The sequence below is a fragment of the Gossypium hirsutum genome, chromosome D08 (assembly GCF_007990345.1).
Source record: "Gossypium hirsutum isolate 1008001.06 chromosome D08, Gossypium_hirsutum_v2.1, whole genome shotgun sequence".
Taxonomy (NCBI): Eukaryota; Viridiplantae; Streptophyta; class Magnoliopsida; order Malvales; family Malvaceae; genus Gossypium; species Gossypium hirsutum.
The window spans coordinates 1,487,145-1,558,305 of NC_053444.1; the positions used below are offsets into that span (position 1 = coordinate 1,487,145).

General features: G+C 30.5%; 6 protein-coding genes across 9 annotated transcripts; 3 read left to right on the forward strand and 3 right to left on the reverse strand.

Moving 5' to 3' along the window:
• Positions 1–4,883: 4,883 nt before the first annotated feature.
• Positions 4,884–11,612, forward strand: LOC121220161 (serine/threonine-protein kinase Nek6). Of its 3 annotated transcripts, none has more exons than XM_041099430.1 (14): positions 4,884–5,163; positions 5,329–5,478; positions 6,056–6,122; positions 6,413–6,478; positions 6,632–6,678; positions 7,215–7,260; positions 7,605–7,685; positions 7,775–7,817; positions 7,914–7,963; positions 8,782–8,863; positions 9,652–9,701; positions 10,179–10,252; positions 10,349–10,400; positions 10,775–11,612. In XM_041099430.1, exons 2-14 carry the CDS (start codon positions 5,360–5,362, stop codon positions 11,441–11,443), a joined length of 1,446 nt encoding a protein of 481 aa, XP_040955364.1. In that variant the 5' UTR covers positions 4,884–5,163; positions 5,329–5,359; the 3' UTR covers positions 11,444–11,612. The 3 variants fall into 3 exon arrangements, with proteins under 3 accessions (XP_040955364.1, XP_040955365.1, XP_040955366.1); XM_041099431.1 differs by having other exon boundaries at positions 4,887–5,163; positions 5,339–5,478; XM_041099432.1 differs by lacking the exons at positions 7,775–7,817; positions 7,914–7,963 and having other exon boundaries at positions 4,898–5,163.
• A 2,786-nt stretch (positions 11,613–14,398) lies between these two features.
• On the forward strand, positions 14,399–21,446 carry LOC121220162 (zinc transporter ZTP29). Its single transcript, XM_041099433.1, has 12 exons — positions 14,399–14,856; positions 16,209–16,267; positions 16,912–17,004; positions 17,113–17,202; positions 17,661–17,742; positions 18,104–18,159; positions 19,185–19,241; positions 19,674–19,714; positions 20,037–20,104; positions 20,340–20,396; positions 20,526–20,643; positions 21,172–21,446. Exons 1-12 carry the CDS (start codon positions 14,793–14,795, stop codon positions 21,215–21,217), a joined length of 831 nt encoding a protein of 276 aa, XP_040955367.1. The 5' UTR covers positions 14,399–14,792; the 3' UTR covers positions 21,218–21,446.
• Positions 21,447–22,899: 1,453 nt separating this feature from the next.
• Positions 22,900–29,519, reverse strand: LOC121220163 (outer envelope protein 80, chloroplastic). Its single transcript, XM_041099434.1, has 16 exons — positions 28,802–29,519; positions 27,857–27,950; positions 27,645–27,727; positions 27,451–27,548; positions 27,235–27,304; positions 26,610–26,700; positions 26,114–26,195; positions 25,949–25,984; positions 25,042–25,195; positions 24,831–24,971; positions 24,565–24,635; positions 24,399–24,477; positions 24,212–24,327; positions 23,813–23,960; positions 23,461–23,530; positions 22,900–23,241 (listed from the first exon to the last, which is right to left on the reverse strand). The coding sequence occupies exons 1-16, from the start codon at positions 29,399–29,401 to the stop codon at positions 23,087–23,089; spliced, it is 2,088 nt and encodes a 695-aa protein (XP_040955368.1). The 5' UTR covers positions 29,402–29,519; the 3' UTR covers positions 22,900–23,086.
• A 1,516-nt stretch (positions 29,520–31,035) lies between these two features.
• LOC121220164 (serine/threonine-protein kinase rio2) lies at positions 31,036–35,585 on the reverse strand. Of its 2 annotated transcripts, XM_041099435.1 has the most exons (14): positions 35,386–35,585; positions 34,412–34,534; positions 34,282–34,328; positions 34,129–34,199; positions 33,738–33,851; positions 33,474–33,649; positions 33,302–33,390; positions 32,745–32,862; positions 32,564–32,637; positions 32,435–32,482; positions 32,098–32,251; positions 31,831–31,935; positions 31,637–31,747; positions 31,036–31,455 (listed from the first exon to the last, which is right to left on the reverse strand). In XM_041099435.1, exons 2-14 carry the CDS (start codon positions 34,493–34,495, stop codon positions 31,279–31,281), a joined length of 1,368 nt encoding a protein of 455 aa, XP_040955369.1. In that variant the 5' UTR covers positions 34,496–34,534; positions 35,386–35,585; the 3' UTR covers positions 31,036–31,278. The 2 variants fall into 2 exon arrangements, with proteins under 2 accessions (XP_040955369.1, XP_040955370.1); XM_041099436.1 differs by lacking the exon at positions 34,412–34,534 and having other exon boundaries at positions 35,386–35,584.
• An 18,475-nt stretch (positions 35,586–54,060) lies between these two features.
• On the forward strand, positions 54,061–59,115 carry LOC121220166 (E3 ubiquitin-protein ligase BIG BROTHER). Its single transcript, XM_041099438.1, has 9 exons — positions 54,061–54,285; positions 54,523–54,585; positions 54,691–54,854; positions 55,142–55,382; positions 56,527–56,561; positions 56,819–56,863; positions 57,473–57,600; positions 58,583–58,691; positions 58,832–59,115. Exons 3-9 carry the CDS (start codon positions 54,714–54,716, stop codon positions 58,880–58,882), a joined length of 750 nt encoding a protein of 249 aa, XP_040955372.1. The 5' UTR covers positions 54,061–54,285; positions 54,523–54,585; positions 54,691–54,713; the 3' UTR covers positions 58,883–59,115.
• A 1,216-nt stretch (positions 59,116–60,331) lies between these two features.
• On the reverse strand, positions 60,332–69,700 carry LOC121220165 (1-acyl-sn-glycerol-3-phosphate acyltransferase 2). Its single transcript, XM_041099437.1, has 11 exons — positions 69,191–69,700; positions 68,967–69,089; positions 68,346–68,385; positions 67,711–67,784; positions 66,154–66,213; positions 64,447–64,524; positions 63,720–63,878; positions 62,773–62,901; positions 62,160–62,252; positions 61,277–61,363; positions 60,332–60,743 (listed from the first exon to the last, which is right to left on the reverse strand). The coding sequence occupies exons 1-11, from the start codon at positions 69,269–69,271 to the stop codon at positions 60,555–60,557; spliced, it is 1,113 nt and encodes a 370-aa protein (XP_040955371.1). The 5' UTR covers positions 69,272–69,700; the 3' UTR covers positions 60,332–60,554.
• Positions 69,701–71,161: the final 1,461 nt, after the last annotated feature.

A 71,161-nucleotide genomic window follows, 5' to 3' on the forward strand; every position in this document is an offset into this window, starting at 1 on the left:
GATATTTATGTGAGCATAGAGATGACATTTCAAATTGCATATTCGGATACCCGACCCATTTTTTGGGATTCGAATTTTAAAATTACTATTCTCTACAGATTTGGAGCGGATGCAGGTAGATGTCCTAGATATCCATCATCCGAATCCACATTACTTATTTAGATCATGGATGCAGATTCAGATTCGGATATCCAAGTCCATTGGTTACAAAATTCTTATAATTTATTATTATATATAAAAAAATTTAGTGGATTCGAATTTGAAATCATTTTTTACGTGTATTTAAATATTCAACTGATAATAATATTTAATCCAAATTTAGATTCAGATAATAACATTTAAATAATTTGTGTATGATAAACATATTCAAATATTTAAAAAATTTATGAATTCGAATAATTCAAAAAATATAAATATTTGAAAAAAATACACCAATTTAAGCATTTTGCTAAAAGAAATTGCAAATCATTTAGCTAAGGGTGAGTTTGGATGGGCGGTGCGTTTACCTACGGTTAGTGTAAAAATAACGGTGGCGGTGAGATTAGATACTGTAGCGTGAGACAAAAAGTAAGCTAAACGCACCGCACTGCACCCAATCGCCCATCCAAACCCATCCTAAGTCTCACTTACCTATGGGACTAATATCAATGAAGGAAAACCCAATAATATCTAACAACTTTTAGGCCCCATTAACAAGGAGTGTACACATTGGTTGGAGCCCAATTTCTTAATCCAAATCTATGAATCATGATGCCAATTATAAGCTCATGTAAAAATGGAAGTGATCCAATTGTACTAATATAAATTTATAATAATTTTGTGCATTTTTATAAATTTTTGTAGGGTGATATTTTAATAATTTGATAGTTGTATTTCATGTTTTATTCACGTAGATCATGTAAGTAGAATTTTGAAGAAATTAAAAATATTTAACTATTTGTTTAGTGTGAAAAAACTTTTGACACTTAAATTAGATATATATTAGAAAATGAAATATTATGGATCGAAGTGATAAAGTTATCGGATTGGTTTGAATTTTTAAATGCATGAAAAATATAATTATATTAATAAATTCAATTGTTGAGTTATTAAAAATATTAATCGTATAAAATTTTATGTAAGTGCGTAAGTCCTCATATATATATAATGGATAATTATCAGGTGCATTAACAAGAGTTAAGAAAACTCTAGAGTTAGGAAGTTACTAGAGTTGTCCATGAGTTGAGCTACTCGCTTAAGACTAAGGGTGATTTTGGATGAGCGGTGCGTTTACTTGCGGTTAGTGTAAAAACAGTGGTAGCGGTGAGATTAGATACTGTAGCGTGAGACAAAAAGTAAGCAAAACCACTGCACCTAATCGTCTATCCAAACTCACCCTAAAGGCTCGTTAAAAATATGAAAATGTTTGGATAGAAGTTTCTAATAAAAAAATCAAAAAAGGGGTTTCGGCAAAAAATTAAATCTTTTTAAAATATGGACCAGGCTTGAATTTCAATATTTAAGACTCAACTTGACCTGTTCTATACATTGTAATATATATTGTGTAAATTATATCACATAACAGTAGGTAAAACATAAAAATATGTGTTAAGTGGTCTAAAAGAGAACTTTTACTAAAAGAAAGGGTATTTAAAATATTGAATTAAAAAATAATAATCTGAGCGAGTTTGGACAAAATTCTAAACCCATATTTCAGGTTAAACTAAGTTTAGACAATGATAAAGTGTATTAATATAATACATAAACCTAGCCAGGAATAAAGCCAGAATTTTTACAGTGAAAGGTCGAAATTGAACTGAAAACTTTTGGAGGGGCCAAAACATAAATTTTACTATTTATTAACTAAAATTTAAGGACTTAAAAAAATCTAATATACCAAATGAAGAGGATCAAAACCCTCTTAACTCTCTTTTAATATCACCCCGAACTTCATATGTATCAAACTTTGAATCTAACGTGACTCGATTTATAGGCACCTCCAACAATTATTTCTGAAATATAAGGGAATTATACTTAACAACATTTTAATTCCTCTTAATAGATTACAAGATAAATATGCATGCATTTAAACGTAATTCTAAACAATTTTAGTAGAAATTTATAGTAGTAAATATAATGAAAAATTATAAATATTTGAATAATTTTAGTGAAAAAATAATAGATATTTTTAATTTTCAAAGTAAGACGTTATTTCTTTCATCTACTCATTTCAAATATTGGTTGAGGGATTTTATTTAGGTGAGCCTTTGAAGTCAATAAAGCATTTATTTATCAATAATAAAATTTGAGGCACCCATTTTTGTGAATAAAAAGTATTAAAAAATATTAAAAAGGAATTTATCAACCAACAACGTAATTTTCATATTTACACCAATCGCCTAATTATTTTTTGAAATCATATTGTTAGGTTGGACCGACTTGATATTTTTAGTTATTATAGATTTGAATTTTAAATATACAAATAATTTCATAAGAAAGAATGAAAAATAATATTATTTGATATCTAAATTTAGTTTTAATGTTGAATTTAGTATTTGAGAGATTTTTTTTCTCAATTTGGTACCTAAGTTTGGCTTAAATGTTTACTTTAGTATCTGGGTTTTTCTCAAATTAATACCTGAGCTTTATTTTGTCCCAGTTAAGTACTTGAATTTGACTTTAATGTTCAATTTGGTACCTGAGCTTGCTTTTGTCCCAGTTAAGTACCTATGTTTTTTACTAAAGCACACAGTGGCATATCTAGGGGGCTGACAGGGGCCTCGACCCTCCTAAAATGGAAAATTATCTATTTAGGTCCTTTAAAAATTTTAAAATTTTAAATTAGTAAAGGTAAAATTACACTTTAACCCCTTAAAAATGATAAAAATTTGATTTATTCCTTTAAAAATTATAAATATATAGACTATTAAAATTTAATTTCGGCCCCCCTAAAATAAATTTTTGGATTCGCCCGAGAGCACACATGTCAAATATTTATTGAGCCACGTAATGCTATTTGGTTGGGGTACCAAATTGAACATTGAAACTAAACTTAGATACCAATTCAAGACAAAAAGGCTCAAGTACCAAATCGGACATTGAAGCCAACCTAAAGTACCAGATGATATATTACCCCTTTTACAAAATAACTGAAATGGTGTTGGCCAACCATAGACTAAAACCCGCCATTGTTTTTCTAAGCAACCATCTTTATTCTTTATTTGGGTTAATTTCACATGAACTCCCCATACCCCAAATTTAAATTTTTTTATTAAACCCTCAAAGTATTAGTATTATACTAATTAGATTTTTCGATCCGTCTACCCAATTTGGATGTTAGCTGAAAATTCAAAATTTGACGTGAAGCATATTAAAATCATGTGGATCAAATTGTAAATACATGTATACGTACTATACATATTATATGAGGGAGTCATTATATTAGGAGTCAACTTGTATTTTTCTCCCTCTACTCAAAATATGGACAAATTAATCTCTATACACGTTAGTTCAAAGAGCAAATCGGTTATTCTATTAAAAATTTCTTCCAATTTTATTGTTTTAAACTGGTTATTATACATCAGCATAAAGTACACGTAGCACGTCACTTGTCACTTTCTGGTTATTCTATCAGCTACGTCAATTTTTAACAATACAAATGAATAAAAATTTTAACAGAAATGACCAATTTTAACAAAATAAAAATAAAAATAAAATCAATTTAAAATCCCAACAAAGGCACAAAATTTTTTTTCTAAGCAACAATTTTTATTTTGTTTCCCACTAAAATATTTTTGATTTTCAATTTTCGAAGCTCAAATATATATAAAAAAAGAAAGAAAAGAAAAGAAAGGTGAATTTTCAGTTAAGAAGATAGTGACATGAACATACCAACCACATGGGTAATGTAATAATAACTATGGAAACTGAAAATTCAAGCAAAGCTAAGCCATAGTTGTTGCAGGCTAATGGGGTCCTTCCCCTTTTTCCTTTGGGTTAAATTTAGCTCGGTCCTTATATTTTTCAAAATTTTAAAATTTAGTCCTCATCCAACTATAATCATTAAATTAATTAAGTTAATTACTACTAATTTCAAAATTTGATGTGATAAAACATATTACCGTCCAATGTCATGTCAACTTATTATTTCCACGTATTACTCACTAAAAATCCAAGTAATAGACAAATAATTCAATTGGAGAATACAGACTAAATTTACAATTGTACATAGGGAAGAGGAATTTTCAGTTTTAATTGAAAAAATTGACCCATTCGGTTTTTTCAATTTCGGTTTAGTCGGGTGAGGCAAATTGGTTGATTTTGACCTTGATTTAATTGCGTAATTCGGTTGGTTATTGATTTTTGAATATCAAAATCGAGTTGACTGAAAAACTGAATTAATTTATATTATTTTTAATTATTTACAATAGACTTATAATTTATAATATATAATAGATATATAACCATATAACTCAACTCAATAATCTAAGGTTGGTTAACAGGAAAACTTGACTGAACCAATCAAATTAAAATTGGTTTGATTTGGTCAGTTTTCTCAAGTAAAGTCAATCGAATCGATCTTCTCATGTTAAAGTTGGTTAAGTCAGTTTGAAAATAAAACCGACCAAACCGATCGATTAAACTAATTTCTCTCCCTTAACTGTATCCATATTATAATACTAGTAATTGAATTTAACCAAATGGATTTAACTCTTACTATTTAGATCACGAGTCAAATTTCAAAATTTGAAAAGTAGAGAGATTAAAATGGCTTATTTGAAAAGTACAAGGACTAAATCGATAACTTTCATAAAGTACAAGGGCTAATAGGAAAATTCATCCTATTTTTTCATCTCATCCTTCTTTTCTTTTTTTCTTCTTTTGCCTCAAATCTTTCCCACCATTCACAATTTAAACTTCCAATCTTTCAATGTCCCTTGTTTAATTTTTCTTTCATCCCAACAATCCTTCTTCTCACATCTACATTTCTTCAAACACTTGTCGTGCGTACACGAATATGTCAAAATCTACATAAAACGAATAATCGAGTACCCTATTTTTTTCCATAAATATGGTAGCATTTAATGCGTCATGTTTCTTTAATGGTTCCTGCCTCAACCTGTGATCATCATTCACCATTGCTCAAAATTTTTTTTGGTGTGACATTGTCTCCCCTGCAAACAGGTTTCGTTTCTGGTGTCAACTTTAAATTCTATTTAATGCTATAGTACTGAACATATATATACGTATGTATGTGTATGTATAAGCTACCAAACAATATTAAATGAAGAGCAAAGCTTTAAGGTAAATCAACCAGTGAAGATTGAAGTTCAGTGTTTTTCTTTTTAGTGTTCTACAGGCTTTGAATGGTGTTTCTTTCATGGAGGAGAAAGATCAAGAAACAATGTCAAAAATGGATGATTACGAAGTGATTGAACAGATTGGGAGAGGTGCTTTTGGTGCTGCATTTCTTGTTCTTCATAAAGCTGAGAAAAAAAAGTAAGCTTTTTTTTCTTCTTAATTTTCTGTTTTATTAGTATCTCAAATCGAGATCGGATACAAATCTGGACATGGATACGGAGATATAACCTTCCAGCTTAATTAAACATATCCGAATCGAAGTAACATGTTTTTCCTAGAAATCTTGGATCATGTTAAAAATATTGCAGTTTCGTAGTGTGATTATTGTGGTAAAAGTATTATGAAGCTCCTTGTACTACTAGTCAGATTACATTTTGTCTCTTTTACTCAAAAAATGAGTAAATTAGTCCCTCTACGTTAGATCAAAGAACAAATCAATCCTTTTTGTTAAAAATTGTATCCATTTCTATTATTTAAAATCGGCGTGGTTGACGAAATAACACGTGTACCTCATTTTGACGTACAAAAACCAGGTTTTAACAATAAAACTAGATGAAATTTTTAAGAGAAGGATCAATTTGTTTTTTTATCTAACATATAGGAATTAATTTGTCCATTTTCTTAGTGAAGGGGTAAAATGTAATTTAACTTTTATGGTAATTTTTCTGATTATTGTAGATTTTGGTACATTATCTTTGATAATATATATGTGCAGGTATGTATTGAAGAAGATTCGTTTGGCTAAACAAACTGAGAAGTTCAAGCGTACAGCACTTCAAGAGGTTTACACTTATTTTTGGCACAAAATTATTTCTTTTGTCTCAATTCAGTACAAGTACACGAATCAAACATTTATTGAATTGTTTGGTCTGTGAAAATTAAACATCGAAACCAAATTTAGGTACCGAATTAAGACAAAAAACCTTTCAAATACCAAATTGAATATTGAAACAAGACTCAAGTACCAAATAGTATATTAACCCATCAAGAAAATATAAAAGCTAGTGGAAAGTGGAAACATATTTCCAAAGAAGATGTTTACTTAATGTTGTTTACTTATTTCTGTTTGCAGATGAATTTGATGGCAAAGCTCAACAATCCATATATTGTAGAGCACAAAGATGGATGGGTGGAAAAGGTTTTGATTATACACATTTATTATTCTTGTTTTGGATGATTTGATCCCTTAATCAAACTTGTTTAATTCTTGAAATGTAAAATATAAAATATAAAATATAATTGGCATTAACTTTGGGTTTTTTTTTTGGATTAAAAATTCTTGTTCTTGTAGGAATCTTATGTTTGCATTGTGACAAATTATTGTGAGGGAGGAGACATGTAAGTTTGTTTATCATATAGTTGACATTAATCACAATTTCGATCTTTGAACAATCTGATAGCTGAATCATAAGGACATCCAATAGACACAATTTATAATTAATTATTGTCATCTCGTAATGTGTTATTATCGATGTTGATTGAATTTTAACTTAGTTGACGTTATTGTTACTATAAAAATTTAGAAGATATGGGTTTAAATACACTTAAATGTGTAATATATTTGTGTAAATGTGTTCATAGGTCGGGTCAAGTTTAAGCATAGTATTAATATACTTTGTGCTTGCTTAAGCTCGACTTGACCCAAAATATGGACCTAAAATTTTGTCTGAGCTTATCTATAATTAGAAAATGGGTTGAGCTAGAGTCAGGCCTTAAATGTTAAAACTCAATTTTTAGGTCTAACATTTTTGTCTAAACCTTCGAATTTAGACAAATAACCTCACCCTTATACAAATCTATGTATATAGAAAAGCAGAGCAGAGATTTTAGTACACTATATTTAGGTATGCTAATATACAAAATTATTATTGCAGGGGTGAGATTATAAAGAAAAGTAGAGGAACATTCTTTCCAGAAAAGGTTCGCAGGGACCTCTCCATATTGTTGAGGGATTTATGACTTTTTCGGAAAAAGTTTACGAAGTGTTGTTTGTTTAGAGTTGATATTGATTTCAGTGAAAATTTTATCTTTCGATTTTGCTATGGTTAAAGAGATAGGAATGTCATGTGTACTGCACGTGGTTGGATTCGAACTAGTGTCTTATAAAACACTTATGAGCGAGAGCACTACTGATTGGGCTAGCTCCCAACAAACAACACTTCTTAAATTTCTTCCAAAGGAGTTGGGCATCCCTCAACACCCTTCTTACTTCTTTACTGCTCACCACTCACCATATACTCCTTCTTCTTCTTCTTCTTCTTCAGAAGCTTTGCAAATGGCTAACACAACTGTTAGTGGCAGTGGATTACCTTCATTCCAACCGTGTCCTTCACAGGGATCTCAAAGTATATATATCTCAAATTTAAGACACTGTTCTTTTTTGTTCTGTTTTCCGTATCTTTGTCAACTAAATTTTTGTCTCTAAAAAACTCAGTGCTCCAACATTTTCCTTACAGAACAGAATGACATTAGGTTAGGTAAGAAACTATTACAGTTCCTATAAAGCCTTTTCTTTTTTACTTAATGTTTCACTTCCATGCTCATTGATTTATATATTTAATTATATTATATAGGTGACTTTGGACTAGCAAAACTGCTAAACCAAGAAGATCTCACTTCAACTGTAATGCCTTCATTTTCTGGGAAACTTTTAAAACATTGCAGAATCTTATTTGATTGCCTGTTAATCAATTTTTTTCTGAAAATTTAGTTTAGTGTTGGAAGGCCGATTTTTTATAGAGAAGTCTACGAAGTGTTGTCTGTTCGGAGTTGGCGGACTCTTTAATAGGTCGGTATTGTCCTTGTATCGAGCTGGGATTGCCCCTCAACTCTAACAATAACCCGAGCTAGAGGCGGGGTTCACAGAGCAAGAATGCTTAGTTGGTGCATGGCCACCTACCAAGTTACCAAGGAGATATGAATATCCGCGCATAGTAGGGTTTGAACCAAGATTTTCAGAATCGAATTAGTGGTTGAATTAGTCAAATCGTCGGTTCAACCAGTGTATTCGGTTCGATTAAATAAATCATTATAAATATCATAAAAATAAAAATAAAAGATTAAAAATCCAGTTCAACTGCTTATTTTTTGCTTGGTTCAACCGGTTCTTGAGTCAACCGATTCAATGCCCTTCTTTGAATCGGTATTCCGACTAGTCTAGTCTGATTCAAACAACCTTAGTTTGAACCCTAATTTGAACCCTTGCCCCTTAAATGACAACTATAGACATATATACCCTATCTGACGAGACGTTCCTGCTTTGTAATCCCGACTCTAGTTCAAACTCTCATCAGAGTTAGTAGATCCTGGCTAATTGAGAGGTTTGTCAAACTCTGAACAGTCGTGGACTTCTACGAAAGGATTGACTTCCCTAATGTATCAAAGTTTGAGGATCAGATAATAGCTGATATAGGCACCAATGTTACTTCTATTCTTACACAGGTTGTAGGCACTCCAAACTACATGTGTCCGGAGCTTCTTGCAGATATCCCATATGGCTACAAATCAGACATATGGTCCCTAGGTAATATACATAAACCTGAAATAGTGTTACTTGTATAGGATTGTCGGATATCAGTATATTCAATTTTTTTTTAAAAATTATTTTTTTATAAAAGTAAAAGTATTATGGAGTATTTATACTAAGAGTTAGATTACATTTCATTTTCTCTATTCAAAAAATGGACAAATTAGCCTTTGTACATTAAATAAAAAAATTGATCATTTTTGTTAAAAATTTCATCCGTTTGTACAATTAGAAATTGACATGACTAACGGAATAATTAGATAGTGTCATGTGGTATGCCACGTGTATCTCATACTGATGTATAGAAGCTAATTTTTAATAGTAGAAACGGATGGAATTTTTAACAGAAGAGCCAATTTGCTTTTATCTAACGAACATAAACTAATTTGTTTATTTTTTGAGTAGATGAAACAAAATGTAATCCTACTCCTAATCCAAAAGCCTCCATGTTACTTTTATCTCTTATATCCCAATGTCTATGTTAAACACGATCAGAGATGAATTTAAGAGGTAGACAATGACCTTGACCTCCCATTGAGAAAATTATTTTTAAATTCTTTTAAAAATTATAAAATTATAAATTAATATAATAATAAAATTTTCTTTTAATCTCTCTAAAAATTTATGGTTTACTTTACGCCCTTAAAACCATTTTCTGCCTTAGTCCCTGAACACGATTACTTCATGAAAAATGTGTAGTTGGAGCAACATAACATGTATCTTGTTATATTTAGGACCATGAACCTAGTGGTTGACATCATTGGAATTCCAATACATTCTTACAGGTTGCTGCATGTTTGAAATAGCTGCACGTCAACCTGCATTCAGAGCACCTGTAAGCATTGATTTGGTAAAAGTATCATGGAGGCTTTTGTATTAAAAGTTAGATTATATTTTATCATTTCTATTAAAAAAATAAGCAGATTAATTCTTGTATATTAGATCAAAAAGTAAATTGGTCTTTTTGTTAAAAATTTCTTGCATTTTTACTGTTAAAAACTGATCTTTTTATATCAAAATAAATGTGTATCTATTTGATTATTCAGTCAGCGACACCAATTTTTAATCGTAAAGATGAATTGAATTTTTAACATAAAGGACTATGTTACTTTTTTATCTAATGTATAGGGATTAATTTATCCATTTTTGAATAAATGGGACAAAATGTAATCTAACTTCTATTATAGAAACCTCACGATACTTTTAGGCATTGGTTTGGTTTTAATCTTTACTTAGAAAATTTTCATTGTCCTTCATATAAGAGCATGAAACTGAAGTTCCATTTGTCATAATTATTTCAATTTGCAAACAGGACATGGCTGGATTAGTCAATAAAATAAACAGATCCTCCATTTCTCCACTTCCAACAATGTATTCATCTGCACTGTAAGTAAAGCTTATTACCTGTTCGTGTATAAATTTGATTCATTTTCCAACTTTATAAGTTACTAAATAATGCAATGAAATCTCCCCCATTTGCAGTAAGCAACTGATCAGAACGATGTTACGAAAAAGCCCGGAACACCGACCGACTGTAAGTTCAACTAATCCGATGATATACTTATGTCCTATCTCAGTAAAACTATCATAAAGACCCCTGCCAAATTAGTCCTTGTACATTTTTTTATTAAAAACTGGCGTGATTGATAGAATAACTAGTCAGTAATACGTGGTTTGCCACGTTTACACCATGTTAACATACATGAATTTGTTTTTAACAGTAGAAATGGATGAAATTTTTAACATTAGAACTAGTTTGCTCTTTGATCTAACATACAACAACTAATTTGCGCAATATTTTAGTACAGGGGTAAAATATAATCTGACTTCTAGTACAAGTGCCTCTATGATAGTTTTACTGTCCTATGTCACGTCTTGAAACTTACTGCATTTTAATTGTTCCTTCAGGCTGCTGAGCTTTTAAGGCATCCACATTTACAACCATATCTTACTCAATGCCAGAATCTATCACCGGTTTTTCTCCCCGTAAAATCCGAAGCAAGCGTCAAAGGGAAGCTGAAAGGAAGCCCTTCGCCCCACAAATACAACACAATGGATCCCCAAAGTGAAAGACCAATCCCATCAAATGAGTCTGGCACCTCGAGAATAATCTTGGAGTGCACGTCAAGCAATCTTCATAAACAAGAATTCACCTCCGAACCATCTCAACCGGGTAAGCACGACGACAGAAGCCAATGCAATGGAGATTTAAAGCTAATACATGCACCAGAAACACCACAAAAGGCGACGATGGAGACTAAACGGAGACTCCAACCCGAAAACCGAGTCAAAACAACAGAAAACGCGCAAGAAAGATCGATAATGAACACATTAACGATGCTCCACGATTACGAGAAAAAGATCAAACAAGATCCTCAGAGCTTAGAAAGAGCTGAAGCATTGGAATCATTGTTGGAGATTTGTGCTAGTTTACTTAAACAGCAAAGACTTGAGGAACTTGCAGGGGTTTTAAGACCATTTGGTGAAGAAGCTGTTTCATCAAGAGAAACAGCAATTTGGTTAACAAAGAGTTTGATGAATGCTAAAAGCAAAATCCCAATAGATCATAGGAAATGAATTGTGAGTTTTTAACAAAAAAATCCAGCAATAGGTAACTCAATGATGTTTTTTTTTGTGTGGTTTTTTTTTTTTAATTTTGCTATTAGTTTTTGTAGTTCGTGAAAGTTGTGGATTTAATTCCTATAATTTAATTAATTTTAATCCATGCACTTTTCGAAATGGCCAATTTTAATCATTGTACTTTTCAAAATTTGAAAATTTAGTCCTAAATCAAGGTTGTTTGAACTAGACTAGACCGACTATTTGAATTGGAAATTGGTCAGGTATCAGTCTGAAGAAGGGCATTGAATTGATTGATATGGGAATCGATATTGATCGGTTGAACCAAACAAAAAACCGATTGAACTGAGCGGTTTGAACCAAATTTTTATATTTTTATTTTTTAAAGATTTATTTAATCAAACCGGACGGACAGGTGGTTGACTTTGAAAACTTTGTCTTGAACCAAACAGTAGTAGTTAAATTCGTCTCTTTAAATTCAATTACTAATCATATACTATGCCGATAGTTGTAAATTTAGTTCACATTCTCTAGTTGAATCATTCCAAGTCCTTTTTTTTCAAATTTTGAAATTTCAGTCTTAGTACAAATGATAATCATTAATTTATTAACCGAAATTTTAGTGAGTAATTATGAAAATAACAAGTTGACATTGCATTACACATATGATAATATGTTTGTCACATCAAATTTTGGAAATAGAAGAACTTAACTTAAGTTATCGTTTGATAAGGACTGAAAATTGAAATTTTAAAAAGTACAGGGACTAAAAATAACTAAATTAAAGTACGGGATTGAGTCCTAAACTTTTGCAAAATACAAGGACTAATAACAAAATTTAACCTTTTTTGTGTGTTAAAATTTGATATTAGTCCTTGTATTATTTGTAACTTGTGTATTTAGTCATTGTATTTTAACTTGGTCATTTTATTCAAATGTATTGTAACTATTGAATTCATTATGTCCTGCTATTTCTAAAAAGTTAAGTGCTGTAAGTTCTTGTGTTTGTACAGAGTTTGAGATTTGGTCATTGTACTTGAAAGTTAAAAATTCAATCCTATTATCTTTTCAATTTAGAAATTCTAATCCAATCATCGTCGTTGGCCGTTTCTGCTAAAATTTATCAATTTAACATATTTATTTTCTCTTAATCATAAGTCACGTCATCCGAGGGCAGCCAATCAAAATTTCAAGTTAACAAATTCTGATAGAAAATGTTTATAATTTTAATGACTAAACTAAGATTTCTAAATAAAAATGTAGGACTTAATTTTTAACCTTTTAATGATATGGACTAAATCTCAAACTTTATCAAAATACAGGGGACTAACAGCATATTTTAACCTTCTAGAAACCCATTGACCAATTGTCTAGTTTAAGAATTATTTTTTTTCAAAGCATATGGCAAATGCCATTTTCCTTTTAACCTTAGAATAAGGTCTTGGCGAATAGTCTTTAAGATACAATAAAATATATTCTGGGGTAATCAAAAGTCGTGAAATTTGAATTCCGTGAATAGAAAATTCCGGGTTTAAAACCGTCATAAGTCCTTATATTATTTTCAAATTTAGAATTTAATCCCTGTATTTTTATTTCTAGGAATTTAATCCCTTTACTTTTGAAAATTCAAGTTAATTACAAATTTATTGATTAATTTCTAATAGTATTAATAATTGGACCTGAATTTAAAAATCTGAAAAATAGCGAGACTAAATTCTTGAAAATAAAAGTATGATGATTAAATTCCAGATTTAGGAAGAGTATATGGACTAATGGCATATTTTAACCAAAATTCTGAGTATGTCACATACAAAATTTTCGGGTTAATTTTATTGGATGTTCTCAAACTATAGCTCAAACTTTAAATTAGCCCTAAAATTTTAAAATATTTTAATTGAGTCTTTAAAGTCAGTCATCAAATTGGTATTAAATATGTTAGCTCAAATCAAATCTATTGTGGGTATTAAAATTTACATAAACCTATCTATATTTATAAATGATTAACTTAAGTATATTTTAGCTTCGTCCATATTATTTTTTTATTTTTTTATAATAAAAATTTTATTTTATTTTTTATTTATTAAAATTTTATATACATGCAACTTATTTTTTTTAATGTTTTCATGATTGCATTTATATATTATTATAGATTTAATATTTATGTGTTATAAATATAATATAATATAATATATATAAACTTAGAGAACAAGTTAAGTCGGGTCAAATTTGGGCCTTGAGCCTAAGCCTGAAGCCCTGCTCATATTTTAAATGAGTCTATTTACTTATTTTTGTTTAAGCTCACTTTTGGACCTAATATATTTTTCCAAATTCTTCCAATTTTTAGTCGGATCTTCAGGCTTGGATGGGCAGCCCGACCCTTGAACAGATCTACTCACATAAAAGTCATGTTAATTTACGAACTAAAAATAATCAAATTGGAGAATACGAACTAAATCACAAACTTACGAGACAAATATCAAAATTTGACTTAATAGATTTAAGCTACCGTTTTAGTTTAGGACTAAAAATTTTAAATTTCGAAAAATATAATACTAAATTGAAGGTTGTTTAAACTGGACTGAACTAGCCGGTTGGACCAAAAATCGGCTAAGGTACCAATTCAAAGGAGGACGTAGAACCAATTGACTCAATAATTGGTACAGATCGGTTGAACCAAAATTTTGATATATATTTTTTACTTTTATGAAATATTTAATGCTTTATCTAATTGAATTAGATGAACCTATTAGACTAGTTGAACCGGTGAACCATTGACCTAATCGGTTCAACCATTGATCGGATTCCGGAAAACGTGGTAAAATTGACCAAATTTAGAGTATAAAACACTAAATTCACACCTTATACATAATACAGGGACTAATAGCATAATTTAACCAAATCCAACAGTCAATGCTGAATATTTTATCTATCATATTTTGTTCATTCCCTTTTTATAGAGCATTTTATATATGTCCAAATTTATGGGTAATCTACTTGCAATATTCAATTAATTGCAGAAAAAAAAAAGAACAATTGGTTGAAGCATGGAATAGACTGTAGAGCAAGAAAAATGATGGTTTAAGGTTTTAAAAGAAAAGAAAAAAACCAGCATGAAACCATAGCTCCCCTATTTCTTCAACCTCTCTATTAATTCATCTCTTTCTTTTTCTTCAATTATTCCTTCCTTTTTTGTTGTCTTTATTTAATCCTTTTTGGGGTTGTCATTATCAGTCCAAAATCCAAAACCCCACCCTGAAATTATCAAATTCCCACTCCCAATTTGCTTATAGTTTTTTTTTAAAGGAAATAAAAGAGATATAGAAAAAAAAAGGAAGCAAAAGTTTCCATGGATTCTCAGGTTTTGGTGGCGCTTGCTCTCTCTCTCGTCGGTGGATTGAGTACTTCTCTAGGTGAGCTCACCAGTATTTTTTTTAAATTTTATTTTCCCAATTTTAATAAGCTATTTTTTATCAGTAAAGCCTTAATTGTTTCATTGTTATGATATATGTGGTTCTGGGTACTTTGTACTTTGTGGTTTTTTAATGAATTTGTATGTAAATTTCTTCCATGTGCGACAAAAACTGTTCATATTTTTGTTTTGAAATCTATTCAACACGATGGAAGTTTTATTAGTGTTTTGGTGTGTTGGATTTTATCTATATAAATGTGATGGCTTTGTGTTGAAGTTCCAGTACTGTGAAAATCGTAGTATGAAATTACAAATGTTGGCAATTGGTGAAAACATTTTAGTTGTAAACTTGGTTATTCGTGGGTGTATTGTTTAATAAGAAAGTTTCATGCTAAGAGCAGAGAATTCCCAACTTTCTATTAGTAATTTATAAAGTTCTAAAACTCAGGCTTCGGTTTGAGTGTCTGATATGGGTATGTTTAATTTTTTAAAGAGTTTTTCATGTATTTGGAGGATTCTAGGAGGGTCATGTACAGAAAAAAAATGAAGAGTTGAAGTAACATTGCTTTTATTTGTTATATTTTCATAGAGATTTCAAACGTCGCATTTACTAGTCTCAGTGTTCTACAATGACAAAGAATGTTAGAGAGACCGTCAACCCTTGCCGTCTTGTGTTAAACGGAGGAAGGAGATAGATCACTGATTGTGGATATATCTGAGATTAACCTCTAGGCTTTGTAGTTAGCTTTCAAGCAAGATTTAAAGAGCTCAATATCTTGTAGAAAATGAGTTGGCATGTTGTGCTAGAACTATGGGAATGATTTTTTTTGCTTCAAGTAGTAATGCAGAAAGCACATCCTTGCATCTCTGTTAGTCCTATTGTCATCCCCAGTTTCATAATGGCTTCGACTTTGTTGTCGAAGGAAGTGCTAAGTTTTTTTTTTGTTTGGTGTACTTGGTCTCGAATTTGTTTAGTTTTCAACGTTATGGTGTACTGAAATTTTTTTTTGATAAGTTTAATACTTAAGCATAAAACAGTATGTTATTATCTCTAAGTGTATAATATCATTGTTTCTGTTGATTCCTTTTCTTCATTACTTTTTTTTTTTTTAAACATAATGCCTAGAACTACCTCTAGCCCCTCCCCAACCTTCATATAGGAGGATAATGTGCTTCAATGCACTTGAATCCATGTCCTCCTGGCAACAATGCCGATGCCAGTCGAGCTAAGACTCAACCGGCATTTTTCTTCATCACTTATTTGGTGCTTGTTTTCATACAATTAATGATATGCGACTAGTTCTGGAACAGTTTGCTGTTTATTCTAACAGCTCATCCTCCATTTTGGAACAGGTGCTCTTTTCGTAATTCTTAATCAAGCTCCCAATTTGAAAATGCTTGGGCTTTTACAGGTAATGCTACAAGATCTGGTTCCAAAGAAGAAGGATGAAACCCTTCATCCAAATATTAGTTACTTGGTGATTTTTTCTAATAGGAGTTTTCAATGCTAATAATTAAATATTGAATAGATTTTGCATTTTCAATAACTTTTCATTGAATATATTCTAATTAAGTGATTTAGAAATACTATAATCAAACACATTGAAAAAATATTAATTATTAAAAATTTTAAATGCATAAAACACACCATCTTTTTTATTAAAGAATTATGCATTAAAAGGATTGTAGCCTTGAACATTTGTTGGTGGGAATTTTGTTTGCTTAGCTGCTTGGTTTTTTTCGAAGTTCTTAGTAAAAAGTTGTCCACCTTATATTTCTTTAATTCAAGAATGCTACACCTATGTTACTCGGACTCGGGTGTGAGTGTCGGATATGAGTATGTATCTGACACTGGGTATGGTAAGTTTTTCCATGCATTTGAAGGATCTTCAAAAGTCATATCCCCATATCTGTGTGTCGGAAAGGAATGTCAGACACAGGTGCTTCATGAAAAGTGAAGAGTCCGAGCAACATAGTGCTACACAACATTTTGAAGAAATATAGATGGATTGTATGCAAATATCTTGTCTAATACCATGTTGTCACCTTAATGCAGGGTTTTGCTGCTGGTCTAATGTTGAGCATATCATTCCTTGATTTAGCTTATAACGCTATGAACTCAATTGGGTTCTTGAAAGGCAACCTCTGGGTTAGCTATATCTTATCACTTCCATTCTAATTGCCATGCATGACCTTTTTCTAGTTCAGGGTCCTTTTATGTTCTCGATATCTAATATTTCTTTCTACAACAATGCAGTTTTTTTCTGGTGTTATCTTCTTTGCTGTGGTTGCCAATTTTATACCTGAGCCTACCCTATCTCACAGTTCTGAGGTGAAAGGAAAAAAGGTTTGGACTATTTTTGTGTTATACATCTTTATTTAAACCAAAAGGTTAACATATGCCACAGGTCCTTATAGTCTTTCTAAATTTGAAATTTAGTCCATATAGTTTTATTTTCAGGAAATTGGTCCCTCTACTTTCCAGATTTTAAAATTCAGGTCCAATTGTTTTTTTTTTGTGAAATTTGTTGGTGTGACATTTTGAAAAAATAATAAAAAAAACTCACTTGGTTGGAATGTAATTAAAAAATGACGTTGTAGTGAACCTGAATATAATAAAATAATCTAACTGTATCAACATTGGACTTGAATTTTGAAATTTGAAAAGTAGAGGGACTAAATTCTTAGAAATAAAAGGACAGGGACTAAATTCCAAATCTAAGAAGAGTACAGGGACTTATAGCATATTTTAACCCCATTAGTATCGAAAGGTTCATTGACTGTTTGCTAATGATTTGAGAACAGAACAAGGGTGATGAAGGGGGCAAGGATATGATGAAAAAGCATCGACGCCAGGTTTTTTTCAGTGGAATTATTACAGCAATAGGTAAAGCTGTCTTGTAGTGGAATTTGTTTCAAAATTTTGGATATTTGACATTTCATTCGCAAATATTTGGGGTATCTGGTTTGAAATTTTGGCAAATTTTCGTATTTTTAGTATTTGGTTTTGCTCTGCAAAAAGAAGAAAAAAAAAGTGTGAATATTTCATTATTTTCTTTCTCCATTATTTATATATTTTTTCTCCTTTATATGATATTAGGACAATATTTATTAATCTCGGGGTGGGAGATTCAACATCTTAGTTCCCTTTGAACCCTTTTTGGTCTCCCCTATTGCTTCTTTCCTAACCATGGGACGTGCTCATACCGGTTTGGGTGACTGAATATTTTTCCTTTTATCAATGGCAGGCATAAGCTTGCATAATTTTCCCGAGGGGATGGCAGTTTTCCTTGGATCCATGAAGGTAGGTAGTCCCAACCTACTTTATTCAAATATTTTTAGCTGGTTAATTTTGGAGCTTTTTAACTCTAGAAGCGGTTTTCTTGAATGATAAGTTACCTTTTCATGGTTAGCAATGGTGGTTGATTCTGAAATCTAGATACTGTTTTTCTTAAATGTTATCAACTTAAATTATCATTGTTATTCAGTGATTTTTCCATGATTCTAGATTATTGATGTGCCAAGTATTTTGATTGAACTATTCTGAAGCCTATAAAACCTCGGAAATTACACCAGGAGAAGGTTTTCTGTTAATAAGAAATACTCCTCCTGTGCCAATAAAAATATCAACGTTGACATTTTTAAGGTCTAACTTTTTAAACTTTGACTTCAATTATTTTAAGTATTTTAATTTATTAAATTTTATAAAAAAATATATTTGAAAACTACTTCATTGGAAGTTTCTATGATATTTTTTTTTTCAAATTTTTATCCATAATAAATTTTAAAAATAAGAAGTCAGTTGAAAAATTTTTACTACTAGAAGTCCAAATGTGACATTTCGTAGGACGTAGAGAGTACTAAATTTAGGTTCCTGATTGATCCCAAAGGACCCTTTTTACATAGAACCTCTTTGTTGAGGTTGGGGGGTTGATTCCGATGCCAATTATAACTCCTACTCCCCACTCCCAAAACAAAAGCCGAATGCTACCATGCCAAGTGATATACGATGGTGAGCAATTTATTAGTTCATGGCTGTAATTTCCATATACAAGTCTGCAGAATATTGAGAATATTAAAGTCGGAATATACTCATCAGAAAAAAAACATCTCAGTATTAAACTTGCTTTGCTATTGTTTCGCTTTGAAGGAATATCTTCTCGATGCTAGCAACTCATTGGTTGAAATGGTTCATTCTTGTTAGCTAGGAGAGGCTACTGATTTACTGTAGGAAGTATTGAATTGATATAAATTTCTAGTTGAGATCCCACAATGTTTTTCTGTGTATGCTAATGAGTCTCTTTATCTTGCCTAATGTTTCTCTTATAGGGCCTTCGTGTCGGTCTTAATTTGGCTTTGGCCATTGCTTTGCACAACATCCCCGAGGTACATATTCTTTAATCCAGTAAGCGGACCTTGAAAGCGACCACTTAAGTGGTCGGTTCCTGGTTTAACTAGTTGAAAATAATCAAAATAAATTACGTTTTCTTATATGTATATTGAATTTAGTAATTATGATAATGGTGTGCATTTGGTTGATTATTTTACAACTGCTTTATCAATTACCACGGCGAGGTGTATATCCCATACCTTGTAAAAAGAAAGAATTAGAATCCAGTTTCAATGAACAAGAACCGGTCTAATCCATGATACATGTGTATGCATGCATGCTGAACTATTTTGTTAATTGATCAAAAATCGGTCATGCTTACAAAATGCAATATTCTAATATCTTATAATATAATTAATGCATACATACATATATATGATAGAGTGCAAGTTTTTTTTTCCCTTAACTTCTTTACGTTCATCTTATAGGGTGTTGCTGTTGCACTGCCTGTTTATTTTGCTACACAGAGGTGAGAGTTTATTGAGACACCGGTCTTGAAATTCGGGGTTCAAAGTTGACAATCAAATGGTTAGAAAGTAGGGATTTCCAAACTTGTAGGTGATAGGTCTGAATTTATTTGGCACAGTGTGTGAGACTGAGAATTAATACTTAATGATAGGACAATAATCGTGGAATAATGACTTTCTCATCTATTACTAGCTGATTTTCGTCTATTCTAGTCATGATAGTTGGATTAATTTGCCTGTTATGGTGCAGGTGTTAGCGTAAATGAACTCGAACTTATTTGTATGACGAAACTGTTAACTGTTTGGTTTTGTATTATTTATCAGCAAGTGGCAGGCATTCAAGTTGGCAACTCTTTCTGGTTTTGCGGAGCCGCTCGGCGTTGTAATTGTTGGTAAGCGAATAGTAAAATTTAAACATAAAAATTCTTTTGAAGAAGTTAAATGTTCATATTCTAACAGAAATGTAAACATCGGTTATGAGTTATAAGCTGTGATATCATGAAAGTACTGCACATCCACTTTCTTCTTTTGTGAATCGGGAATGGTTTTTTTTTTTGTTGAATTTATAGCCTATTTGCTTTCAAGATTTCGTATCTTTGTTGATATATCTTTGTTCTTGCACTGCAGCTTATCTGTTCCCGAGCAGCTTAAGTCCCGAAATTCTCGAGGGCTTGTTAGGATCAGGTTTGCCGTACCATCAATCATTCGTATTGGATTTTGGTTCCGGAAAAAAAGAATCTAGTTTACTGTGCTCTCTGATATTATCATCTAGTGAAAATCTCTTAACTCTAAATTTATGTTTAAAATTTTCAGTTGGTGGTGTGATGGCCTTCCTAACATTACATGAAATGCTGCCATTGGCATTTGACTATGCCGGGCAGAAGCAAGCTGTCAAGGCTGTGTTCTTCGGGATGGCTTTCATGTCTGCAAGGTAACAAGCTTCTAATATTCGGTTCTTAGCTCGTATATACACATGCACTTTGATTATCGTTATCGTATCGAAAGATTAATCATGCACAAACAATGTTCCAAACTCGATGAGGAACAGAAATATTAATCCAAGGCACATCATGATAACACAAAATAACATGGGAAAAAACAGCATTTAGCAGAGTTATTGGTAAAAATACCATTTAGGCCCTTGTATTAGGAGTCGGATTGCATTTTGTACTCTCTACTCAAAAAATGGCAAAATTTGTTACATTAGCATGAGTACGTGTGGCACGCCACGTATAATTGTCTAGCTATTTCGTCAACTACTTCAGTTTTTAACAGTAGAAATGGACAAAATTTTTAACAAGGACTAGTTTGCTCTTTGATCTAACATACAAAAGACTAGTCCATTTTTTGAACAAAGGGGAGCAAAATGCAATCTAACTTCAGGTCTCCATGATACTTGCATTATATATGTTCGTTTTCTTACAAACTTTGACGTATCTCGTTTTGGTTTTGTCTGCAGCCTATACTTTCTCGAACTAAGCTTACCTAAGGACATGAGCTTGTAACCTCTTTCCATATGAACAAAAATATGTTGTAAATTCCTGAACTAAGATGTTTTATTTTAGTTGATTTCTCTGATAATTTTAGCCAAACTATGAGATATCTTAAAAGCAAAAAGGATGAACGGCCCCAGTTTGCAATGTACATAATTTGTTTCCTTATAACAACATGAACATTGAAAAGGGGAAAAAAAGAGGGGGTTTCAAATAAACTTATGGATATTGTATTTTTATATACCTTGACTGTTTAATTTCCTTACAAACCTCATTTTTATTTCTTTAACAAAGTGCAAATTCAGAATATTGAATCTTTCATCTCTAATTGGCATATTTTTTAGATTAGTATAGTTATGCAAGGTTAAAATATGCTATAAGTCCTTGCACTAGTAAATTAAGAATTTAGTCCTTATGCTTTTATTTTCAAGAATTCAAATTTCAAAATTTTAGTTTAGTTGTTAACACTATTAATTGTATTTGTTAAATTGGTTGGTGTAATATTTTTTAAATAAAGAAGGTACCCATTTAGTAACAATATAATTAAAAACGTTTCAATTAACCTGAATTTAACAAAAATAATTTTTATAAGATTAACAATTTAACTTAAATTTTAAAATCTAAAAAAAAATTAAATTTTAAATTTATGAAAAATATAAAAACTTGCAATATTTTAATCATCTGCCAATTCAAATTTTAAAAGGTTCAAGATAATGCTCAAATGCATATTGTATTTTATCTAAGTCATTCGATTTTAAGTATTGAGCTCTTCTTTGTCAAAATGTTAAATAGGTCGAGTCATTTCAAGTTTAAATCGCTTAAAGTTTAATAAATTTCAAAACACTTGTTTGGCTATTGAAAGGTTGAGTTGCCATACTATTGACCCTAATACCATGTTCATAACAAATCCCTTTTTCTTCTTATTGTGCTTTGATTGCTGTTTATTATTTTTACATGGGAAATGAAATGAAACTACCGAATTCTATGCAATTTCATCCATTTGTTTACTTGGCCATATTAGAAATGGATATTTAAATCCATTGATATAGTCAATTTAATCCTTGCACTAGTAAAAAAATTAAATAAAGGTAAATTTTAACAAATTTTATTATTTAAAAAAAACTTGAAAGTTACTCTTTTTTTTTCCATTTTGCAATTCAATTTTAAATTAAATATTTGTTTTACATTACCATTTAAACAATAAATTTAACTCCGTTAAAATTGGATCTCATTTGATTCTTTTTTACAAATAAAGGGATTACATCAATATTTTCTACATCGAACCCAGTTCCGACCGGTTTGATTAAAATGTCATTTTTTAAAAAAAAATTCAACTGATTTGCATTAGTTCTAGATTTAACCGGTTCAAAGCTCTTCTCCCAATCGGTACCCAACAAGTTCCTGATCCACCCAATCCAGTTCAAATATCTTTGGATTGCATTGATCCATGTAATAGACTTAAAGGACTACTTTGAATCAGTCCCTATAAAATTTGACCAATGCCGCCGCTAGAGCAGGATTCATTTCAAAATCATGCATCAACAAGATTTATCAAGACATCCAATGACAATGCCGACACATGTTTAGAGCAATGATCAAAGCTCTCATCAATACTTTAATGACACGACTTCAAATTATGTCATCCTTTGTCTCCTTTTTCCAATGACAACATTATATCTTACAAGTCATTCATGTATTTGTGATGAATTCGCTTTATTATTATGGTGTTTTATTTATTTGTTCATATCGTTCAATCGTGTCCAAAATTGTCAAATCCAAATAATATAGAAATTAATTATCCAAGAAAGATAGACTTAAGACTAGAATTTATAATATTATTATCATTTTGGCCATTAATGGACTGAAGAAAGCAGTTAAAGTTTATTTAGGATTGCCAAATGCAAAGTGAAGCCTCTTAGCAAACCTGTCATTGAAAGCATATTCAAGACGCAGAAGTCCTAAAGGCGAGTTCAGTCGGATGCCAATCCCGTATCCGTATCCACTCCCACACTTATTCCTCGCACCGGCTGGATTCCCTACAAAAACCGACCTCAACCAACATATGTTAGTTTGCACAAGGAATTTCATAAAAAAACCCAATCCATTATAAAATTGAATTCATTTTAAAAGACAATAACTTAGATCCAAAAAGACCCGAACTTGATCCGAATTTTCTTCGGCCACCAGATTTCACCTACAGGTGCTTGTATCATACCATTTCTAATTGTTTTTTCTACCAAAAAAAAAAAACTTACCTGGCACATTGGGGCCTGACCATAGATCATGTCCATAATCAGAAAAAATAACTCCTTCCACAGGCCCTAGCTGCACAACAGCAATCGATAAAAGAATAAAAATTAAGCTATTATGTAGAAATCTCTCGAGCTATGTTACTTGGACTACAGAGTGAGTGTCGAATATGAAAATGAGTCCAACAAAGGAATTTGATACTTCAGGAAAATAAAGAGTCATAACAACATAGCTCACAAAGCTCAAAATCATGTAGAATCAAGGTGAAAGGTCTCAAACAAAGGCAAGTGGAAGCAATACAAAATCCGGACCTAAATATTCAAGCAAAAATAAGAGGCAGAATTGTTAAACACCTACCATTTTTAAAGAAACTTCACTGGAGCCAACTACGTAAGATCGACCAGAGCCTAAGGCACCTTCTTTATAACCTCTCACGCTGTTCGTTCCCCCAATAGCAAAGGCTTCATGAGGAGGAAAATTACCCACTACATGTCCACCCGACAATCTAGCAAGCAAAAACAGCACAAATCAGCAAACTATAACAATCTCTCTCCCTTCTCTACCTGAATTCTGTATAGGGGAGATATATTGAAGTTCACAGTCAAACCAACCAACCATTGAAAACTTAAGTTTAGAAAGCAAATTAAAAGATATAGAAATGTCAATTAATGATTATCCTCACAAATATACACAACAGAAGTGATCACATTTCACACCGTGTGCTAAGAAGTACATCGTATACAATGAACATAATACCTTAGAAGAAGACAGGCAGGACCAAGTTTAACACTTTTACTCGCACGAGCATTCACTCTGTTGAAGTACAGCCAATCAGGCAGGACAGGAAGTCCTTGTTCCATGTTAATTATAAACTGCAAAGGTAACAGAAATGAGGCCCATCCATATAATAAGTGATGGAAAACCACAGGGTACAGATGCTAACCATCGAGGATCCTTTGTTACCAGAACCAGGATAGACACACTCAACTTTGGCCAGTAACATATCGTCACATAACTTACCACTACATTAAAAAAGGGGATTTCATAGAAGATTAGCAGCAAATTAAACCATAAAAGTAATAACAAAAGCAAATTTAAGAGACACATACCTTGCCGTGAGTGGGCTGCCATAGAAGTCTTTAATAAGTGGATTTCTTTTTTCATCATGAGCACCTGAGCGCTAAAATATTAAAAACAAATCATATAACTGAGACATAAGCCTAATCCTTCCAAAAAAGAATATCAAATTCAGATTCAGAATGAAAACTAAATTTAAGGCATTACTTTTCACAAACTTAGTTTTGAAGAAAATTGAGAACGGATGCCTAGCTGACAAGGAAAAAGAACCCCTATCAAATCAAGTAGCAGGCTATACCTGAAAAAAGAGCCCAGCTGTTCCACTCCATTTTGGCCTGAGTGGTCGACTAAACTCTACACCGGCTGTTACATGGCCAATGCTGAGACTGCTATTACCATGTTGGTTGCCATGCACAAGTGTGCCAGAGCTTCTTGAATTCTAACATAACCAAAATAGCTCAGATAATAACCTATCTTTCAATCATGCAAAGCGTAAATTCAAAACCCACCTGAACAGTTATAGTTCTAGATGTCTGCTTGTCATTTCCTTCAATCCAGGGGTCTGTGTAGTTAATGCGGAATGTAGAGTCAATTTGGCCCCTCTCTAAGGAAACATTAAGCTTTTGGTTTTTTCCAAACAAATTTCTCTCGGAGTATGCAAAACTGCAAATAGGAAATAATAGAGTATGAGAGAAGATAAACAACATATCACATGCCTCAACATATATAGAGCAGAATATAATTCCTCTCTTTTTTATCTCAGTAACAATTATTGGAACTGAGAAAAGCAGAAAGTTCATAGTGACAAAACAAGACCATACGTGCACAGTAGCATATAAGAAAGCTTGCACCATAGAAACAGGAATAAAATAAGAAACCAAGATGATGGAGACAATTTAAAAGACCTCTTCAGTCCCTGTCAATTTCGAAATTGAGCAAATTGATCCCTCAAAAAAATTGAAGCAATTTAATCCTTGTCTTAGTTGCTCCCTTTCGAAATTTATAGGGATTAAATTGCTTCGATTTTTTTGAGAGGGACCAATTTACTCAATTTCAAAATTGAGAGGAACTGGAGTACCCTGGTTCTGAAACATGCAACCCCACAAAAGCAACTTCTATTATATCAACTACTATGCAAATAATGGCTTGATAAGGATCACTAAGAAATAAGAAACCCTTGTCCACAAGACTGACAACCAAAGGAATAGACCAAAGTTCTGATATGAGTAAAGGAATAAAATAACCAATGTGAACTACATAGCATTCAATAATTGAACTTGCTCCTTGAAGCATGGAAAGACATTCACAGAGATCAAACAAATCAATCATTTGCACTAATCACATTATCACAATGAACCCCAGATGAAGTAAGATGAATGGAAAAACTAATCAGGCAGAAAAGCAGCATGCTATTACCTTCCAAAGAGTCCTGATAAGAGGTCACTTGTAATCCTACAAAATTAAAAATCACTTCAATAAATGTTCATTTAGATATACTATAGTATAATGAGCATTAAGTCTGGCAACTAAATTACGTGAGGGTAGAAGCTAGGACATGTATTTTAATTCAACTAGTCTTACCCACTAGATATTCCAGCACCAGCAGAAAAACGACCACTTGGACGTTCAACAACATTCATTATCAAATCAACCTTACCAGCATCTACAATGTTGCACAATCCAAACAACAATCAACAAGTAAATACATAGAAAAGCACTCAAAATATTAACACGAAAGCACCATAATAATATGACCAAGTAAGTTCAGGGTAATGCCCTAGGACCATACCCTAAGCACAATTATTGCATAATATTTGTGGTTAATGTTAATCCATAATAATATTCCACAATATAATTCCAAAAACATTCTTGTTATAGCATAATTATGTGTTTGAAAATTCAGCTTTAAGTCAGGTAAGGTCCTCGGCAAGAAACAATGACTAAAAACTAAGGAGATTGCACATCAAATACATTTTCCAGGAATTAGCTTAACCATTTTGTCAACCAGCTCAGCATGCCTCAGAATACTATATCCAGTATTTGCATGCATGTGTCTTTAAAAGATATATTTCCTCACCTCCAGCTGATTGAGGAAGGATACTGACATCCATGAGACCCATAGCTGATATAGCATCCACATCTCTTTTTCCTTGAAGCCTACTATACACCTGTAGGATGATAATTTAAATGAAGCAATCCAAGTTAGTTGGGACAAATGGCAATTTCCATGGGAGAAAAAGTACAAGGAGGCCCTTACACTAGGAGCCAAATTGCATTTTGGCCCTTCTACTAAAAAATGAGCAAATTAGTCCCTGTAAGTTAGATCAACGAGCAAACTGGCCTTTCTATTGAAATTCTGTTCATTTCTACTGTTAAAAATTGGTCTTTATATGCCAGCATAAGGTATATGTGACACATCAGGTGTAACTGTCTAGTTATTCTATCAACTACATCAGTTTTTAACAGTAGAAATAGATGAAAATTTTAATAAAAAGGGTCAAATTACTCTTTAATCTAACATATAGGGAATTTCCCATTTTTTGAGTAAAGGGGGAAAAATGTTATCTAACTCCTAGTACAGGGGCCTCTATGATACTTTTACCTTCCATGGGCATACTCTTGGATTAGAATAGACAATTCTTTAAGACTTTTCATCAATTAAATGCTCATTTATGTACAAAAAGCTAGATCTAGGGTCACACCTGCCCCTTCTTGGTTGTGAGTTGCCTAAGTATTGTTGCAGGCTTTGTCTTCCCCTTAGTTGGTTCACCACTGAGACAACATCAAAACATTTCTGGTCATACATCACATCCTAACACTACTAAATTAAAAAGCTTTATATGCATGTTTGTGAAAGCACCTATTTAAGTAAATGCACACCCAGGTGCAGGTAAAGCAAACTGAAGGGAGGTTCTTACGTCTTTCGATCAAGGAAATGTACAGATATATCATCGACCTCTGATTCTGCAACTTTTAACCTAATGATACCCCCAGAGAAGATGTCAACTCCATAAACCTATAAGGTCAAAGAACAGTTTGTTGAACATGATTATATTTAAAGATCAATGAAGAGAACATTAGCATCTCCAGTTAAAGAAGGCAAAGCACTAACCAAACCAAGAAGACCACGGTCCATATACCATCCATTGATAGAACTAATTACTTGATCTAATCGCTTGAGATTTACCACTTTTCCTGCACAATTTGACACCATAAATGAAAATAACGAAGGCGTAGCATGACCAAAATTAGAAAGCAGTTCATTAATCAGATAATCTAAAATGTATGTACATCCATACTTAAGAATGCAAAAAGAAAACCTACCATGTCCATCACGAAAAGCATTCTCAAGAAACTTTGATGGCAAAACATTAGCTCCTTCACAGACCAATCCACGTAACTCTTGGTTTGGTTCAACCTTATGCCACAAGAACCCAATTTCGATTAAATCAGTTATATATACACATAAGATATACGCTTATATTGCTCAAAACAGAAACAATATGACAATGAAAATAAACTATGACACATGTGGAAAACCAACCAAAACCAGCATTGCTCCTTTTACTCATTCCACATTGTATCTCATTGCATGAAGGTTTCCTAGCAACACTCTATGAAGTAACCATGTGCTCTGCTTTCCTGGAAACAGTTGCCAACAAAGGCAGAAAGAAGGTGGCACAATGCAGCCAATTCACCCCTTGAGTGCCAAAGAGATCAACCACCCCAAGCCCCCAACTCTACACTGATCATATTGAGCTAAGTGTATAGGTCTATGTACACGTATGAAGAAATAGCATTAGCAGCCGCTGTTCTGCAGTAGCAACAGCCTCAGTGTCTTCAATAGGCTGCTTATTGAGAATTTGAATCACACTTAGTGCCAGGGGCGAAGCTAGAGGCGGCAGGCAGCGGCCCTGGCCCCAAAAATGAAAAATTATCTTTAGTCCTTTGAGTATTTTGTAAAGTTTAAAGTTAATTTAATGATAAAATTACATTTTGCCTGTCCTAAAATTTAAAATTCAATTATGCTCTCTCCAAAAAAAAGTTTATAGTTAAGCCCTTAAAATTTTAAGATTTTACATTAATACAAGGACTCTCGAAAATTTATAATTCAAATTCGTCCCCCAAAAAAATCTAACTTCGCCCCCTGCTTAGTACGATGTAAAAGCCACACAACGTAGCAGTCTGCTACATGTGACATTTTCAACTTCAAGAAAAAAAATACATTCAAAAACTCTAATTATGAAGAAATAGCTTTGGATAGCATACTTGAAACACCAATCTGATACCGTCCCGCGAGTCAACAGCCACAGGCGTACACGACGAGAAATAGCCGCTATCAATGATCCGGTCCACATCTTCTTGTATCTCCCAGGCCGTCAATGCTGAGTTAGCTCCGCAAGCTTTCAACGCGTTAAGAGCTTCCATTTCGAGGTCTTTCCTCTCCAATTCGTCTCCATCTTTGTTCCTAACCAGAACCTCACCAACTAGGACTCTGTCCTCGCCGTACCGACCTGCCGTTGCCAAATGTCCATCCTGAGTCGACTCTGTCGAGTCCGGTTGAGTCAACGACAACGAAGCGGAATACAATAGAGGCGATCTACCAATGCTTTGTTTTTCAGCTGCGAGAGACACCGATGCGAAGCATAACAAGGGAGATCTTCTGGTACTCGAGCGAACTCCTAACTCAGACTGAGCTGACACATTGAATTGAGTCAAGTGATGTTTTACATTGTTGAAGCGATTCCTGAGCGAGTCAATGAGTTGAAACGCCAAGTGACGGGTTCCGGTGAGTTGAAAAGCTGGAGTTTGTGAGAGAGGGATTTTGAGGGGAGAAGAGGTGAAGGAAACGCCGTCGTTTTGACGCATTACTGATGAAAAACAACCGGAGATTGTGAAATGAGATCGAGATTCAATTTGATTGCAATAAATACTGTGAAAACATTAAAAAGAACTGATCGGGAAATAATTTTTGGGTTTGAAAACTTCGAGGGACATCACCAAAATTTTATTTTTTTTAATTATTACAAATATGGTTTTTAGTTTTTTAGTCCTTCAAAATCTCGATAATTACATTGTGTCCGTCTAATTTCGAAATCAAGTCAAATTGGATAGTAATCATGGGGCAAAACTCTTTTCAACATTGTTTTCAGAATCGAAATGAACTAGTTGAATTAGGTACCAATCTAAAATAAAGGGTCAGCCTGATTGGGTCAGTTGGACCGATTCATCAAATTGATCAATTGAACCAACAGTTAAATCGATTAAATCAATTTTTTTTTTGTTTTTAATAATTTATTCAATCGAACTACACGAACGACTGAACCAAGATGATCTAATATTATTTTTGAAGGTGAATGTACATGAAAGGTCCCTCTATTATAGGAACTTGATCAAATTAGTCCCCCACAATTAAATGGATCAATTTAACCCCTATACAATTAAAAAAAATCAAATAAAGTCAAATTAGAATAGAATTAATATTTATGCATCATTTGTTTACTAGTGTAATAACATGATTGAAAACAATTATTTATTACATATGTATTATAATAGTTAAATAAAAAATAAAAAATGATTAGTATCATTTTAAACTTGAAACTAAAAAGATAAATAAAAACTCTTGTAAAAAATTAAATCTGTTCAAATTATATGAAAAATATTACTAATTAAATTAATTTATTGCTAGCTTATATATTAACATACGTATAAAAAAAACCTAAGCATCTATTTAGCAAAATTAATATTTTTAAACTATATATTTTTACAAATGAATTTTAATTTTAATTTTAATTTTATTATAATTTGAACTCGTTTAATTTTTTTAATAATATGTGGACTAAATTAATCCATTTCAAGTCTAATTATATTGAAAAGGATTAAGGGTGAGTTTGAATTGGCGGTGCGTTTACCTGCTGTTAGTGTAAAAATAGCGATAGCAGTGAGATTAGATACTGTAGTAATACTGTAGCGTGAGACAAAAAGTAAGCTAAACGCACCGCACCCAATTGCCCATCCAAACCCACCCTCAATTTCTATTGTCTTTTCCTACGTTCCTCGTAGGGTACTATGATGGTACATTGTCTTGGAGGGGCCTCTCTGGCATCCTTGTGTGTACTGCTCACGACGGACAGTGATTTATTGTCGGTTAAAATTTTTCCGGTGATTGTAATGCAATAAAATCTTTTATCTTATAACCGGCAATTAATTTCACCGCCACTATTATTTTTAATCTTACTAAAGATAAATGCATTGCCCATCTAAAAAAATAAGAGTCTTAGTGAGTTTAGACTCCAAGACACTTCCCCTCTTATCTATGAACCTCTAGGTACCAGAGGTACCGAGCGTCTGCCAACATAACAGATAAACAATATCTTTACAGACATACAATCAGTGTAAAGAAAAAATTACACAAGAATTTAGTCCCTCTACTATTAAATAGGTGAATTTAGTCCTTGCATTATTTAAAAAGAATCAAATAAGAGTATAAGACCAAATTGAAATAGAGTTAATATTTTAGTTTAGTTTGAATAATTTAAGTTCCAAATTTTGTTAACTGAAAAGCCAATTCAATCTAAATGCGTGTGCTTGTGTGTACATATACACATAAAAACTAAAAATCCATAGCACAAAAATGATAATTTGATCATTAAACAGGAGGTTCTTGGTAAAGCCAAAAACCAAAAACCAAAAAAACCCTATAATATTGAATCATCTCTATCTTGTGTTGGATAAATTACTAAAGTTTACCAACTAGCCAGTTGTTTCTGGATTTTAGAATTATTAGAAGATTTACCCCCTTTGTCTTTGTAGGAATTTCTAGATGTGCTATTCTTATGATGCCCTTTGCGTGCTGCTGCCATCGCCCGTCGTCTCTGCTTCGCCAAGCTCTTCACGAGTTCAGTGTCATCATTTTCGTCACCCTGCAACATCAAAACTAGCATTAGCAATCTGCTTCTCTATCAACAACCTTATCATAATCTTATGCAAGAAAGCCATTCGAGACGAAAAGCCAAAAAACCAAACCAACAAAGATGCAGCTTATATATTCAAGAAAATATAGATTAGAACGTAGCTGGAGCAAAGACAAATACATATATATACCTCATTGCTGCTCAAGTTTTGACTTTCAGGATCACCTCTCTGGCCTACTTCAGGGCTTTGGAGGTTTTCAACTACTTGACCTTCCTCGTTACATCTTGAAGTTGACTCTTCCTGAATCATTTTTTGATAATCAGTATCCACATTCGCATAACTCAGATTCATGTTCATAATCCAAAAGTACCGGAATAACACACCTGATCTAAGTGCAATGAATCAAAGCCCTTTATATTTGTTTGACATAACTCAGAATCATGTTCACCATCAGAAACATCATCCTCTTCAACATCACCTTCAATGAACTGCAAAAAAGTAGCATTGGCTGCAATCATTATGTATGACATCCTATGAAAGTCTGAAAGACTGAAAATTTAAACATGGCATGCTTATAAAATAATTAACCATTACATAAAAAAAGAACACCCAAAATGGTAAAAATTAAAGTAATGCTTCACCGTACGTACTTTCTGAATGTCATCCTCATCTTTTCTCGTAAATCCACTTGCAGCAAGCTCCTTGTCAAGAAAACCAGCAGTTTTGGTTATTGAAGAAAAGGAAGGTCTGCTACTTTCATCATCATCAATATCATCAGAGCATTCTTCAAAGGACAAGTTGAACCTAGAAAAAGCATTGGAATGATATAAAACACAGAAATTGTGGTGTTTAAATACAAGACGAGGTTATTTACTATGGCCAAAATAACTACGACCTTTGGAATATAACAATGCCAACAGGTTATACATAATCATCATATCATTATCATATAAAATGTAATATTAAATTAGAAAAGAAATCGCTGACCTCTTGCCAAAAAACTTAAAAATGCATTCTATATCACGATCAAAGTACCTGATAACAGAAACTTGGAAAAATAAGTATATAACAACTAATTCACAAGTAAAACGAGCACAAGAACTGGGAATAGCATACATCTGCGCATTACGGTGTGAAACAGATACCATTTGGGGAAAATCAATCATTGTCACTTTCTCATCATCATCAATCTACAGAGGAAAATTCAGAAAACATATTATTAAATTAATTAAAGGAAAACTGAACCAATTTAATGACATGATCTTACTAAAGTTGTAAGTGTGCCTCAAAGGCTTACCATTATGTTAAATTCATTGAAGTCACAATGAATGAGACCATGTTCTGCCAGACGAACAACAAGGCCAATGATTGTTTCAAAAACTGTCTCTGGATTTTGCAACTGTTTCACCTGAACACTGCATTATGCAAAAGAAACTAATAATCCAAGACATCTAAGCCAAAAGACAGTTAAAGTGCCTAAATGTCTAAAGAGAGAAAGATAAGAAAAGAAAAAGGGGGGAAAGCAGAGAGTAGCCATCAACACATGATGAAGATAAACCTAAAGTTATCTGCAATTCTAACAGCGCAGAGAAAAAACATTTAAAACTGCAACACCAATTAACATTATCATAGTGTCATCGGTAAAATTGGTTTATTGAAACAACCAAGCATGCTCTCATCAACTCTTGTGAACTCATTTCATGAGAAATAGGATGAAAAGATTATAATTCCATTCACTTTTTCCAACTATCAATTTTGTTCATTCACTTCAAACTATAGATGCTAAAGCCACTTGACATGCATGCAACAGGATTATAAGCAAACAAATGCAGAGGATTAAGGAGAAACCCTTACAGCGGATAACCTTGGATAAGTGACATAACAACACAATGTCTATTACAGTCCACAGCATTTGGTACGGGAAAACCATGCTCTTCCAAAGCCTGCATAAGCAAAGCGCATGCATAAGTCCCAACTTTGTTTGCTACAAGAAAGAAGCAAAGCAGGTAATGGCAAAAAAAAAAACCTTCATAAACGCAAATTCCTTGAGTGCAGCTAACCGAGACAAATAGAGCCAGTTAAAACTACTACGATGTCTCAAGTAATCACGCTTAGATTTGACAGCCCTAAAGGACGTTCTACCGAGCCTATGCAACTTCATTGCCATCACAGTACCATCTTCATTGGAAACCTCAAAGATATCTTGAACAAGCAAAACGTCAGATAATTTCAGCAACTGCCATGAAATATTAAAATACACAAACTGGTAGATTTTGATAGAAAGAGTTACCGGACTCTTTGCCAACCCCAATTTGACGACCAACAGCAGTAAAGACTCCGCGGTTGACCATGGTTTTAATGGCAAGGAAATCATAGCCAAGGTACGTGAGACGAAAGCCATCATCTAAATTTAAGACAGAAAAAAAGCTCTAAAAGTCATTCAATAGCAAAATACATAATTGTTATGCTAGATTATTGCCTTTGCTACTTACTTTAAGCTACTTGAAAAGTTCAGATAAGGCAAAACTAAAACAATAATCTGATTAAAATGTAAACCAATTCCAACATGCTTATTCTTCATAAAAGCATGCACTTCATTTTTCCAGAGATAAATAGAAAAATAACATTCAACCACGATCTTTAAACATAAGAAAGAAAAATGAATGAGGGTAAAAACGAACATTTGGAAGAATCATGGTGCACTAGCTTATGCTTGAGTAAGTTCTTCAAGACCTTATAAGTGCCTCCATGCCTGCAATTATCATTAATACATTTTATTATTCACAAATAAAAAAGGCATAATTAGTTATAAATCAATATAATATTATAATTACTTGAGGGAAGCAATACGACCGATGAGGTCTGAGGGCACGATTTCATGCTGAAAAAGAAAAATAAAAATAAGTAAAAATTAATGATGAAAATAAATTTCAAAAAGGAAATAAAAGCAAAAAGTAAATTCACATTTCTCATGCCCATCTCGACAGCAGTTAGAACCCTAAAATCATCTTTGGAGAGATATCTCAAAACATCGACATCCAACTTCATCTTGTTCTTTCTTCTTGATGATTTATTCTACTCCTACTTCTGCTTCAAAACAAGCATTTCAATTGAGCAAACGAAGCCAACAGTGAAGCGACATAATACAGACAAGAGATTGAAAGAAGAAAAAGCCAAAAACCCGAAGTTTTGTTTTTTAAGTAGTGTTGGTTTGAGCCTGGAAGATTTCAATTAAACTTAAGGTTTGGATTATTTAGGTTTTAAACAGATTCTAATAAGATTTTTAATGTTTTTGCAAGCCTAGTAAAATTAGAAATCACACATTAACATAAGGAAAATTTTTCATATAAAAATTTAAAAACTCCATAAGTGCCATATAATTTTTCATATAGGGGCATGCATTTGGTTGGTTCAGTTTTTATATGGTAATAACCAAATAAACCGACTAATTATACAAACTGAAATAACCCAACCGATTTGAAGAGTGTAACCAAAATAACCAAACCGAATAAGACTGGTTCGGTTTGGTTTATCAGTTTTTAATTGCAAGTGAGTCCAACTATAATGATGAAACAGTCAAACTCATACTAATGAGGTTAAAATGCCTGGAACATTGGTGAAAAAGAATCAAAACTCAAACGAAAATTCACCATATGATTTAGGAAGACATTTAATTAAGCATAAAACATACTGAGAACCAATTCCATCAAAGATACTCCATTACTTCATCTATTTCTTATTCTTATGAACACTTTCGTTCTCTTATTCGAAATCCTCTTCAATCTTCACAAAGACTGCAAAAAGGTCTCCATTTTGATTCATAAAAAAATAAAAATAAAAAAACTATTATCATTAACCCAAATCCAGCACTACAGCAGAGAATCAATACTAGTCGACAACAAAGATCCTGATATATATACTGTTCACTTGCATGTTACCTTTGTGGTCAAGGCGTGAAAGACGATGATGGTGGAGCGGTGGAGGACGAATGAAGTACGATGGTGGCGGCCTGGTGGACGCCGGAAGGTGGTGAGTGTGACCGTGTGAGTGTGTTGGGCTGTCGGCACTGGGAATTTTGGGGTTTTGGGAGATTAGGGACTAGATTTAGACGTTTTGCTTGGTTTTTATTGTTTAGGCCTCTTAGGGTTTTTTTTTTCTTTTTTATTAAATTATGTATGTAATATGAGTTAATTTTAGGGTAAACTAACTAGTTAGTCACCTAACTTTTAGAAGCTTTCATTTTAATCATCCAAAATGAAATTTTTGTAATTTGGTCACCCAAATTTTAGGGGACTTTCATTTTAGTCACCCAAGTATTAAATCTCTTACTGCAATTAGTTGTACACCTCACATCATGTTTATATTTTCATTTTGGTCTCCCAACTTTTAGGTTGCTTTCATTTTAGTCACCCGAAAAATATTCTTTTAAGTATTGATTGGGGTAAAAAAAGCAGTAGAAGCTAAAATAATACACAAAAATTGTTAAATTGTACTTATTTATCCCATTATAAAAAATTCTTTTTTTAATGTCGAAATTTTAAATTTCAAAACATCAAAATAAATCGAATAATTTGCTGAAATTTTTTATTCGTTGATAACATCAATCATTTGTTACTGTAATATTAAAATTAATTAATTTAATTTCCTTTTAAATTTTAAATTTTAAATTTTCATTTTATGTTTCCAGATTACCCTTAATGAAATCAACTCGAATAACTCATATTTAATAATTGTCTATGAAACTTGAATTTCTGATGATTATATAATCTCAAATTTTCCATTCTAAGCTAAAAGTAAAAGAAACAATACTTGTAGTTAATTAAATTAATTGTTTGTTCTTTGTTTGGGTAAATAAGTGATAAAAAAATTACGAGTTTTGTTTGGGATGGAAGATACAATTAATTAAATTAATTAATTGCAAGGATTTTATTTGCTTTTACCATGGAAGATTCAAAATCATATAATAATAAAAAGTTGGATTTCTTAGACAACTATTAAAGACAATAATTTTCATTGATAATTTTTTCAAATAATTTCAAAGCATCAAAATAAACGATTCAAAAGAAATTATCCATTGATAATGTCAACTATTTGTTACTATAAATTTGAATCTTGATATTTAAAAATTTATATTTCAAAACCTAAATTTAGAATTTTCGACAATTGGATAAACAAGTAAATTTTGACAAATACTTAAAAAAAATATTTTTTTTCACTCTTGCTCTAGTTTTAGTTTCTACCACTTTTGCTCTTTAATCTTTGATTTTTTTTCACTCTGATCAATACTTAAAAAAAATATTTTTTTGGTGACTAAGATGAAAGCGACCTAAAGTGAAAGTGTAAACATGATGCGGAATGTATAATTAATTGTTTTTGGAGATTTAACGCTTGAATAACTAAATGAAAGCACCTTAAAAGTTGGGTGATCAAATTACAATGATTTCATTCAGAGAGACCAAAATGAAAACACCCTAAAAGTTGAGTGACAAACTAGGTAGTTTATCATTAATTTAATTATAAAATTAAGGGTAAACTACACTAATAGTCACCCAATTATTAATAAACTTATTACTTTGTCACCCAACTATAAAAAGTTGCAAAATGGTCACACAACTAACTCTCGACATATACAAATTTAACCTTCAATAACACAAAGAGAAAGCAAATCTGAAAAAAAAAACTAAATTACACTGTGTAAATGTTGAGAGTTCATTTTTTTTAGAATCAAGACTAAATTGATATAATTTATAAATGTTGATGATTAAAGTTGCTATTATGTCAATTTTAAAAGTTGTAATTATTAGTAATAAAAAAAAATTGAATAGTTGGTGATCATTTTATAACTTTTGATAGTTGGGTGACCAAAAGATAATTTTATTAAATTAGGTGACTACTAATGTAGTTTACCCTTAAATTCATCATTAAATTAACTTGGGTTGAGTTGGGTTTATAGATTTATATTTGGGTTGGGTTTAGTTTATATATATTTAGGGGGGTTGGGTTGGGTTGGGTTAAGTAAAATGATATTGGGTTGGGTCTAAAACTATTTATTAATTTTAAAAAATCAAAATCAGTTTATTTGATTATTTCTGTTTGAGTTTCAAAAATCGAAAATTGAACTGGTTTAATTATTTAAATCAATTTAGTTAATCGAATTAACCAAAAACTTTAGGTTTATTTGATTCAGTTGGATCAGTTTAACCAATTTTTTGCACCCTAAGTACCAGATGTAGGCAGGTTTATGTATTTGTAGAGTCATTGGTGGATCATATTCATATACCTATGCTTAAATATGTATTGAATACGAATGTCACACACAGATACTTCGAAAAAGAAAACAAAGAATCAGAACAACATAAATTAAATGTCCGGAACTATTAATAATCTCTCCTTATCATTATTACTCGAAAACTTGGGTCATAAATAAAAGGTTAAAATGTGCCCATAGTTTTTGTACTTTTCAAAAACTAAGAATTTAGTCCATATATTTGTATTTATAGAAATTTAGTACCTCTACTTTTTAAATTTTAAAATTCAGGTCCAACTATTAACATTTTTTTGTTAAATTTATTGTTACCACATTTTGAAATAAAAAAACTAGTCATTTAGTAGCAATGTAATTAAAAAAAATGTTGTAATTAACTTAAATTTAATAAAAAATAACAGTGTTAACAGTTGAATCTGAAATTTAAAATTTAAAAAGTAGAGAGACTAAATTTCTAGAAATACAAGTACAGAGACCAAATCCCTAATATTTGAAAAGTACAAAGACTACAGGCATATTTTAACCTAAATAAAAATGAGCAAGAAAGAGATCTTTATATATCTAGCAACTTTCAAACAATGTTGTAGAAATTAGATCATATGTGGAATTAGACCCACTCATGGACTGACGACTAATCTAGGTCCGAAGGTCTGTCCGAAAAATAGAAGGTTAGGCATGAATACAAAACTTGAAAATGAGTTTGGGTAAAATTTAATACCCATTTTCTATATGGGTCAAGCATTGGGCAAGATCTTTTGCCCTGCCTGAATATATTATGTTATGAAAAATGATTATATTAATTATATATGTTAAATAATTAATTTTAATTTTATATTTATATTAAATCATTAACCCAATAACAATTAAACTCGTTACTCAAATCTAAAAGAAGAAAAAATACTTTCCCAACTAAATAACCCATCCCAAAATATAAAATTTTTAAATATATATTTAATACAATAAAATATTTATTATATTTATTTGAGTTTTAATGTGTTAGAAAACTTTTTTAGCATTTTTAGTGCATTTAGTGTATTATATATATTTAAATATTTTTAATCAAAAACTAATTTACAAAATCAATTATGAGGGAGCCAAATCGAGTCCGGGTTTACCTTTTTTAAATTGGATTGAGCTTGGAAAAACAGCCCATTTTTCAAATCGAGTCCAGGCTTGAAATTTTGATCTAAATACCTTGTATAGGCCCGGTCCAAACCTAGCCCAGCCCAACCATGAGCATTTCTAGATAGAACTAGTTAGATCAATAAAAAAATCAGTCTAACTGTTGAACTGTAATACCCCAAAGGGAAATTTTGAGTTATGTCAACATTAGGAAGTATATTATGACATATTAATTCAAGAAATGATTAAATAGCAAAAGTGAGAAAAATTTTGTTGCCCAAGAGTAAATACTCAAAATTTGAGGGGTTAAAATTTAAATATGAAAAAGTTGAAGGACTAATAGTGCATATATTTTAAGGGTAGAATGATCTAGAAACTAAGGAAAATGGAAGAATTATGACCAAATTGAACAGGTGAAGAATTATGATGGACTAAATTGCAATTTTACCAAATTAAATGATGACTCAAGGATGGAATTTTAAAAGATCATAAAAGGCAAAATGGTCAATTAGAAAGAGAGAGAACTCTAGAAGGCAATGATGAGAGAACTCTAGAAGGCAATGTTGATATTAGAGATATTTTGATGATATTTTATAATTATTTAATTAGATCATTATTATTTTATTAATATTTTAATGAGATATTTTATTATTGTTTTATTTGGTATAAAGGGAAGAAAGATGAAGAATTTTCATCATCTTTCCATGCATCCACGTGAGAAGAGAAGAGAAGAAAGAAATTTTCCTTTCTTTACAATTTAATCTTTTTACCAAAAATTCACCATTTTCACTTAAAAATCAAAAGAATTTTTATAGCTACCAAGAGAGAAAAATAATAAGGAAACAATGGGGAGCTAGAATATGAAGTTAGATTCAAGAAATACAAGCTCGAGGAGAGAGAAAATCAAGTTAAATATTGAAATCAATAGGACAAGGTAAGAACATCAAGATTTCAATATATTTTTGAGTTTGATATTATTGAAAAAGTATGAAAATGATGTTAAAGTAGAGTTTTATTATATAAGGTTCTATGTTCTTGATATGTTAGTGAAGGGAAATAAGAGGAAGTGATGGGAAATATTGTAGAGAAAGGAAATGAGGGTGTTATAAATTTGGTTATCAACATTTTACATTAAAACAATTTTGGACAGTAGCAGTAGTCTGACTTTGAAAATTCACCAAAAATTGTATAAATTAAATTAGAGGTTAGTTAAAGTATTAAATTAAATTCTATTGAGTCTATATTTACATAGAAGAAAAGGTGTAAGTAAAAGAATTTCATATTGTGAGATATATGAATTTTTGTGAGACAAGGTCAGATTGATTTCGGGTTCCCCTGTTCTGACTTTGGAAAATCATCAAAAGTTGTAAAAAAATAATTAGGGGTTTAAATTTATATTTTTAAATTCTTGATGAGTCTATTTTCAAGGAAAACAAACGGAAACATCATCCAAACCCCATACTAAGAGATAACTAATTTTTAGTGTAAGCAAAGGTCAAAGCTGCCAAACAGCAGAACAGGGATAAATTTGAAGATTTTACTGTACTTATTGGCTAAACTATAAATTCTAAAAATTTTATGGTTGAAAGATATTTGAGTGTAATTTCAAAAACATCAAGCGAATCTTAATTTAGAATTTTGTAGCTCAAGATATAAATAATTTATTGACTATGACTCAAGTGGACAACTTTGATATGAACATAAGTAAATAGTAGAATTATAGATAATATTACATATAAGCATGTTATATACATTAAGGATGTTGAATGGAGAGGAGGAGGATGAAAACATATGAATATTCAACTAGCATGGGTTTCATTAAAAATGGCTAATTTGCATGTTTTAGGCTCATGGGCTAAATTAAATAAAAGTAAAATTTTAAGGGTAATTTTGTAAAAATGTAAAAATGACCAAATTGAACAAAATGAATTATTTTATTGTCTAAATTAATATATTGAAAGAAATTATTAATATCAAGTGGGTTTAGAGCTTTAATTTTGTTGTATGATGATATTATAAAGTGATTTTGTTAAATATTGATGTTAGGATCAAATTGTGAAAATGGTTAAAATATTAGGGTTTGGTATTAAATTTTTGTTTTATTAAGGGCTGTTTGATAGCTTAGAATAGTTGGATAATTATTAATTGAGGAAAATTAGTTGATTTGATAGATTAATTAGTTAAGGGACTAAATTATAAAAGTTGTAAAAGTTGGGGTAATTATGTAAATTTAAAAATTTGAAGGGTATAAATAGTGAAATGAATTGGAACTGAAATATATGCTAATGAATGGGTAATTTTATATTTTAGATCAAGATTTCGTAGATACCCGTGAAAAAAGAAAAATAGCGGAATAGTTCATGAACTCCTGCAATTATTACAATTTAATTAAGGTAAGTTTGTATGGTTAAAATTTAATGTTTATTTATTAAATTGTTGAATGGTATTATGTATTTATTCATATCTATTACTGAAAACAAAATTATTGTTAAATTATGGAATTGAATTAAATGTTCAAAACAAATGGAACGCGGGATTGAGTACAATCGTTCTGTGGTAAAGGATGAATTGACGGATAAGACCATAACTAGGTTATGACACTATGAACGTAAGACCATGGTTTGATCATGGCAGTGTTTATATGTAAGACCATAGTTGGGCTATGGCATTCTGATGATAAGACCATAATTGAGTTATGGCACTATGAACGTAAGACCATGGTTGGACCATGGCAGTGTTTATATGTAAGACCGTAGTTGGGCTATGGCATTCTAATGATAAGACCATGATTGAGTTATGGTACTCCGAATGTAAAGGATGAATTGATGGAAAATGTAAATGATGAATTGACGACAAATTACCCAAGTAAACTGAGGTTCAGCATTTCTTGCGAACTTTCGTGTTTACTTTCTATTTAACTCCCATGAGTTTCTGTTCAGCCTTCGGGCTTCTGAAAACGATGTACTCATATCTGTAAGTCATTATTCGAATGGTAAAATAACAGAAGTTGTTTTTGGATGATATATGTATATGAAGAAACAGTAAGAGAATGATATGTATATATATCAATATCTTGATATGTTGATATATGAAAATAATGTAAGTTGTGATGAGTAATAAACTCAAGTGTGATATGTTGATAAAATAAGTTTATCAATGTTGAATTTATATGAAATATGTTCAAGTGTGCTAATAAGCTTTATTGTTGACGCTTAGACAAGTGTCAAGTTACTGGTTAAATGGTAATATGTTTATTATATGATACATTGAAATGGTAAGTGCTCAAATGAAAATATATTTGTGCTCATGAAAGAGTGGTAAGTTTTAAGCTATGCAATTTCTTATAAAATGAGTTATCGTGTGATTAATTCGAAAAATGTCTATGTTTAAATGCACTAGCTTGTATCTATGGTTGAATGATATGCTTATGACTGGTGTGTTATGCATATGGAATGAGTGTGGAAAGTAAAGAAACGCAAATGAAAATAAAATTTTTTGGAAGAGTTAAAGTTGTTTAAAATCCTACTATGCTAGAAATATTATGTATAAGTGATACTGTAGATTTATTAACTTAGTGAGTTGTTAAATATAACTTCATGAGTATTGTGGTAGCAGTATTAGATTATTCTTGATAAGTATAAATTTCATATTTGAAAAGGAAGTATTATGATTAAAGTTTATACGAGCTTACTAAGCATTCATTGGTTATGTATTTGTTTTCTTCTACTTTTCAGATTATCGGAAGCTCGATTGGGTTGGAAGCTTGTCGGAGATATATCACACTATCCATCAATTCTATCGGTATTTTCAAATGTTTTGATTTTAGTTATAATGACATGTATAGGTATTTTGTTTAATGATGGCTTATATGTAGTGTGTTGAGTTTAGCCACTTATTTTGGCTTGTTTTGAATGTCTAATTATGGCTTGTTGATATGTGTAATGTTGATTGTAGATAGACACAAAATTGGGTGAGAAATATGGCTTATAAAATGGCCTGTTTTCATCCACACGAGCAGAGATACGGGCGTGTGTCTCAACCATGTGTGACACACGGCCAGGTGACACGGCCGTGTGACCCCTGTAGTGTTGGAAACTTTAAATATTTTCGAAAAATTTTCTAAGTTTTTAACTTAGTCCATATGTGTTTCTAATGCGTAAATTTGGGCCTCGAAGGCTCGTTTAAGGGACAATATGTATGATTTTGTTTGGTTTCAAATATGAATGCTAGATGAAATGAAATGTTTGATAATTAATTTGTAAACTCCGGTAATGCTTCGTAACCTTATTTCGGCGACGAATTCGGGTTAGGGGCGTTACATGAACCGTAAGATTATTTTCAATTTTTTTATTGGTTCACAGTACTTTAATTCATATTCTATTTTATATTATCTCTTCAAACGATCCAACTACTGATTTTTATTTCAACCAATTATTTCCACTCAATTCTAACCTCACTACTTTGAAGCCCAACATTATTTCATTTGACTTTAGATTTTGTCTCTCTTTTTTTTAATATCATTATAGAATCTGATCATATATGTTTTTTTACACAATGCCTAGAACAATTCATAGTCTATCCCCAATCCATAAATAGTTAGATAATAAACTTCAGCACACTCGAACCCTCGTCCTCCTACATTGATAACAAAACCCATACCAATCGAGTTAAGGCTCAATCAACTATTATATATATATATTGTACGTAGAAATTTGAACCAAATAATCTTTGTGGTCATCATTTTGGTCATGGAATTTATAACCGAGCATGCTTTATGAAATTATTACAGCAATCAAGGAACCAACAAACATTGTTGTGAGAATTTAATATAATTTCTATCATTTGCATTGGAATTACATGTCGGAGTGGGAGCAGCTTCAATTTCATCATCTTTAGCCCCCAAAAAGTAATACAAACAGTTAATCAAAGGTTGCTGATATTGTTGTGTTCAGAGAAAGTGAGGCAGTTTTCAGACAAGGCATGTCGTTCAATGCCCATCTTCATCAATAATGGTGGATGTATAGGTTGTCCATGGCCGGGCCAGGTCAAGTAAATAATTTAGGTTTGTTTTCTAAGCTCAAAATCGGTTTGACTTGAAAAATAGATTTAAAAGTTTATTCAAGTTCGACTCAGATAAAAATGTTAAAATTCAGGTTTCACTTAGCCCGCCCATATTAAATTTTTTATATAAAAATAAAATTTAAAAATATAATACATCAAATACACTAAAAACATTAAAATAAATATTCTCCAAAAAAAATATATACTTAAAGAATACTAAGACAAGTGCAACTTAACAAACAAATACCTTTAAAGCAGTAGCAAAATTAATAATAAAATAAGAGTTATACAATATCCAAACAATAATAATAAAATAGTAACAATATAATAGTGAAATGATAACAAAATAATGAAAAACAGTTAAAAAAAAGCAACATTTTTTTTTGTAAATTCGGGTTAGGCATGGACAAAAGGAGCTTACTCGAGACCTAACCCATTTAGGTTAACAAGCTTTACTTTTGTCCAAACCCATTTTTTAGGCATATGTTTTTGCTAAATCCTCCCACTTTTTGGGTGAGCCTTCGGGTCAGACCGGGTGGCCCGACCCCATGGACAAATTTACAAATGTCTCGTATAATCTATCGGACGAAGCTAGAAATTTATTTTAAGAGAGATCAAGATTAAATTATATTTTTAAAGGGGTTAAGGTATTTTTTTGTATTATCTTTTTATTTAAGAATTTTTAATGGGATTAAACTAAAATTTTACTATATTAGAGGGACCAGTGTGCAATTGTATCATTGCATTAACTTAAAATTTCAAATTAAAAAAAACTACAAAACAATTTTACCATTTTAGGGAGGTCAAGGCACTTGTGTCTTGGCCTCATCTCTACATACATATATTCTATTAAAAATAAGGATGAGTAAAATTCGGTTTAAACCGATTTAATTGACTTAATTGATGATTTTTGGTTGAATTGGTTCATTTAAAATAATTATATCGATCGATTATTAATTATAAATTTTTTAATCGAATCAATTGATTTATCCGCTCCCAATATAATTTCTTTAAATATACTTATAATATATATAATATATAAAAATTTCAATCAAAACCCAAACCCAATAATTTTGGTTTAATAAATCGATGTTTATTTGGTTGGGGTAGTTAACTTTTCCGGTTAATCGGTTAAAATATGAGGTTATTCGTTTAAGTTGTTTTTAAACTAAATTGAGAAATTACTCTCCTCTAATTTGAGTTATATTTTTTTGAATTTGACCGTGATTGTCTAATTGAATATATATATTTATCTATCTCTACTAATATATTTAATTTTTTGATTTTTTTTTCAAAAGTACAATACGATCATATGCAAATATAGAGGGTCCTGGTCCCCTAAAAATAGATAAATTATAATTTAGCCCCTTCATATATAATAAATTTATAAATTAACATATAGTAAAAATTAGACTTTAGCCCTAAAAATGGAACAAAAAAAAACTCTAATTCCTTTAAAAATGATGAAATTATACATTAATAAATAATAAATTTATATTTTGACCTCTAAAAATTTTACAATTCAATTCGAGTCAACTAAAAGTTTTTTTCTGAATTTACTAACAAATTATAAAGTAAAATCAAATTATTATAACATATAAATAGATGAAATTTTTGAAAATAATCCAAACAAAAATCTACACTTAAATAGTTTAATTTTGTTATTGACATATCGAGATCCATGATGACTAAAGTGTAAAGACAAAAAAGAATGTCTTTTTTTTAAGAAAAAAAAAATTATTTGATTGGGTGCTTTGCTTGCACGCTAGGTTATGTAGGGTTTCAGTCGCCTACATATACACACATATATAGAGATTAGAGAGGCAGAGCCTTTGCCTTTTTTAGTTAAAATTTTCTAATATAATATTTTTATAATTTAAAATATATATTTACCAAATGATTTTTCATAAATTAATTTTTCAATAAAATTATTATTCATAGATATGAAATTATATATATTTTTATGTTAATTATGTTTAAATACCTTGTGTTGTATAATTATTATGTCATTTTCCTAAGTGAAAGTAGTGGATTGGTCCTTATATTATAGAGAATCTTTCAAAGAAGTCTCCTTATTATTAAATATATCAATTTAGTCCATGTATCATTAAAAAAATTAAGTAAGAATAAATTTTAACACAATTGACATATATGGTTTAAAAATGGCATTTACATTAACAAGTGTTTGGGTGCAATGGTATGGTATATTGTATTCCCAATGGGAGAACATAGGTTCAAATCTTGAAGATAATATTGTTGGGAGGGGTAATCACGAGACCCGAACATGGACTGCAAAACGGATTTTGTGTATAATATACTATTTAACAAAATTAATATTTTTAAAGCTTTTATGGTTTTGTAATTTTTTTCGTTTAAAATTGAACTATGAATGAAAAATAATAATTTTCATGTTGTTTTTTTAAATAGTAAATATTAACTCCGTTTAAATTTAGTTTTTTTAAAATTTTTCTTTAATAGTACAAAGCCTACATCACTTCTTTTAATGGTAGAAGGACTAATTTGATTTGATCCCTATAATAAAAGGATTTAGAACATAATTTCACATGTTTTCATATCGGTAAACAAAGTCATGTTGGTGTGGAATTTTGAAATCAAGCCGGAAATTAAGTCTAAAGTTGGTAAGCAATTCGAGTTTAATTCGAAATAAGAATTTAAATTTGATTCAATCATTTTCAGATTAAGTTTAAGCGTCAAGTTCAAGTAGCTCGAGTTATCAATAGAGTTGAGTTCAAATACTGAATACTCAATTCAAGCAACTCGCGAGCTTGATTGAGGAGTGCAATTTTAATATTTTAATATTAAACTACTATTTTATCAAAATTTTTGTTTATGAAATGAAAGAATACGATGCATACAAGCTTATAAATAAATCTCAAATAATTCGATTTATTTTTAAGCGAGCTTAAACTTGGATAATATTTTCGATCAAGCTCGAGTTTTTCACTGTTCGAACTCAACTTGGCTCGATTATGCCCTAACCAATCCTTTGCACGTTTTTTTCTCTGAAAATCTAATCTTGATTCTCACGTTTGGGTTGAATTCTTTTGAAGGCTAACAACAATGTAGGTCCCATTTAAGTAATCCCAAAAGCCTTTGATGATTTGATTCTTTTTATGGTATTTCCTTTTTTATTTTAATAATAGAAAAGAACGTTAAAATGTGTTTTAAGTCCCTATATTCATTGTACATTTAGAATTTAGTCATTTTACTTTTCATATTTTAAAATTCAGGTTCAATTGTTTACACTGTTAAAATTCTTCTGTTAAATTCTTCAGTGTGATGTTTTGAGATTTTAAAAAAATTCACCATGTAACAAAAAACGATGTTGTTGTGAACTTAAATTTAACAAAAGCATTTTACTATGTTCACAATTGGACTAGCATTTTATAAATTTGAAAAGTATGGAATTAAATAACCTAAAATAAAAGGGATTATATTCTAAATATATGAATAATATAAGGACTTGAAGTAAATTTTAACCTAAAAAAGCATGTGCTTAAATCCTGCATAAAAATGCTTGAAAGCATGAGAAGAAAAAAAAATGACAACGTGAACTCGTGTGATTGTTTGATGGTCAAGGGTATTTATCGCCCTAAGTGTGGCTTGGATTCGAGTCGCTCTAGTTGCGTTTGTTGTTCAAGCTTTACCTTATTATTGTAATTCATAAAATAAAATAAACATGAAAACCATTAAAAGTTATTTGTAGGTAGAAAATTTTTATAGTATTTATGAAAATTGCAGGGATATTTTAATTTAAACTTTATTAGTCAATTAGTCCTTGCATTATACTCCAATTCTCAAACTGGTTTTTATATTTTATATTTTATATTTTATTTTTATCAAAATTAATACTTGAATGATTATTTTTGCCTCATTTTACCCCCAAAAAATACAATATCCAATAAAATTGTACCACGTGTCATGTTCTTATGGCTAGTATTGTTTTCTGGGTGAACTGGGATTTGGATACCACTTCTAACAAAAAAAAAAAGCTAAAGGGTCAAACTGAGAATTACGGTATGGTTCAAGGGCCGATTTACTAATAAAACATTTATTTTGTTATTTGTGTGTGTTTGAGATTTCAATATTCGATAATTAAACACAACAATTAAACACAACAATCAAAAATTGCACGCGTGTATACTTGTCTATCACATTGATAACTTGAATCTAATATGTTAAAAAAATAGACTTATCAAAATTTAATGATGCAATCTTTTTTGAAACACGTTATCCATGCAGTAAGTCCAGATGTGTTGAAATTTTAATCACGTATTTTAAATAAACTTTTTGTTGAATACTAGCTAAAATTTAATGTCCCGGTTAACAACTAAACAAACAAAAGGATTATATTCATATACTATTGATACTTTGATGATTCGATTAGAACATTTTGAAATTTAAGATGAATCCAAGTTATAATTTATAATTTGGAAAACATTTTCATTTGTATGAGTTTACAAGTACGAAGGTACAAACACTAGTAATACATGTCCAACCAACTAGAATTAGAATAAACTCGATATAAAGTATCATGGAGTGAAAGTTGAAATGTAACTAGACAACGTCAACACTTGGTGAGACTTAAACCTAAAAACATGACAGTTTTTCGTGTTGAAACTCGAACCTGCGCGCTCAAAGTCTCACGACCTTGGCCAGAGGAGCATTCAGTTTTTTTGACCCTTTTTTTAAGTAAATTGACTTAATTGATCATAACCTACCAAAATCGATCTGGCTGAATCAAAGCTCAAGAACCAACCGACTTAATCACCTTTAGTTATCGGGCAAAGTTATTGAGATTGAATAATATATATTTATTTTATATATTGTAGATATATTTTAAATAATTTAAAACTAGGTTGATCGGTCATCAGACTTAACGAGCTTTGGTTATTGATCTAGGTTATTGGGCTTGAATAATATATATTTATTTTATATAACATAAAATATAAATATATTATAAATAACTTTAAATATTAAATTAAGTCGGTTTTTTCAATCAGGTCGATTTGAAAATTCAAAAATTGATAACCAACTGAAATAACCAACAAAACCGAATTCATAACCAAAAACCTAACTTAAACAAAAACTGACTAAACTAGCTGGGTCTTTTTTTTTTCAATTTTAACCAAAATTTGCTCTCCCCTAACCTCATCCCTCGTCAATATTGCTAATCAAGGTTGTTAGAACTTGATCTAACCAGCCGATTGAATTAGCAAATTGGGATCTAACCGGTCCAACTAGTACCAATGATTTGAACTAATAAAAAAACTAGAGTCGAGTAAAAATTCGATTAAAAAACATTTAAATTCGAGTAAATATGTAATTTTATTGTTTTAAATTATAAATGTATTCTTATGCTTCCAGTATTGTTTACTTGTGATGTAAATTTTTTGAATTTTTCTATTTTGTAATGGTCCAGCGATCCAATTGATTAAACGAGTTAAATTAAAAAACCGATAATCTAACTAATTTGACTACTGATATATGGTCAGTACAATATCTACTAACACCTTATTGTCTATAATTTGAATAATAATAATAATAATAATAATAATAATAATAATAATAATAATAATAATAATAAAGAACCTTGATGCAATTAACCCTTCCTTATATACATACATGGGTAAGTTATACTAATAGTCATCTAATTATTAATATTTTTTTTTCTAACTATAAAATGTTATAAAATGGTCATCCAACTATTCAACTTTGTCGTTTTTGGTCACCAATTGGTTAACAGTGACAATTTTTAAAATTGGCATAATAGCAACTTTAACCCTCGACACTTATATGTTATGTCAATTTAGTATTAATTCTAAAAAAATCAAACCCTGACATTTACATATTATGTAATTTAGCCTTTCTCTTTTTTGCAATTTTGTTTTTCTTTATGACGTTGAGGGTTAATTTTAAAACATTGAGAAAATATAAAAATTATTATCTTTGATTTTTAAGTGCTTCTATTTTTTTTTCAATCAAAATTAGCTGACGTATTTGTTGTTGTTGTTTAGTTTTTTAGGTGAAAGGATCACACAAAAAAAAAAGAGGCAAAATCATAAAAAGACCAAATTACATAACGTATAAATGTTGAGAGTTAATTTTTTTAGAATCAAGACTAAATTGATACAATGTATAAATGTTGAGGGTTAAAGTTGTTACTATGCTAATTTCAAAATATGCCATTGTTAGCCAATTGGTGACTAAAAAAGACAAAATTAAATAGTTAAGTGACCATTTTCTAACTTTTCAAAGTTAGGTGACCAAAAAAGAAATTTACTATCAGTTGGGTGACTACTAATGTAGTTTACTTATGAAAATATCACACAATCAAGCATGATGAAATCACATTTTCCATAATATTACAATAAATATTTTTCGAATTGGATTGTTGATCGAATCGATTAGCTCATCGGTTTGTCAATCTGATTAAAAAATCATAAAAAAAACATGGTTCAATTGGTCAATACTGATTCTCGACCTAACTAGTTTAGAATTAATATTCAAACTGATATCCTAAATCGATCCTCGATCCAAACAATCTAACTAACTAATCTAATCCAATTTAAACATCATGAATTACAATAATAACGATGTCAATCGAAGCAAGACTCGGTCTTAAATACCAATTAGTTTCTTAACATTTGGTTATTGGTTCTTAACTAAACCCAACTGACACCAGTTTCATATGTTTGTTTTTCCAACCAAATCACATGTTTTCATATGTCTGCCTGACAAAACCTACAGTCTTTTTTTAGTATCTTCTTTCTCTAAATAATGGGGTCCCTTTATTTGTTCATTTGGGTTCAATTTTGGTTTACCCAAATCTTCAATTTTCAATGTCTCTTATTTTTTTTTTAAATTTTTAAATAATTGGTAAATTATTCAAAAGCAAAAAGACTTAATAAAAATTTGTTTGTTAGACAATTTGTCATCTGTTTTTCACCTAATTGGATTTCTTTTAATAACAACAAAATAAATTATAATATTTATATACTATTTATATACATTGTCGATTGAGTCTTAACCCGATTGACATTGATATTGTTGCTAATGTAGGAGGACGTGGGTTTGAGTACACAAAAACACATTATCCTTCTATTCATGGGTTGGGGAGGGACTATGAGTAGTTCTAAGTATTATGTCATAAAGAATAGATATAATCAAAACCTATAATAAGATTATTAAGAAAAAAACCATCATATACGGGAGAAATTAACTTACACTGACGTAAAATTAAAGTAGTTTTACACTCTTTTAAATATTTTTATACAATTAAACTTTTAAAGATTCAATCATTAATTTATTAATATAATTATACTTGTCATGCATGTAAAATCCCAAACTGATTTAAAATACTTTATACATTACTTTTACATGAATCAATTAATCAAATTTGATATACATAATCTATGAATAAAATATTAAATTCATCGGTTAATTATTAAAATATTAATTATACAAAAAAAATACTAAAGGATTTTAATATATATATATATATATATATATATATCATCTCAAGGAAAAAGGTTTGAATCATGTGTTATGAAATCTGTGAAAAAATAAATAAAGTTGTGTACTACATTAAATTTTGGGAATTGCTTCAAAGTTATGCCACATTTTGTGGTTTCAACATGTGATTAAAAAAAATAGTTGGAATATGAGATATTAATATATTTTTTGAAATATGAAAACATTGAAAATTTTTTTAAAAATGATTTATTTGTTAAATTAGAATGGGAATGTGTGAAAATTTTTTAAAAAATAAAAAATTATTTTAATTTTATAAAATTGAAAAAGTTGGAAATAAAAAAAATATTTTTAAATGAATTAACCTCATTTAAAACTCCTACAAACACAAAATTGTTTTTTAAATAATAAATCTATTATATTTGTTGAAATAAATGTAAACATATAATATTTTATTATATTTTTTTGTTTTTATTATAGAATTATTAGTTTCTATTTATATGTCGTTCATTATTTTATATATATCTCAAGTGATGAAATATAGTCTTGTTGTATTGTCTATTTACAATTCATAAAAAAATTCAATCATTATAAATAAAGTTTATTCAATTTAATAATTTTTTGTCAATTGAGTCTTAACTCAAATGGCATAGGTATTGTTGTCAATACAGGTAGGGATGAAACTAAAAACCATTTGTAGGGGGCTGAATTTAAATTGTAATTTTTACGATAGTAAAATTTCAATTTCATCATTTAGATAGTCTATATTTTTATAATTTTTAAAGGATTAAATTAATTTTTTTATCATTTTAGGGGGCCAATGTGTAATTTTACCTTTACTAATTTAAAATTTTAAAAATTTTAAAGAGCCTAAACTAAAAAATTTTCATTTTAGGGGGCCGGGTCCCTGTCAGCCCCCTAAATATGCCCCTGAATGTAGGAAGACGTGAGTTTAGGTGCGCTAAAACATATTATTCTCTTATTTATGGGTAGGTCTGTCAAAATTATAATATAATCTTTAAAATAAAAAATAAAATAAAACAGAAGAAAATTATTATCAAATATTATATGATTTTTTTTAAATTACCATCTATAATATATAGTGTAGAATTCTTGGGGGGTGTACATTAAAGAAAAAAGAGTGAGAAAATCAAAGGGAAAGCAATAGGGCATTAAATTACCTTATCCTATACCGCGAAACACGCTATCATTTCCCTTTCTCCCATCTAATTCTAACGGACTCCGCGTGTTCTTCAAACTACTACTTCATAAATCATTAGAAAAAGACAAGTGATTTAAAAAAATAATTTAATCTAAATATAATTAATTAATTAAAATTAATTAATTGATAAAAATAGTAGCAGAATGAAAGAGTTGTTTTGTTTTAAATTAAAAAAGCGATGAATGTCGGCTCTTTAGTCTCATCTTTTATTTCTCAAAGAATCCACAATCTCTATCTTTATTTTGCTTTTCTTTTTTCTTTGGTTTAATTTCTCCGAACATCCCCGAATTATGAACTTGATTTTAAATTAGTTCCTAAACTTTAAAATAACCAAGTCCTCAACATATTAGTATTGTATCAATCAGGTCCTTTTACGAGCCTAACATCGTATGGAACATATTAAAAACATGCAGATCTCAAGCAAAGAAAGGTAAACTACAATCAAAAGTTACAAAACATATTAGTAAATTTACATTTTGGTCATTTCACTTTAAAAAGTTACAAAATGGTCATTGAACTATTCAAAAGTTTTTGTTTAACTCACTAGGCTGTTAAGTTTTTTTAAAGTCTGGCTAGCGAGTTCCAAGTGACGATTCGACGATAGGTATGGTGGATCATCCAAGTCGATCTAACAGTCAATGCCAGAGATTAAAGAAGAAAGTTGTTTGTATTTTGGTTCACAGATTAGTGACATTTAAAGCTGTTTCATGAAAAAATAAACTAAATTTTAAAAGAGAAGGGGAAGGAAAGCTTACAAACAGTGTGAACAAAGAATGCCGTACAAAATAACTTAAACAAAAACTTTCGAGGATCATTTTATAACTTTTTGAAGTTGAACGATCAAAATGTAAACTTACTAAGTGTTTAGTGACATCGGGTGTAATTTACCCAAAAAAACATACGGAACAATTTTTAAGTACTTATCTACTTACTGCATGAACAAATTAGATTTGATGTGTTAAAAAAACAAAAGGTATCATTAAATTTAAAAATTAAAAGCGCCACTTTTTTTTTCCTTTCGAAACACATATGATCCAAGCTATCCATTTGATATGTATAAATATATTTAAATTTTGATCTACATATTTTAAATTATACTCCACTTTAAATACAAACATATAATACTCGAGAGCTGATGGCTCGCTTAATATCAAATTCGCATGCGACGTGCATATTTACTATATAAACAATTTAGATTTTCCATAAAAAATAATTTGACGTGTCCAAGCTATCCAAATAGATACAAACATGTTTAAAATTTGATCCAAACGTTTTTAATTATACTCCATGTCCAATTTGAGCTAACATTGAATTTTGAGGGTTCAATTATAATTTTTTAAATTTATGGATTAATTTAAAATCTAAACCATATTTTGGGGATGTATAGTAAAATTAACCCGTGGTATTTATTTTTTTAATAAATGTTTTATTGGATTATATATTCCAGTCGCTTCTTTATGTCTCTCTCACTATTGATCCCTTCAATCCATTTCTCTTTCTCTCTCTCTCTTTGAATTTTCCCGAGAAAATCTCGCATTTTCTCACCCGAGAGAAAGAGCCGGAAAATCGTATAATGAGGTAGTTTTTTTAAGTTTTCCGGATTGAAAAGCAACTGGAAAGTAAGGTTATCCTCCGTAGATTACTCGTTGATCGGCTTAGACAAAGTTTAAAACAGTAATGTTTTCCTTCTCTTTTTCTTCCTCATTTTCCTGCGTTTTCTCGGTAGCCAAATGTAAAATATCGATCAATTTGTTTTACACGTTGCCATTTGCTTGAAAATTTGCTAACACGTTGTACGTTTTTTGTTTTAGTAACCGAATCTCGCCGTTTTTGCATAACTTGTTCTTTTAGAGACTATTAAATTTTGCATAGATTTTGATTTTTTTTTCTTTCTTTATTACACTTGTGTAGGTGTCTTTCTTGAATGCTACAATACTGAAATTCGCTATTAGTTTGTGGAAATTTTGAGATCAGGTTTGCATTTTTTTTTAAAATTGCTTTAATCGATTGTTTCTATTACTCATTGCCAATTTAAAATGTAAATTTTATGGCCTTTGTTGTTTTTCTTTCTGTTTTTAGCTAGATTAGTTGGGTTTTGAAAAATGAGTTGGAATCCGAACATGGAAGTTCAGTACATCAACAGTAGCTACCCTTATAACAGTGCTGGCAGCTTTATGGAATATTTTGAAGGTCTTACATATCAACATGTCAATTTCATTTTTGACGGTGCTTCTCATCTTCAGGTACCAATTATTATAAAAAAAAATTCCTTTTGATTTCCTGAAACGACTTCCTTTAGAATCTATGGTTTTCTTTTTGCAAATAATCAGATGAAAAATATGCCTATTTTCTGGATAAATTTGTCGTAATGATCCATTGGTTCGTTGCGGTATTTGCCTCTTAGCTTGCAAGAATATCTCCGGGTGTGTTTGAAGGATTTGAATCATATCCGTTGTACTATATTTAGATGTTTTATTGTAAATGAATTGCTGCAATTGGTCACATCCAAAAATGGATTTTCCATCTGCAGGAGAGTGCGTACCCATCGATGACTACAAGCTTCTACAAGTTTGGATTATCTGATTTTGGCAATAATATTTCATATTATGATCATAGTCCTAGTTATGATGGGAGTAACCATGAACCATGCCCTGAAGAATATAGAAGGGCATCAGTTAATTCCCCATCAATGAGCAATGAAGAGACTGTAGCAATGAATGTGGAATGGGAAGGAAATGCAAATTCAACCTCTCGTGAAAACCCAGTGGATTGTAAGTTATCAGTTCTGCCTTTGATGATGTCTATAATGTAACATTTTGAAAGTTACAGTTCATCCAAATATTATGTCAATGACATAATATTTCCTTATAAAGGCCCTATCTAGCAGCTACAATATTTTTGACTCTGTCCAAAGAGTCTGTTTTTCCTTGCTGATAGGTTCTGCCTTTTCTCCAAGATGGACTGCTCTTTTACTTTTGAGGTTTCATTTCCTCCTTTAGATCATGAAATAAAATGCAGTCCTCTTTATCACCAGTCTGGTCTTAAAGTGATCATCAAACCTGGTTAACAATAATTGAGATGTCTCAATTGCAATAGGATTAATTCTAAAGGATCCTTCTTTAATATATATATTTCCAGTACTAACACCATCTAACACTATTATCTTGATATGTAGTTTTCGTAGGTGGAGGTGGTGGGTTCAGCTAAACAACATCTTAGCTAGTATTTTTAATTTAGCCATATTAGAATTTTGCAATATAACAGTGTCATGATCCTGACCTCGACGTGTTGTATCAACCATTATGACCTGGTCCTGTGCCGCTTAAGTGGTCAAGGCTTCCTGTATTCAAAAGCATATTCCTTGCCTCATTCCCTTCAGAGAAAACTACTTGCCACATATAACAGCACTGATCTTGACTTGGATCTGCTGTAGAAAATTGAGATCAACTAGCCTGAAGTTATTAAGCTCCATTCAGTTGAAATTTTTGCTTGTTAACTGAAGCTTAAGTCTTGAACTTTGAGCTTTTGTTGCAGTCTGAGTTCAAATACCTCCAAGTTTGATATGGCTTGGCTTTCATGCCTGCCTAGCTATGTTGGTGCATCAGTAGAAACAACAGCTACTTATGAGTATGCTCTCCAGTGCATGTCTTTTACTATGTGGTGCATAGTTGTTCCAATTGATTGACCAGGATGAAGTTATGTGGCTTACCTGAATTAGTTGAAAAAATCTATTAAAACAGAAGTTGGTGTTGTGGGGCTTTAATTAGTGTCAAATTTCTCTAATTATGTAGTTAATCACAAATTTTCTCTATCATTTGGATAGCTCCTAGTCTTACTTAAAACTATATTTATCTGGGATTTTTTTTGAAAAGTTCTCACTACAATGCTTTGCCCCCCTCCCCCCCCAATTTATAGGTCCACGGAGGCTGCAGAATGCTCAAGATTATCAGGTCTCTCTCTCTCTATTCTTTTTGTTCAATAAATGTGCATAACGCTCTCTTCATACACCATGGATTTTCATGCTCACATATCTTAGTAGGTCATTTGCATCCGCACCTAATTATTACTGAATCTTCTTAGTTCTTATGCTGTCAGCATGACCGTAAATGCTTTTCAAAGAATAAATACTTATAGAGCCTTACATCTAATTATATTTCAGTTCTATGGTTCAAAAAATTAAATGTTGCAAATTTGTTAAATTATGCAGGTCATTTGGCAAGATGGTGTGGATCCTGACAACATGACTTATGAGGTTAGATAAAGAATTCCGAACTCCTTTTTTTTCCCCTTAAAATGTTTTGGAATCTATTAACATCCTTCAAGTTCAATCAATTCTGCTGAAAGTTGGAACACTGTCTGCTCATGTAACTTTTAAGTGAACGGTCACCTTTTCTTTGTAGTTATCGGTGACTGGCTGTTCTTCTGAGCAAAGAATTTTCTTCCCTTTAAAGGGTAATTTTGATCCCTAGAATTCAAAATTTCTGACATTGTTCCAAAGACCAGCTAGAATTACTGCATTAGTTGTCTAGACAATTATGTGGGTTTTCATACTGCTTTTTTAAGCCCCTTTGTATGTGCTCGCTTAGAGATGGATATAGAAGCTGTCAGGATGAGAGAACCAAGTTATAGCCTGGTGTTCTAACTGAAATTGTTAATATTAATAGATTAAAACATTGTAGTTGACTCCTTGTGTCTTTTTCAGTAATGCAGCAGCAAACATCCTTTGTAAGGATGTTCCCCCTGGTTTTAATGAACACAAGAAATAAATCAATTTCTTACAAAATTTGGGTTGTGTATCTGTGATTCTCTTTCCCCTTTTCTTTAATTTTGATTAATCATTTCTGATTATGTTTCACTTTAGGAATTACTTGAATTAGGGGAGACTGTTGGAACTCAAAGTCGAGGCCTCTCCCAAGAACTTATTTCTTTGCTTCCGGTTTCAAAATACAAGTGCAGCTTATTCTCAAGGAAGAAATCAAGGAATGAGAGGTACATCATCTGCTTTCTCCACTATGTCTGTTAAAATTTGATTCCCTTTTTTACCCACTGCCGGTTATGTTCTTCAACAGATTTTTAAATTGCAATAAATAACCCTAGTTCTTTTTTTTTTAAGTGTTTTTGATGTGTAACTTTGCTGGCTGGCTTTAAGCTCCTTGTTTCCATTTTACTATAAATCTATTGAGATTTAAGATTTGTCATTTGTTTCCTCTTTCCATGAACCAACTCATTCTGCCTTGATGTGTAATTGTGTCAGGTCTCGTAAAAGGGTCTTAAATTGAAGCTGTTGATCTATTATCCGTTATTCTTAAATAGAGAGCAATCAGAATCCCGAAAATGGTTCATAATCATGATAAGTGATTCATTTAATCAAGATGATGCTTTCAGAGTGTCTATGAGTGTATTTTAGGTCTCGAGTCAAATCTTTCTAGTTTCATATTCTTAATGAAACAATACTTGTACTTAAATGTTGTTGTCTAATAAATCTGAAATGTCTTAACAATATTGAAATTAATGGTGGTAACATAGATGTATATATGTAGCTAATGGTGGTCAAACAGCAAACTCGCCTCAATAATTATATTATTTTATTAAAACCCTCTTAGGATTGCCTTGTAAATGGTTCTAGGACACTTGACTGTTCTCTTTGTTCAGTCCTTCCACCATGGACACGTTTGCATCAGAAATATCAATTTGCACCTTTGCTTTTGATCGGCAGATCACTTATAGTGGTAGGACCTATCAGTTGTGTCCATAATTCATTCTAAAATCTCCAAAATCCTTGTCAGGATTTGTGGAAAATGCCTTTCATTTTAGTCGTGTGAATAATCTGCATGCGGGTATTGGCACATCCTTCAAATACTCGAGTTCCGCAATTTGTTTCATTTTCGAATTTCCTCGCCTTCTTTCTCTCTAGCCCAAGGCATTGTGTTGGTGAATCTTATTATCATTGCTTTTAATTATTTTGGACTAGATGCGTGATTTGCCAAATGGAATATAAACGAGGTGAGAGACAGATTACCCTGCCTTGCAAACACGTCTACCATGCCGGATGTGGCAACCGATGGCTTAGTATCAACAAGGTAAGCATTTTTTCCCCGATTGAACATAATGCCCGAAAAGGATAAAAGAAAAAGAGAGAAGCCTTAAAAACATTTTATCTTTATTTCCTTTAGGTAGCCATTTTAAAAGCTTTTTGCTAACCGCTGTTCCATTTCTCTAGGCTTGCCCCATATGTTACACCGAGGTGTTCGGCGATGCTTCAAAACATTGATGACGAACTAATCATGGTTTCTTCATTAAATTTTCGCTTGGGTTTGGGTATTTTTCCTCTAATATGAAAATGCTTTATTTCGTTTTTTTTTTTTTTTACTTTCTTGGAACAGAAGTAAGAGTTGAATTAGGTTTTGCAATAAATGAAAGGAATGAACACTGTAGAAAAAAAATATGGGATGTTTTAACTAGAATATGTGGAGATTGTATAGAGAATTAGAGTTTTTCTTTTGATGTTTTTAGTCTTATTATTCCAATTTTTATTATCTTTCCCTTATTTTTATATATATATATATGATAATACAATAATCTGAGCTCATCAGATTTTGGCATGATCTGACTTTATAGTGGTGGATTTTTAACAATTTGAAAATTGAGTTCAGGGTGAGATGGTTTTTCAATTAAAATTTCGGCATAATAATATATTTAATCGGTAGCGTTTATATTTTATCATTTTAGCTTTAATTCTCTTTTTATTAGGTTAAATTCAAATTAGGATCCAACTTTTTAGGAATTGTTCACGGTCAAATATTTTTAAAATAATCATATAAGGACATAATTTTTAGAAAAATGCTCAAATAATAGCTTCTCATACATTTCATTTCAATTTTTAGTAAAAATTAGATGAATGTTGATGTATTTAGAATAGAATATATGATAACTGAATCAAATATTGCTTTCATATGCTGCATTTTGGAAAAGGTTTGGTATTTAATTTATCATCTTATCAGGTTTGGTATGAGCTTTCATTCCATCACTTTTGTAAAGGTGTATATGACCATTTTGAAAGGTTTTTGCCCTTATATGATTAACCCTTAAATATGATATTTTGAATAGTTGTCATTATGTGAGCAACCCATATTTTTATCACTTTTACCTTCAACTAAAGTTTCTAGAATCATCAGTTCAGTCAGTTGAATTGAGAATCGATCGACACTGGATAAAAAATCAGTTGACTTGCGAAGCGATATAAATCAATTAAATTTAGTTAAAAGTAGATTTTATAACTTTCATGAATAATTTTAATTTGGGTTTCAATAGTAAAATTTTAAATAAAATCGAATTTAAAATGAAATTGAAATAGGATGCATAAGAACCAAGTCAAGAGTAAGAGAGTAGGGGCGTAATCGAGTCGAATTGAGCTTGAATACTGTCAAGCTTGAGTTTTAGTTCGACTCAAGCTTAATTGAGCATTTATTTTTAAGCTTGAGCTTGACTCAAGATATAATTGAGTTTGAGCCGTTCGAGTCAAGTATTATAAACTCCAATTTAGCTTGACTCATTGCTCGAGCTGTTAAAGGTCGAACTCAGCTCGATAATTACCAAATTGAGTTTGAATTTTTTTCGAGTTGAACTTAAATAGCTTACGAGCTCCAATATCTTATTTACACCTCTATTAAGTAGTAATAAAATGTTTAGTCTCATTCATTATCATCTTAGTCATATAATTAAAAAAAAGCAATTATTGATGAGAAATAAAATTGAGTATTGATTTCTAAGCTCTCTCTTGCAAAATTATATATATATGTGTATGAAATCTACTCTAAATTCCCATAAAGTCCAACAACTCTAGTTACTTCGATAACCGACTCGGAAACATCATCATCATCATCATTATCATTATTATTATTATTATTATTATTATTATTACTACTTAGGCTTTAATGTAGATATTATTGTGTACAAATTTGAGTAGCTTTGATCTTTGGTGGAGGCATTTTGGTGAATTCAATGAAAATGTGAACAACTATGGCAACACTTCCAATAATGGTGGCTAAAGTGGGATATTGCCATCCACTTGAGAGCCTTTGCAAAAATATCCATCCTCCAACTAAAAATATACTGGCGAATATTAGAGTAACCTACAAAAATAAAAATAAACAATCACCATATATATTAGCAAATTAATATATATATATACACGTATTTTTTCGAATTTTTGAAATTTAATTTATTTGCTTTTAAATTTAAGGATTTAGTTCATTTACTTATTTAATTTAAAAAATAAAATTAATTTGATGGCACTATTAACACAACTCCTTTGAATTTGAATATGTATTATCAATTAAACTTTAAAATTTTAAATTAAAAATGGTAAGGGACTAAATTTTAAAATTCTGAAGAGTACCGAGATTGATGACATATAGGGGAGCGTCCCTGGCTCTCCTTCACTCTCTTAAATTTCTTTTGAATTCTCTAATTAGATTCTTGAAAGATTTTGAAAATTTTAATTAGGATTTTCAAAACTTTTAAAAATTTTCATTAAATCTTTTTAAATTGTTGAAAATTTTAATCGAACCCTGAAATTTAATGAGGACATATTTAGAAAAAAAAAAGCTTTCAGATAATTAAAATTATAATGTGCTAAATTTGTATGATAAATTGATAATCTTACTATCAATGACTTTGTTGAACGACGAAATCCTGTGATTTCTTCTTCATCAAATGTGCCCGTTGCTGCAAATGTTTCCAGTAGTTCATCCTGGTATTTTAGCAACACAAAAATATATAAACAACGAGCATTACAACTTTTATTGAATATACATATTTTTATATTAATATTAATATTAATAATTGTTGTGATAGTTTAGTTGATTAATAAAAAATTCAAACGAAATAAAAGCCTAAGTTAGCCATTTATAAATATGAGTGAGTTTGCACAAAACTTTAGGCTCTTATTCTGGATTGGGTGAGGCTTGAGCAAGTAAAAAGTGTGTTAACATCATACTTAGGCCCAATTTGACTCATGAACGCCTCTAGGGATAATGTCACTACCTATCCCCTCTAGCTACACCCTTGCCCACTATGCTGAAATTTGAGATTTGATCTCTCGGTTTTAATTTGACATTATTTGGCCTCTCTATTCTTAAATTGTAATTAACATGCCCAATTTGATAATACCATTAATTATTGTCGTTAAAGTAATAATGTTAGATTTTTTATTATTGTTATTTGGTCGTGCAATCAGGGTTACATAAAAATCCAATCACCCATGTTCAAGCATTAATAAACCTATATGTTAATTGAATGCTTGCATTCTCTCTTCTCTCTTTTTTTTTAATACATCATCACTTTAATCGCAATTGCTATGTTATCGATATGGACCTACTAATATCATTATAAAAGTAGAAGGATCAAATTATGTTAAATTAAAATATGAAGGCCAAATCCAAATTTCCTTTTTATAATAGACTAAACCCATAATTAGACCTAAAATAAATAAATAAATAAATAAATAATAGAATAGAATAGATTGAAAAAGAAAATTGCATGTATACCTTGGCAATGAACCTATTTCTACACCATTGAGCAATGCCTTGATCTGATTCAGGCAGATCCTTAGTTGAATATCTCTTTATATGCACTGCCACCTGTGTTATATTATTATGTTATTTAAAAAAAAAGTATAATATTACAACAATTTTTATATTATATTGAAGAAAATATTATTTTTTTCGATTTTTTTCGATGTTCTATAATGATATAGAGTTCCGATTAGCTTTAAAGTCGAGTCAGATCAAGCTCTTAAACGAGGATTAGAGCTCTCAACCCTGTCTCCCTACATCCACTAGGCTTAAAACTATGATCTTAAGGCATCAACTTCTTATTAGTTGACCCAACAAACGTTAGTAAACAAATGAAATTTTCGGATATATATACAAATTCTTGCATGTCAACTAAGCCAAAAATTCTTTGACATTAGATTCAAAATGGCATAAATAAGGGAAGGTAGCTTGACCCCAAAATTGATAAATTTATCATTTAGTCCCTTCAAAGTGTATGAAATTATAATTTAATATAATAAAATTAAACTTTAATTCCTTAAAATTTTTATTATTTATTATTTACCATATATAGTGTATGTGTGTATGTAAAAACAATAGAGGTTACCTTGCAAGGTTGCATCTTCAAAAAAGTGAGTAAAGTGGGGAAGAAAGGTTGCTGTTTAGGAATAGCAATTGTAACATCATAAATTGCTGGAACAAAGGATCTCAAGCTTTGTACTGCTGTTACTATCCCCTGAATATTTATGTACAGAGAAAATTAGCCCAACAATTAATAAAGGGTTAATATAATTGTAACCCCTAAATTTGACAATTCAGTTCTGTCTTTTATTCACTTTTGTTGAGAGGAGGTTGGACTCGTTCTAGGAGAAACTTTCTAAGTGTCGTTCGTCAAGAGTCAACCAACGCCTCAACGATGGAGGTATTGTGCTTGGAGTGTTTGTGCTCGATTTATTCTCGGATTTTGTCTCATGACTCCGTGTAAAGCCCTTTACGGGTTCACAGGGTGGGATCGCCTCACCCGCCAAGGAAATGTGAGCACAGTGGTAGTATTCTTACTCACTAATGCCATAAATAGGCATGGGTTCAAATCCCATCAAGACCAAATGCTCACATTTCATTGGTGGGTGAGGTGCTCCCACTCTGTGAATCTCAACAGAGTTAGGAGACAAAATTTGGGGATAAAACCAAGCACAGACACCCCAGGCACAATACATTCACTATTTAGGGGTCCATTGACTCTCGACAGACAACACTTCAAAACTACTTCCAAAGCTAGTTCAACCTCCCTTCAATAACTTTGATACCTGAACTTGACAACTAAGTCCGTTTTGGTCTCTAAACTTAGATTTCCTCAAGATTTGACGACGTGACATTGTACGATTGTACCATATCATCAATTTTTTTTACATTTTCTAAGTTCAAGAACTAAAATGAACATAACTGCAAAGCTCAAGTACAAAATCGAACCGAAAAATATAGGTACCAAAATGAAATTTATTACCTAGTTCAGGGATAAAAATAATAATAATATTTTAATTAAAAAAAAAAAACCTTGGTCTTGGGGATGAGGACATTCTTAGGGATGGGGTAGCCTTTAGAAGAAGCAAATGACTGAGCTTCAAGGAGTTTATCAGCCGTTAAACGTGTTCCCTCCACAAATATTGTCATCCAAAACGGCGTCGGATAATCACTTAACGCTTCAAAACTTGACTGCCAATCACATCAAGTAGATTATATTTCATAAATATATATTTATGGGGTTAATTCTACATAGCTTCCTCAAACTATGTTACGATTTTTAAATTGGTCCTAAAACATCAAAACATTATACTTGAAACCTCAAAGTATAATTATTCGTATCAATTAGATCCTTCCATCAACTTGTATGTTAAATAGCAGCTCAAATATGGCATTTAGCGTATTTAAAATACGTGCATACTTACTACATGAATGTCTTCTATTTGACGCGTTTAAAAAAAAATCATACTAAATTTTAATAGTGTTGTATGTTCTTTTAATACATCAGATTTGAGCTGCACATACAGTAGGTACACGTGTTTGCAATTTGATTTATGTGTTCTTAAAAAGCTCCATGTCGTATTCAAACTGACATTTAACGTCTAAATTAATGACGACTAAACTTATGTAAGGATCTAATTAATACAATGCTAATACATCGAGGACTTAATTAAAATATTTTGATAGTTTTAGGATGTTTAGTAAAATTAACCCACATTATATTATATGATATGATGAGGAAACAGAACATTTTAATTACCTTCAATTTGCTTTCATCCTTTGCCCAATTTCTATCCAGGAAAATAGATTCAGAAAACCAATTTGTCCATCCAAACACCTGCCAATATTTATTTTATGGATAAAGCAATATTTGGTATATAAACTTAGCATATATTTTTTAATTTGGTCCCTTTTTTTGTTTGCATTAATCTCGAAACTAGGCAACTTTTCCCAATTTAGCATCTGAACTTCGATTCTGATCAAGTGCGATGACTAGAGGTGATCATGGGTTGGGCGGCCCGGCCCGACGGCCCTCCCGAAATATGGGAGGGTTTAGATAAAAATATAGGCCCGAAATATGGGTTTGGGCAAAAAAAAAGCCCATTTAGGAAACGGGCAGGCCTCGGGCAAAACTTTTTTGGCCCGAGCCTGGCCGGGCCCGAATATAATAAATATTTGTTTTTTTAATTTTAAAGTATTTTTAAAATACAATTTTGGTGTTTATTAAAAAATGGGCCAGGCCGAGCTCAGGCTTATAATTTTTTCTAGGCTGGGCCTAGACAAAATTTCAGGCCCATATGCCCAAAATTTTTTCTTGGCCCGGCCCATGATCACCTCTAGCGATGACATGATACTATGAAATTACGTCAAGTCATCACTTGGAAGTTATTATTATTTTTTAACATAATATCTAAAAATTAACAACTTTATAATTTTTTTCAAAAATTTTAAGTGATGATTTGACATAAAATCATAGTGTCATGTCATTATACCTTATCGAAATCTAAGTTGAAGGACCAAATTAGGAAAAGACGCCAAATCTCATGATTAATATCGGGGCAAAGCCAGAATAATTTTTTAAGGGGTTGAAATTAAATTGTAATTTTTACGATAGTAAAAATGTAAAATTTAAAGGATTAAATCAAAATTTTGTCATTTTTAAGGGGTCAAAGTATAATTTTACCTTTACTAATTTAAAATTTTAAAAATTTTAAAAGGCTAAAATAAAAAATTTTCCATTTCCTAGACCGAGGCACCTGCCAACCTCTAGATTCACAGTTTATTAATATGGACCAAAACAATTTCAAACACTAAAAAAAAGTTATCTCCCTAAATGTCACTTTTATCCCTTTGTTTTTCTCAAATCACTGGTTTCGGTGAAATTTTCCCGAGAAAATTATAATAAACTAATGCATAATACTCTTTTCTTGTTGTTCTTCCTCTATTTCACTAGTAGGCGTTCTTTTAAAATATTTTTCCATTTCTGTTAAACATTTAGACGAAACATGTCTAAGCCTTAAGTACATAAAATATTTCATGAAGCTAACATACCGCTAATAATTATTTTCCATAAAATTAAATATCACTTAAGTACTTTTCGGTGTTTCGAGAATGTAATATATCGTTTTTTCAAATACAAGATTCACAATAATCACGCTAGTAATAATATTTTTAAAAATATTGTCTTATATGTAAAATCAACAAATAATTTAAATTTTTAAAAATATTCAAAAAATAAAAATTCAAAAAATTAGCATATCGTACACGTTTTCCTCAGTATGTCCATTATGAAAACAATAAACTAACTCTATTTGAAAAGTTGGTGATTAAATTTGATTATTTTTAAGAGATTGAGAGACAAATTTAGCTAAAAAAGGGTCAAATTGATAAAAATATAAACGTTAAGAGCTAAATTTGCTATTATACCTAATTTAAACAATAATTAAGCCGAAGTTGAAAATCTCACCGGAAGGTATCCTGTTGTTTTCTTTACGATTGTTAGTGCACTACGAAGACAACCCACGCGCTGCCATAAAAATATATTATATTAAAATTATAATTAATAAAAGGTTAAAATGTACCATATGTCCTTGTACTCTTCAAAAATTCTAAACTTAGTCCTTATATTTCTATTTCTAGGAATAAAGTTATTGTACTTTTCAAAATTTAAAATTCAAGTATAATTGTTAAACCGTTAAATTTATTTTGTTATTTGTGTGACATTTTAAAATAAAAAAAATACTCACCTGATAGCAATGTAATTAAAAAATAACATTGTAGTAAACTTGAATTTAATAGCATAATTTTAATTGTGATAACAGTTGAATCTAAATTTTGAAAGCAGAAAAATAAAAGGACTAAAATTTAAATTATTGAAGAATATAGTGACTTATGGCATATTTTAACCTTAACAAAAATATTAATAAATAAATCAATTTGTTTACCGATAAAAATAAATTAAGTAATTCAAATTTTGGTTAAAATATATTCCAAGCCCTTGTACTCTTTTTATATTTGAAATGTAGTCCCTTACTTTTGTTTAGAGTTTACAATTACAATATAAATTACAAATACATGACTAAGTAACTCCAAATTAAAATCAAACTAACATCAATACAAATGGATTAAGAATCGAAATAATCTAGATTAAGGCCCCACACATGCATGGTCTCGAACCTTTACCAACTGTACGAAAGCCTTATTGACAATCACTCTATTTTTTAGATTTCAAACTTTATGTCCAAATGTTAATACCATTAAAATTTTTTTGTAAAATTCATTGACGCGACATTTTGAAATTTTAAAAATGGTAAATTATATTGTTAGTCACCCAACTATGTTATTTTCCTTTTTGGGACACCTAACTATGAAAAGTTACAAATTTATTACCAAATTATTATTAATTTTCCTTTCTGGTCACCAGCTATGAAAAATTACAAAAATATCACTCAACTATTTGATTTGTTCTTTTTAGTCACTAAATTGTCTTGGAATTTTTTTATGTTTCCATTTTTATGTTAGCCAGTTGGTGACAAAAAAAATAAAAAAAATTAAATAATTGGGTTACCAAAAAAGAAAAATACTAACAATTAGATGATCATTTTGTAACTTTTTATAGTTAGATGACTAAAAAAAATTACTAATAGTTGAATAACTACTAATGTAATTTATCCTTTAAAAAGTATCAAACTTGATAATCATATAAGAAAAACGTTACAATAAACATTAATTTAATAAAAAAATTAATATTAACAATTCCATTTTCATATTTAAATTTGAAAAATAGTATGAAGGTACAATAACTTAAGCATATTTAAACCTTGTTCTTCATATTTATATTTTTATATATAATTATAAAAGTGAAATGATATGTGTATAATATATACAACTCTATGTTTTTTGACTTGATGACTAAGGTATTCAACGCTTTGGGTGTGGTCTGGGTTCAAGTTGCGCTAGTCACGTTGTTAGGGCTTTACCCTCCTCTTATAATTAAAATATATATATATAATTAAAAAACTACCTGTGCTAAAATCCATGTAAGTAGCGTATCGGAATCTGATACATGATTAGGCATAATAATTGCGTGTTCCTTCCCTGCAGGAGTCAGTAGAAATTGGTTATAATCGATTAAGTCGGTTTATTGGTTTTAATTCAGTTAAGTTTGATTAAATTAGTTGGTTATCAATTGTTAAAATTTATAATCAAATTGATCGACTTAATTAATTTAATATATATTAATTTTTATTTATTTTAAATATATATAATAAACATATAATTTAAATATAATTTTATAATATATAAAAAATTTAGTTAATTAACTTACTTAATTGACTAAATCGATTGATGTTAAGCTTGTTTAGTTAGATCAATTAAATTTAAAGATGGCTCAAATTAATCGAAAAAATTGAATGCTTGCCCTTCTCATAAATATAAAAATAATATAAAATATAACATGGTCAAGATAATTGCACTATTTTTTTTCAATTTTAAAATATTTGAAAATTTATATGTTATTATTTGATTTAAAAATGTCAATTATATACGTTTTTTTAATTTCTTGAAAATTATATGTTAATCTTTTACATTACATATTTGCATTAGTACTTAAAATTATTATTATTATTATTATTATTATTATTATTATTATTGCATTACCCATCAACTGAGAAGTTTTGGCATCTGTATGCACTTTAACCTGTAACAAGAAACCAAATAAATTATGACTACAAAAATAAATGAAGTGGGAACAATATATAACAAAAAAAAAGGGGTTAAATTTTACGGAAAGGCCTTCTACTATGTGTTTTTAGTAAATTTAGTGCTTTTATTATTAATTAATTATTTATGGTCCCTATACTTTTCGAAATGTATATTTTCAATCACGAAGACATGTGATGATATGACAAGAGCTAAGGTGGGAGCAGGCAGGGGCTTACCTTTTTAGCTAAATGGAATAATAACAACTTTGATACCTTTCAACTAAAAATAATTTAATTTAAGTCATTGTAAAATGAAATTTTTAACTTTCCCTTCAAAATTTTTATAATTTTATTTCACATCATCATGTATTTTTTTTTAAAATAAATCAAGTCAAATTATTTGACTAATTTGAAAAAAAAAAAGTTGATCTGGTAACTGAAATACACATTTCGAAAAAAAAATTGAAGATTCAAAATAATTAAATCATAGGAAAAGGACTAAATTAAAAATATATATAGTATAAGAACCTTTTAAGTAATTTTAAGGGAAAAAATGCAAAAGAAAAAAAAAGAGAACCTCAAAGCCAGACCACCATTCCATCAACCAAACAACCTCTAACCATAACAACTCCGTTATTGCTCCGTTAATTCGCCGGAATGTACTTTTCGACACCGGCCAGATTGTTAGATAACAACTCACCTGAAAATGTGTATATTTAAGAATCGGCAACTATGAATCATGAAAATTACTCGATAATTACACTGATTACGTGAACGAAACAAGGGAATTTGAATAATTACTTGGATGAGGTTTACGAGGATTCCGGTGAAGATGAATAACGAAATGAACGGAATACCGCCGACGATGCCGGAAAATTCCATTGCCTCTCTGTGAGCGATTAATTGGTGTTATGGGAAGTAAACGAGAAGGTAAGCATCTGTATATATAAAGATTGTTGAAATGATGTTGGTCTTTTTTTCTTTGGGTAAACTACACTAGTAGTTACACAACTATTAGTAAATTTCTTTTTTGGTCATACAACTATAAAAAGTTACAAAATGGTCATTCAACAATTCCATTTTTTTTTTCTTTTCTAGTCACCAAGTAACTAATGTAAAAATGGAAACAACAAAAAATCCAAGATAGTTGGGTGACTAAAAAGGACAAAATTGAATAACTGAGTGACTATTTTGTAACTTTTCATAATTTGATAACTAAAAAAGAAATTTGCTAATAATTACGCGACTACTAGTATAATTTTTTAAAAGGAGAAATTATATTAATTGTGAATTGGCATGGAGTAGGATCCTAGAATAGTTTTGCCCTCATTTAGGGTATTTATAGATTTAATCGAATTTAACGTGATTAACGAATATAAAAGAATCTCGAAGGAATTATTAATGGTTAAAATATATCATCAGTTTCTGTGCTCTTTTAAAATTCGAAGTTTAGTCTTTATACTTTTATTTTCATTAAATTTGTTGGCGTTACATTTTGAAATAGACAAAAAAAATACTCATTTAGTAGTCATGTAACTAAAAAGTAATGTTGTAATGAATCTGAATTTAACAAAATAATTTTAACAGTGTAACAATTGGACTTGAATTTTAAAATTTGAAAAGTAAAAGGACTGAATTCCTAAAAATTAAAGTATAGAGGCTAAATTCTAAATTTGAGAGAAGTACAAAAACTTATAACATGTTTTAACAATTATTAATTGATACAACCTTTTATGGTTTCTGATTTGTGTATTGTGGATTAAAAACAACATTATTAGAAGAGCTTTGCTCTCGTTTAAGGGTTTAGTTCGATTCAATTTCATTTTTAATTGGATCCAATGTGATTATTGAATACCGAAAAATTTCATAAAACTAACATTAATTAATACTCACATTTATTGGGTTGAGTTGTGAAGATCTCAACATCTATTAAGCAAGGTTCTTAATTTTAAGTATTGTGGAAGAGTTTTGTCCCATTTAGGAGTTAGATTCGGCTTAACTACGGATTTAGTTGAACCCGATTTGATTACTGAATATGAAAAAATTTCATAGGAAAAAAATGATATTAACGCATTATTAGATTGAGTGATAAAGAGTTCAACATCTCTTCTTAAATAATGTTTTCGATTTAAGTATTGTGAATTAAAAAAAAAATACAGCTAGAAGATTTTTACTCCCGTCTAGTAATTTGATTCAACTTAATTTTAGATTTAATAGAATCCAATGTGAAAATTGGATATCAAAAAATCTCATAAAAAATTTACAGTGTTAATTAATAATCACGCTTATCGATTGAGTTTTCAAAATCTCTTAAATAAAGTTTTAGATTTGAATCTTACAAGCTTTGTTCCTGTTTAGGCATTAAATCCGACTCGATTATAAATTTAGTCAAAATTATCGAATAGAAAATTTTCGAAAAAAATTTAATTAATTAACCCTCCCTCTCCTTCCTATATATGAGGTAACGTAATTAAGGGGTCGTCACCATATTTAATTAGCAGCATTCTACTTAGGGTTTAGGTTTGGCTTCTCTTTTTATTTATATTTCGGTGCATAGAGTAAAGGAATTTAAGGCCCTAAATCTGACAAGGGTGGCTAAGTGCACTTTTTATTTAATAATATTTGAGTTTGATTTTAATGGTTAAATTTATGTTTATATTTTTTTATTTAGGTCAATATTTTAATTTGAATTTTGTTATATATTTTAGTTTATTTTTTAAAATTTTGTTAAAATGGGATGATGTTGACTAATCTAGTTGTTTTATAGGACAC

What these genes read in the sequence shown, in the direction of transcription:
- LOC121220163 (XM_041099434.1), bottom strand. Translation starts at nt 29,401, where the DNA reads ATGCGTCAAAACGACGGCGTTTCCTTCACCTCTTCTCCCCTCAAAATC. An exon ending in CCTTCCTCAATCAGCTGGAG is followed by an intron (nt 26,196 to 26,609) that starts GTGAGGAAATAT and finishes GCAACATTGTAG; the next exon opens with ATGCTGGTAAGGTTGATTTG. An exon ending in TTATCAGGACTCTTTGGAAG is followed by an intron (nt 25,196 to 25,948) that starts GTAATAGCATGC and finishes TCCTATTTGCAG; the next exon opens with TTTTGCATACTCCGAGAGAA.
- LOC121220166 (XM_041099438.1), top strand. Translation starts at nt 54,714, where the DNA reads ATGAGTTGGAATCCGAACATGGAAGTTCAGTACATCAACAGTAGCTAC. An exon ending in CTGACAACATGACTTATGAG is followed by an intron (nt 56,864 to 57,472) that starts GTTAGATAAAGA and finishes GTTTCACTTTAG; the next exon opens with GAATTACTTGAATTAGGGGA. An exon ending in AAGAAATCAAGGAATGAGAG is followed by an intron (nt 57,601 to 58,582) that starts GTACATCATCTG and finishes ATTTTGGACTAG; the next exon opens with ATGCGTGATTTGCCAAATGG.
- LOC121220165 (XM_041099437.1), bottom strand. Translation starts at nt 69,271, where the DNA reads ATGGAATTTTCCGGCATCGTCGGCGGTATTCCGTTCATTTCGTTATTC. An exon ending in TTACATGGATTTTAGCACAG is followed by an intron (nt 66,214 to 67,710) that starts GTAGTTTTTTAA and finishes TTTTTATGGCAG; the next exon opens with CGCGTGGGTTGTCTTCGTAG. An exon ending in GAAATAGGTTCATTGCCAAG is followed by an intron (nt 61,364 to 62,159) that starts GTATACATGCAA and finishes CTAAAATACCAG; the next exon opens with GATGAACTACTGGAAACATT.
- LOC121220164 (XM_041099435.1), bottom strand. Translation starts at nt 34,495, where the DNA reads ATGAAGTTGGATGTCGATGTTTTGAGATATCTCTCCAAAGATGATTTT. An exon ending in GCACCATGATTCTTCCAAAT is followed by an intron (nt 33,852 to 34,128) that starts GTTCGTTTTTAC and finishes TCTTAAATTTAG; the next exon opens with ATGATGGCTTTCGTCTCACG. An exon ending in TCAATGAATTTAACATAATG is followed by an intron (nt 32,638 to 32,744) that starts GTAAGCCTTTGA and finishes TTTCCTCTGTAG; the next exon opens with ATTGATGATGATGAGAAAGT.
- LOC121220162 (XM_041099433.1), top strand. Translation starts at nt 14,793, where the DNA reads ATGGATTCTCAGGTTTTGGTGGCGCTTGCTCTCTCTCTCGTCGGTGGA. An exon ending in TCTTGAAAGGCAACCTCTGG is followed by an intron (nt 17,005 to 17,112) that starts GTTAGCTATATC and finishes ACAACAATGCAG; the next exon opens with TTTTTTTCTGGTGTTATCTT. An exon ending in TGGAATTATTACAGCAATAG is followed by an intron (nt 17,743 to 18,103) that starts GTAAAGCTGTCT and finishes TATCAATGGCAG; the next exon opens with GCATAAGCTTGCATAATTTT.
- LOC121220161 (XM_041099430.1), top strand. Translation starts at nt 5,360, where the DNA reads ATGGAGGAGAAAGATCAAGAAACAATGTCAAAAATGGATGATTACGAA. An exon ending in ACAGAATGACATTAGGTTAG is followed by an intron (nt 7,818 to 7,913) that starts GTAAGAAACTAT and finishes TATATTATATAG; the next exon opens with GTGACTTTGGACTAGCAAAA. An exon ending in GCCCGGAACACCGACCGACT is followed by an intron (nt 10,401 to 10,774) that starts GTAAGTTCAACT and finishes TTGTTCCTTCAG; the next exon opens with GCTGCTGAGCTTTTAAGGCA.